Source organism: Ananas comosus, linkage group 9 (assembly GCF_001540865.1).
Source record: "Ananas comosus cultivar F153 linkage group 9, ASM154086v1, whole genome shotgun sequence".
In the NCBI taxonomy this organism is placed as follows: Eukaryota; Viridiplantae; Streptophyta; class Magnoliopsida; order Poales; family Bromeliaceae; genus Ananas; species Ananas comosus.
This window is the reverse complement of record NC_033629.1, coordinates 6,289,865-6,345,354: the sequence shown is the minus strand read 5'-3', so window position 1 is coordinate 6,345,354 and position 55,490 is coordinate 6,289,865. Positions and strand designations below refer to the sequence as shown.

The window sequence follows — 55,490 nt, the reverse complement described above, 5'->3', positions numbered from 1 at the left end:
CCATTGGACTTTAACATACGGAATCTCACGGTTCCGTAGTTTTCTCACCTCTGGAGCGACGATGAATGCCGGGAACTCCTCATAAGTCATATTCTCTTGAAGCTCGGGCGGTTCATACGAGAGAATATGCTCGGGATCGTGAACATACTTGCGGAGATTCGATACATGAAATACATTATGAACTCCCGCAAGTCTCGGTGGTAATGCAAGCTTGTATGCCACCGCACCGACGCGCTCTAATATCTCGAACGGTCCAACATACCGGGGACTTAGCTTCCCACGGACTCCAAACCGTTTTACACCTCTTATCGGCGATACTTTCAAAAATACGCGGTCTCCAATCGCGAACTCTAAATCCTTTCTCCGCTTATCGACATAGCTGTTTTGCCGAGATTGCGCCATCGCAAGTCGTTAAAGGGCAAGGCGGACTTTCTCTTCCGCTTCCCGCACTACATCGGGGCCAAGAGCAACTCTCTCGCCCACATCGCTTCAATGAATAGGAGAGTGACACTTCTTTCCATAAAAGGCCTTGAATGGCGCCATCGCAATACTTTCTTGATAACTATTGTTGTACGTGAACTCCGCCATCGGTAAATAATCGTGCCATTCGCCTTTATAATCGAGTACACACGCCCGAAGCATATCCTCAAGAATTTGTATTGTCCTTTCAGATTGACCGTCATTTTGAGGATGAAATGCTGTACTAAAATCGAGCCATGTGCCTAGAGTGTCTTGCAAGCTCCTCCAAAAGTGAGATGTGAACCTAGGGTCTCGATCCGACACAATAGAAATCGAAACCCCATGTAGTCTTACGACCTCATTAGGATACACTTGAGCCAACTTATCTCCCAACCACGTGGTGTGGATCGGCAAGAAGTGAGCCGACTTCGTCAACCGGTCCACTATTACTCAAATTGCGTTGTGTCCGCCTTGAGATCGAGGCAAACCGGTAACAAAATCCATCGCAATATCTTTCCATTTCCAAACGGGTATAGATAAACTTTGCAACTTTCTCGCTGGAAATCGGTGCTCCGCTTTCACTTGTTGGCATGTAAGGCATTGTGCCACGTACTCCCCAATTTCTCTTTTCATACCCGGCTACCAATAATGCATCCTCAAGTCCTTATACATTTTAGTGCCGCTCGGGTGTATGCTATAGGGAGATTGATGTGCTTCTTGCATGATTGCCTTTCGAAGATCCTCGTCTTTAGGCACAAACCAATGATTTCTAAATCGAAGTGCGCTATCGGTCCCAATGCTGAAATCTTCAGTACTACCATTTTCAACTTCACCGCGCACATTTTGGAGATATGCATCGAAAGCTTGTGGCCCTTTAATCTTCTCAAACAAGGTCGGTTGGACAACCAATGCGGTAAGTGTAGCCGGCACTCCCGTAGCTACTACCTCAAGTCCAAGTTGTTGCATCTCTTTTTGCAATAATGGTTGGGGTGTAATTGCCGAAGCCAAGTTTTTCACCGATTTTCTACTTAGTGCATCGGCCACGACATTAGCTTTTCCGGAGTGGTATAGAATAGTGACATCGTAATCTTTTAGCAATTCTAACCACCGTCGTTGTCGCATATTCAATTCCTTTTGGATGAACAAGTATTTGAGACTCTTGTGATCAGTGTAGATCTCACAATGCTCACCGTGCAAGTAATACCTCCACAACTTTAGCGCGAATATCACCGCGGCTAGCTCGAGGTCATGAATCGGGTAGTTTTTTTCATAACTCTTCAATTGGCGCGAAGCATATGCAATGACTCGTCCATTTTACATCAAAACACACCTGAGACCAATATACGAGGCATCAATGTACACAACAAAGCTCTCCCACAGAGTCGATAGAGCAAACACCGGGGTCGATGTCAACCTTTCCTTTAATTCCTCAAAGCTCCGTTCACAATCGTCGCTCCACACATACCGTACTCCTTTGTGCGTGAGGCGCATTAGTGGAGTGGTTATTTTGGCGAACCCCTCCACGAACCGCCGGTAGTATCCCGCAAGTCCAAAAAAACTACGGACCTCCGCTACACCTGTGTCATGCCCTGGGACACAGCGGAAGCCGGCCCGGCATGTGTCCAGACCCGTCATACGTCCAAAACATATAAGGAGTCTAAAAGAAAACGATAAAGAAAGCAGTAGAAGAGAGACATTTAGAAGCATCAGAGCAAGTACAACTAGATTCTATAAAAAGAGAGCACACAAGAAACTAGAATCCACTAAGTTAAAAAAAAAACATAAAGTAGTACAACTAGAATCCCAAGTACGAGGGCTAACAATAATACAAAGGTGGTTTCTACACATGGTACCAAAACTCTCCCTCAAAACAAAAACTCAAAAGGAGAGTAACCACCTAGAAGCAAAAGCAAGCTCCACTATCTAGCTATGCGACTCCCTTGCGGCGATCCCGCGCCTCCACCAGTGCTGAAGGCTCTGAAATAAAATCATAAAACTGGGGGCGTGAGAACTATTAAATAATAGTTCCCAGTGGGCAATTATTGACTTCAGTGAAAAGCGCCACTAGGCCCAAAACTAAGCAAGTAAGTAGAAGCGAGTAATAACCGAAATGAACAGCAAGTAAATAAATATGAATGCTTGCTATAACATGATGTCTTTACTTAGCATGATTTGCATAAGTAAGAAAGCTATGCTAACATGAATAAGCATGAGTATGGAATCAACATAATTCCACAACGGAAATAGTAAGATGTCATTGTTTACTATTCTAGTTCAAGTCCACTTGGCATATTAACTACTTATAGATGCAATCTTGTAAGACCCACCCGTAGGCTGTCTGGCCTGTGCCGTGCCTAATGGCCCCGTGGTAGTCAACATCCCTACTCTAGGAATGAGCCTCCTCCACGGCAATCCACTTCGGCGCCAAATCCCACACGGGCGAGCATATGTCGCGATGGCTATCTCCGGAGTGCCGGCTTGTAGGGAGCGACCATCACAAGCATGTGCGAATGAGTACAAGGGCAAGCAAGCGTAAAATCCGTCTCAAGTCTCAAGTCATCATATCTAAAACATGGAATATAACCTATGTCTCAATGGCCTATCACTATGTAATCGTGTCTAAAACACGGAATATAGTCGATATCACAATGGCCTATTTCTATATCTCTATGTTGTAGTTTCACAGTTTACTAGTTCAAGTGCCCCTTTATGGCACTTTTGTTCACTTTGTCCAAATATAAGTTAGGAGTTCAAGAGTACCCGATTCAAGTTCTATTCATCATAGGAGACATAATTCTAACTTGCAATATAGAATACTTTTCATATGCATGCCTAATACACATATAGCTCTACTATATAGAGTTGAATTTTTGTGTTACATAACACATACATTTTAAGTATTCTAAAATTTATAAAAATCCTATCTAGGATGAATATGCATGCATCTCGATGAAACGACAAGGATAGAACACATAGGGGATATTTCTCCCCTATTTCATGAAGTCAAACCCATCGAAACTTTTCGAAACCCTTCGTTTGTTCCGACGAAGGTGTCCACCACTCTCCTAGTACCATAAAGGTATAGAAACGAGAGTTAAACAAACCTTACGAACAACACTAAGCTCAAACATTAAGCAATTCGAGCAAAGGTGGAGAAAACTCACCTATAGTGTAGAAATCTCCTTTTAAAACTCAAAAGAGAGTTAAATCCCTTCCAAAGCAATCTAAACCAAGGTTCTAAGCCAATTAATAAAGCTCTAAAAGCTTCCAATCAAAAAGCCCAAAAAAATCCTAAGTTTCCAAAATTTAGGATTTCATATGGTAAAAACTACCAAAACTTGATCCAAAAGAGAGATCAAGGATACTAACCTCACAAGAAACTCCAAACCATGTTTGGAATGCCCCAAAGTTGAAGATCCTTCCTTTACCAAGCTCCAACAAAAGCTTCAAAGCTTCACCCAAGGCGAACACCCAACAAAGAGCAAGAAAGAGAAGAAGAGAAGGATCAAAACAAGCCAAAATCCATCAAAAATGGAAAGGGAATCAAGGAAAAGGGTTCCCTACCTCTCCTCCACTGGTTTCAGCTCAGGGGAGCCTCTAAGAGGCGTGGGTGTTAATATTAAAAAGCCATAATTACAAAAACACCCCTGAAACACAGCCTGTTCGCAGTCTGGTAAAGTGTACAGGTACACGGGAAAGTGTACCGGTACAAATCCTGCGAAACAGCTAACCCGAGCCTCGGGTTGGCTATTCACCACATCTGTACCGGTACAACCATCAAGGTGTACCGGTACACTTTCTGTACCGGTACAACCATCAAGGCTGTACCGGTACACAGCCCTGCAGAGGCAACCCGAGAGCAGCCTAAGTCCTACTCTGGTGGCCTTAGCGCTATTTAAAATACCATAAATCTCGGGATAGGAGCCATAGGTCGAAACACTGTCAACGACCTTTCAGAATGTCTGGAAAAACTCAGAATACTCATCAAACACTGAAACCTCGCCATTTGCAAAGGTCCAGTGTGTTACAACCTGTCCGGCGAGGCCAATCCTTAATTGCCTCCACTTTTTTTGGATCAACTGAGACGCCATTACCCGATATCACATGGCCTAAGAAAGTGACATCCGAAAGCCAAAAGTCACATTTCTTCAACTTGGCATAAAGCTTATCTTTTCGGAGTACTTGCAACACGGTCCTCTAATGTTCCTCGTGTTCTTCCTCGTTCCGTGAATAAACCAACATGTGGTCAATGAATACCACGACACACCGGTCCAACAATGGTGGAAAGACTCGATTCATCAAGTTCATAAATGCTGCCAGGGCATTAGTAAGCCCAAACGGCATTACTGTGAACTCGTAGTGGCCATACCGCGTACGATACGCCGTTTTGTGCACATCCTTTGGCCGGATCTTCAACTGATGATATCCCGACTGAAGATTAATTTTCGAATATACCCGCGACCCTTGCAACTAATCGAACAAATCATCAATTCTCGGCAACGGGTACTTGTTCTTGATTGTCACTTTGTTCAACTCGCAATAATCCACGCAGAGTCGAAGTGTGCCATCCTTTTTCTTTATAAATAGCACCGGAGCTCCCCACGGTGACACGCTCGGCCTCACAAAGCCTTTGTCGAGCAAATCTTGCAACTAAGCTTTCAACTCTACTAGCTCCACCGGTGCCATTCTATACGGAACCTTCGAAATTGGCGCCGCCTGGGGAATCAAGTCAATGACAAACTCGATCTCTCGGTCCGGTGGCTATCCCGGTAACTCCGCCGGAAATATATCCGAAAACTCGCACGCTACCCGAATACTCCCAAGTTCCGGGTGCTCCTTTTGAGTCTCTACCATTGTCGCCAAGTAGGCCACACATCCGCCTTTAATCATTTTCCTCGCCCTCGCCGCCGATACGGTCGCCGCGAAGCGCGAGTTTTTACATGCGCGGTATACTAACTCTTCTTGATTAGGCTCACGAAAAGTGATTACCTTGCTCTCACAATCGATAACCGCATAGTACTTGGATAGCCAATCGATCCCCAAGATTACATCGAAGCCCCACATTTGATTTAGCACTAGCAAGTTTGCCGGCATAATCCACTCACTTATCTATACTGGGCAAGCCAAGCACTCCCGTGGACCTTAAATGAATGCTCTGGTGCATTAACCTACCAATAGTCCGGGTTATGCAATACTTTCATGCCATGAGTTTTTGCAAATGATGCACCAATGAATGAATGAGATGGACCTGTGTCGAATAAAGCTCTAGCTCTAGTGCCATTAATCAAAATAATACCTACCACGACATCATCTGGTACGGCAGGCTGCTCCTCTACCTGAGTGGCAAAAACTCGTCCACTAGGTGCTCGTGATCTATCTGGCTGACGCGGTGCTGATGCGCGTCCAGCCGACATAGCCGGTGGCAACCCCGCAAGCTGTCTCGCGGTAGAAGGAATTGATGCCGCCGTCGATGCAGACGACGCCCAACTCGGGTACTCCCAGGCCATATGCCCCACTTGGCCACACTTGTAGCACTTTCCCTCGCGCTGTGGGCAAGCCGACGGTCGATGCTCATCACCGCAAATAACTCATCGGGAAGGCCTCCAGTTCCTTGACTGTTGTCGAGGATACCGAGGGGGTTTCTTAGCATTCGGCCGGCCCCCGGCACCACTCGTAGGTCGCTTCTTTCCTTTATCCCTTTCCTTGTCCATTGACTCGCGCTCTCCACGAGCATAGGCGCTACCGTGCTCCGCCGATAATGCTTGATCCAAGACCTCCGCAAAGGTCGTAAGTTTGAGAATTTGCACCTTCTCATAGATTCTCGGCTGAAGTCCTTGCAAGAACCAATCAGCCCTGTCCCGATCATCACGAACAACATCCGGGACACAATTGATAATGTGGGAGAACTCCCGCTCATACTTTCCCACAGTCCGATCACCTTGCCTCAACTTGAGGAATTTATCTTGTAGCTTCCGCTTCACCGTGTCGGGGAAGTAGTTCGCGAACATTAGCCTTCGGAACTCCTCCCAAAGCATAGGCGGAAGGTCGGAAGACCGATCTCGCTTCACACGCTTCCACCACACCTTCGCCGCCTTTTCCAAGCAATGTGTGGCTAGGTGCACTTTGTTTTTCTCCAAGGCATAGATATCCTCGAAGAGCGTCTCAATAGAGTCGATCCACGACTCCACCATCCACGACTCCACCTTTTTCTCGTCAAAGATAGGTGGGTTAAACTTCTTAAACATGATGAGAGCCACCAATGCACGCTCCCGCTCAGCCTCTATAGCCGCACCATCGGGGTTTGAGGTTCCCGAACCGGTTGCTATTGCCGTGACTGGGATGGCCGCTGTGGCCACACCCTTGACCACAGTCGGCACCATCGTAGGGGGCGCAGGATGCTCAGCCCCCACTGGAGGCGCCGCCGCCTGCTGTCGTTCTAAGGCCTCTTGAAGCCTTTGAATCTGCTCCCCTTGACGTTGCACGGACTCCGCTTGTTGCCGCACCACTCCGATAAGTGTGGACATGTAAGGAAGTGAATTCTCGAAATGCGAGAATTAGACTTTATCCAGAATCGACCAAGGGTCATGTTGGTGAGCTTTGGAAAAGCCAAAGATGTCAAAATCACCAAAAGTGCATTAGAAACGAGTCCACGAGAGCGAGTAGTGCAAAACCTGCACTGGAGCAAAATGCTAAGAAGCCCCTCAACTTTTCATCTCTTACACAGCCCTCACTGAGCATTCTGGGCGCGGAGGGACCGATCTTCCCGACCTGGGACCGGTCCCCGACAGCTCCCCCCGACATCACGCGTTCGGGAACCGGTCTCTCCCTGAGAGACCGGTCCTCGGGAGACCGGTTCCTCTCGGAGAGATCGGTTCCCGAGAGTTGAACTTCCGGGACTTAGCCGATTTTCGGCCATTCTCGAGGGTGTCGCAGGCTGGGACCGGTCCCTCCTCTGCCAGGGACCGGTTGCATCAGCAACCCCGCAGCCCACCGCCGATGGAACCGGTCTCTCACCTCCAGAGACCGGTCCCCGAGAGCAACCTCAGCCCAAAAATGCAGATTGCATTATTTGCTTTCGCGGACTCCATTCCAATGCACTTATCAGTTTTCGTGCATCTTCAGCTTTTCCAAGGCTTATCCATTCGACCATTAGTCGATCCTGGACGAAGTGCAAACTCTCAGATTTCGAGAATTCACATTGTTACATTCTCCCCTCCTTAAAAAGAGTTTCGTCCTCGAAACTCACTCATTTCCAACCCCTTTTTATTCCTCGATCTACTTCTCGAGTACTCGAGGGTTCTAATGCACTTTCGCACTTCGGAGTGGCCCTTATTCTCATCGAACCCATCTAAAGGCCCACAACGAAGAATGTGAGACCACGTTTACTCACTTTTTCCACTTGTAACTTCGAAAGTGCATTATGACTTACAAGCCCCGGTGGTAGTGTGAGTCAATACTCATGACCCCACACCCGAACACCACCAGCCACTCGGCTTAGGAAGGACTTATTCCTTCGCGGTTCTAGCGAACATCACCACTGCCTCTCGAGATCAGTGCTACCCTTTATCCCAGTGGTGTGGATCTAGCAAGATCGCATCAACTCGACGAATGATCCACCACCACAACTCTATGTTCACGGATAGACTCTCTCGAATTTCTCACACAGGCACTCACTAGGTGGCACTTCATCATCCTGGCTATTTGGGAGCCTGATACCACCTTATCATCTTATCTGTACCATCTTATTCCCATCTATCACCTTGGGGAACACACTCCGATCAGATCACCGGCATTGTCTAGCAGCAATATCGCTGGTGCATTTCCCAATCGCGAGTGCCCCAAATCAATCGAGTCCTTGCTTTATCACGAGATGGCACACTCCCGCACATCCGAGATCTCAATCCTCTTGAGAGCATCGTCCTCAACTCCAATTCTCACGTGGCTATTCATTATCCAAGTGTCTCCTAGAGATCACTTTACTTTCTCTTTATCCTCGACACCACAAGCCACGTCCAACCCTCCACGAACCCTTCGTTCGCGGATCTAAGCCCAACTCATTAATAGAGTTCTCGGCTACACCAATCATCGTTTTCCTCAAGTGGACCAAAAAGGCCACCAATCCTACGTAGGCTAGTCGCCTAACTCGTCTAAACGACGCCTAGCGTCTCTCGCTCGCAAGCGTAGACCCAATCAGCATCGGGCGACATTCTCATTGGAGAATTCGCGCACACTCCAACCAGGAGCATCCAAGTCACCAAACCCTATCAAGTCCTCGTGTCGGGTTGCTACACACTCGGTGTACTATAGATCTCACGATCCAACATACGGCATTCCACGTACTAAGGTCTAACCTCGGACTACCGTCCCGACCAAAACTCTCTGCCCTACCTATAGGTATCAGTCCGCTGTCTCTCACAGCTGACTGCGCCTGCCCAATGGGCCCAGACTCCACAGTCCACAAATGGTCCAGGTACGGGTCGTCCCCAAGCACTACCCGCCAACGTCGTCCTACACGACATCCTCTACAGAACTACACACTTTATCGGCTTCTAGGCACCTAGTGCGAGCCACCAGCCCCTACGAGTGATCCATGGGCCGTGTGACACACTGGACCTTTGCAAATTGCGAGGTTCGAGTGATTGGATGTGTTTCGAGCTTTTCCACACTTGGTGGAGGGTCGTAAAATATTTTCCGACCTAAGAAGTTCGAAAACTGGAATTTTGGACAAGTCTTGAGAGTTTTTACTCTCGGGGACCGGTCCCTGGAAGGAGAGACCGGTCCCCCAGTGAGCAGTGTTGTGGTAGCCCTGAGGCAACCGGTCCCTGGCAGGCGAGATCGGTCCCCAAGCGCGTCTTCGCATGAGAGATCGGTCCCGCGCGGGGAGAGACCGGTTCCCGAACGTTGGTTTTTCGGGTTCGCAGCGAGAGACCGGTCCCTGCTGGGGAGAGACCGGTCCCTCTGGGCGAAAAATGCCCAGATCGGGCTGATGCAATATCATTTTTTTGAGGGGCCTCACTGGATTTTGTTACACTAGGTGGGCTTATTAGCCATTTCCCCCTCTTCCCTTTCTCATTTTTCTCATTCTCACCCTCTCCCTACACCTTCTAGAGAGAGAAGAAGAAGAAGAAGGAGGAGAAGAAGAAGAGGAGCTTGTTTGAGGGAGCTTGGAGCTCAACCCCTTCCTCTCCTTTCCACCTTTGCAAGGCTTAGAGTTTGCTTGTAGAGCTTGGTGGTGGACCAATCTTCAACCCTAGAAGATTTGGAGCTTGTTTGGAGGCATCTTGGGAGGTTAGTGCTTAGATTCTACACTTTGATCCTTGTTTTAGTAGATTTTACCTTTGGAACCCTAGAATGGAAACTTAGGGTTTGATTTGGGCGTTTTTGATCTAGGGTTTTTGGGGCTAAATTAGTAGGATTAGAACCTTCCATTTGGTTGGATTGGAAGGGTTCTAGTTCTCTTTCGGAGCTTTGGAGGAGATTTTTTCTCTTGAGGTGAGTTTTGGCCCTTTTTGCTTCTAGGTTATTGTTTGATCTTATAGTTGATCGTAATGCCCGTGTATCTTTTCGCTCAATACTTTTAGGGTATTTTGAGACTCGTGGACAACTCCGTTCGGTGAATTGAAGGAGCACGCGACGGTTCGGTGGGTTTGACCTACCCACACAATGAGAAAGTCTCATTTGTGATGAATTAAGTTTTGTTAATTGGAAAAGTATGCATATTCTTGTTATATGTATTTATTGTGAATTTTAGAATGCCTAAAATGCCTATATTGCATATAGTAAAATTTGGACCTCTATGTAGTAGAGAGTTGCTTGAGAGAGCTTTGGTTTGCATTTGGTATTCTATACGAGACTTGATTTCATGCTTCTATAGCGTAAATGAGCCTTGATCCATGCATTTAAACTTAGATTTAATTGTAACATGAAAGATGACAAGATTGCCAGGTAGAGGTATTAAACTAGAGTGTATACGAATTAGAGAGCTAATGTCATCAAGCGGCATCGAGCTCGGGACATGTGTGAACCTAGTGGCTAGAGCCATTGCGGGACTTGGCTTATGTTGAACGTCAAATTGCCTAAGTGTCATCAAAAGGCACTAGGCGTAGTGAGTGATTGGAACTTCGCTTTGTGACTTAAACTAGATTTTCGAGATGCTAATGACTATACCATGTTAGAGACATGAGGACTGGATACTTGAGACTTGGACTATGCTTGCTTGCCATATGTGCTCATTCGCACATGCTTGTAAGGGTCGCTCCCTACAAGCCGGCACTCCGGAGTTAGCCTACGCGACTATGTTCGCTCGTGCGGTATTGAGAAGCCTACGGGGTCGAGTGGGACAGACATATTCCAAGAGTAGGGATGTTGGGCTACCACAGGCACTTAAGCGGCACAAGCTGGACTACCTTTGGTAGGTCTGTAATTGGAAATGAAAATCGACACGGGATGAGTTTGTTATAAACACTACTAAATAGAGAGTAGTAGTTGGATTACTCGGACTTGCTTCTAGTATAGATTTGGACTTTGGTGTACATACATACATGTAGTATGCTAGAAAACATTACTTATTTGCATTCATATAAACAATGTTGCTATGATAAAGGATAATCCTCATAATTTCATTAAACAAACCATGACATTATTTATGGCTAAGTAGAGACATATCCTTCACGACAAGATAATTGTGCATTACATAAATGCCATATTTAATTTCAAGTAATAGTTTAGCATTTTCATTATGCTTTCATAAATGCAAATTACTCGTTATTACTATTGCTTCCGACTTACCCTTTCCTTTTGGGGCCTAGTGGTGCATTGAGTTGAGGTCAGTAATTGCCCACTGGGAACTATAAATTATAGTTCTCACATCCTCTGTTTTATGTTTTCTTTCAGAGCCTTCCACACCGGGAGAGACTAGGGACCGAGGGAAGAGAATTGCTTCGAGCTAGCTTCCTTCGAGGGCGATTTGATAGGTGGTCTACCTCTCGTGGTTTTATTTTGTGAGAGGTTGAGAGCTGTACCAGTGTACTAGAGACTACCCCTTTTGTGTACTTTTGGACAGATATTGTATCACCTTATGCTTTACTTTTATGGATTAGTATGTTTCCTTTATTCTTGTTTTAGAACATAGAACCTTACTTGCTCTGATATCTCTAGCTGTAGATCATGTCTTGCTTTTACTTCCGCTTTTATTGTAGACGCCTTATATGTGCTAACATATGGCGGGTTTGGACACGCTACCGGGAGGGCCTCTGCGGGTTCCGGGGCGTGACAGGCCGCTTCACACTTAGCCCTGCTAAAGTGCTACTGCCAATTCACTCGACCGGCTGAATCGAAACTGCACTCCACGAGTATCTATACTCGAGCGCTCTATGCCTCTATGACGTCTCACACGAAGTCCAGCATCAGGCAGCTTAGCCTATGCACACCGGCCACACAAGCACAACTCGTCCACCTCAACTCGAGCTACTACTAGGCCCACAGGCCATGTTCGGCGTTAATCAACCAATTTCACAATAGTGGTTCATCACCACTGTTCGATCTACCGAATCCGCATCCGAAATACTCTTGGAATATTCGGGTGTCCTCAAACATCAAGGCTCACTCTCGCAATTTCTGTTCCAATGTCTTGAGAGTCCTTTCACCACTCGATTTCCATTACGAGCCTCGTTTCTTATCCAAAAATCACCACTAGCCATTTGCTAGTACCATTAGCTCTCTACCTGCCCCAGCAGGCGCTATACTCTCATCCTGCTAGCATGCTCGGGTACCTACTTACCCGACCACTCGGTCCCTACTATGTAATGTAGTAATAGTAGCAACTGACCAATGGTGAATGCATGCTATGCAACAACTTGAGATCACGCGAAATCATACGGTTGCTCAACTAACTCATACCTGTCACGACGTCGTCAGCACGGCAGGCCCCGCAACTCGGGTTGCCTATCCATGGCCACCTGGCGCTCACCGCGTTCCCTCTGGTTGCAATGTCCTCAACGGCTGCTCCCCTGACCATGCCGTAGGTGGCACACCTGCAGGCTGTCCCGGAGAGGAATAGGCCGTCGCCAGTGTCAAGTCCCGGCTATCACCTTGCGGACACTCGTCCTGCATATGGCCCGGTAGCACACACTTGAAGCACTTGCCCTCTCGCTGTTCACACTGTTGTGGGAAATGAGGGCCCCCACAAATCACACATCTCGTTGAGGACCGAATGTGATACGTCCCCGGAGCTCGAGATCGAGAGCGCGACTTCACGGAGGTCTGCTGGGAACTTGACTGACCATCATGTCCACTCACTGGCCGTCCTTTCCCCTTTTCCTTGTAATACGACTCGCGTTTCTCCCGCAGGAATTCATTGCCTTGCTCTATCCACAAGGCCCGATCCAGGACTTTAGCAAAAGTCTGCAACTTGAGCACAAGCACCGCCTGGTACAGATCTTGCCGAAGTCCACGCACGAAGCAGTCGGCCTTGTCCTTGTCATCCCGCACCACGTTCAGGATACAATGCACGATACGGAAAAATTCTCGCTCGTATTGCCTGACCGTGCGGCTTCTTTGCCGCAGCTTAAGGAACCTTTCCTTAAGCTTTCGCTTTTCACTATCGGGGAAATAGGCAGAGAACATTAATCCCCGAAATTCTTCCTTTTCTTGATTCTATAGTAGAGAACAATGACGTGCTTATGGTTATGTTTATAGTGCCATGATAGTGAAAAGATACTAATGCCGTATGTAATCTTGCATGTTTATTCATCTAGTAGATACTAGCTGTTATCAATACTTGTTAATTGTTATAGTGAGATTCCGATCAAAGATCGAAAGTAAGAACAATGCAAGTTGGAAAGTGATGATCGAGACATATTGAGCTTTAGATTTGCTTGCTGCCATTGTACTCATTCGCACACGCTTGTGAGGGTCGCTCCCTACAAGCCGGCACTCCGGAGTTGGCCTACGCGACAGTTGCTCGCCCGTGCGGGATTGGGTGCCGAAGTGGATTGCCGTGGGGAGTGTATACTACCACGGGGCCATTAGGCGCGGCGCAAGCTGGACTACCTTGAGTAGGTCCCTGTGAATGAAAGGAAAGTACTAAATGAAAAAGGACAGTAATGAATGTTTATTACTTAAAGTGTACAGTAGTCACTTTTATGTTCGTGCTTATACTCATGTCTATGTTCATGATTACAGAAGTTGCTATATCTCTTTTATGCAAATGGTTCATTACTGTAGAAAGCTATTACATGTTGATTACATGCTTATTACTTATTAGCATCATGCTTATAAATCATGCAATTATTGTTTTTGCTTTCATTTAGTACATCTTGAGCCTAGTGGTGTAATTCGCCGAGGCTGGCGGCTTACCCACTGGGAACTATTGTTAATAGTTCTCACGCCCTTTTTATTGTTGTTTTTACAGAGCCATCTACAGGAGAGGCTAGGGATCGTGGCAAGGGAGTCGCGTCTAGCTAGACATTGCTAGGAGCATGCTAGTCGATCACCTTGCTACTAGGGCTACCGCCGAGGGTGATGTCCCTATGTATAGAGAGACCACCATTGTACCTATTTTTGTATACCCCGTGATGTATATGTACTTTTTGGACAGTCACTATAGTTATGATACCTTCTCTTTTAGTCGAGATTTTGGGATTGTACACTCTTTGTTCTTTTGCTGATAGTATATCGACTTGTACTTTGCTCTGATATCAGGATAGGATTTTCTATATTTTTCTTCCTATCGACTTGTATTCTTGTAGACGCCTTATATACTGCAGGTGTATGGTTGGTCTGTGCACGTACCGGATATGCTTCCGCTGGTATCCGGGCGTGACACCCTCTACGACCGACCCCAGCCGGCGGGCACGCCAGCAGGCCGCCGGCGGCCGGCCAGAGTCACTATCCTCCTTGCTTGGCAGCCTAAGGCACGGTTTTGCCCCGTTCACATTTTTTGATAATCCGAAGCTCCCCGACCTTCCCGGAAGTGACCACGGCGATCCTCGTCACCCGTTGAACACCTTGCTCACCTCTACTACAATCGATGAAGCTCCGGTGCGCGCGTGGGACTCGACCGCTTCCGGGAGCAACCTATTGGAGGATTTTTTTCGCTGTTTTGAAACCGCCTGGCCGTCGATTGAGCTCCGGACAGCGAGCACGGGGAACATCTTGTCAAGGCAAGTCAAATCGACCCTTGTTGTGCTTTCTCACCCCCTTTTCCCCAAGTAGCACAGGCAAGGAGTCGGACCACGGCGCGGCAGGAGGATGTACTAGCTAGATCGCATTAGCGGTTCTTACCCTGGTTTTGTTTCGTTTACTGCATTCGTAGTTTAAATAAATGAATAGTTAAGTTAGATGATCAAATTATTATTGCATGAATAATAATCTTGAACTTGCATGAATTTAGGATTTCTATTATGCATGTACTCGGGATTATTCTGGATTTCAGTATATTGATTTATGGAATCATGCCATGTGGTTCTCTACCCCTCGAGGTAGCTGGTTTTCAAAGATTGAGTTTCCGTATGGAAAACAGTTTTAAAAGGATTTTGAATGATTTTTAATGGATGAATAATTGGAGTTTAAAAACAAAGATTTCGGGTAGGAAGCACTTTTAAATAGGATGATTGTTATATTATGTATCGCATCATTCAGCGCCTAATAAGTGCTTAAAGGAATACATCATTTTTAAGGATGGTTAGCTCTATAGAAATACATCGCATGGATTGTCTGTGGATTTGGTGAATGTAGGTTGTGAATTGTGATCCTGTGTACGTTGTTTGATCGGCACGCCATACAAATACAAAAAAGACTCTATCCGTGTAAGCTAAGGAAATTTATATTTATGACGAGTCTATACGTCATGTGGGCCAGACTATAAAAAAAAAAAATCACAATTCTGATTTATAAAACGGTATTGTTTTATACTAAAGCTTTTATTAATTAGGCCACGAGGCGTGACATAATTTTAAATTTTTTAAAATTTATTTTTAAATTTTAAATTTTAAATTTTAAATTTTAAATTTTAGAACTTTAATTGTTATAACTTCTGCAGAATTGTACGATATATATCCAAATAACTTAGAAATGAAGCCATGGGATTTTTTTGCAGTCACAGGATTTCGTATTTTATTTAAACCAAAACTGAAGAATAAAGATTTTATAGAGTTTTTTAACTATGCATCCAAACATGGCCTATTGCCTACGTGGCTTTCTTCATTAATTACACTATTGGTCCTCTACCTTTTTTGGGATTAATTGTGTTTGGATTGGAACTCAAAATTTGAATATAAGTTAGAATTTGAATTCAAATTATGAATTAAAATTAAATTTTAATTTTAAATTAGAAAATCAAAAATTAAAATTTTGAATTTGAATTTAAATCTATATTTTTTGATGTAAAGCTAAATGAGAATTTGAATTGGAATTCAGATTTTGAATTTGACTTTGAAATTGAATTAGAATTTTGATTTCAAATTTTCAATTCAGTTTTGATATTTGTAATCAATATTCGCTCGAAAATCAAATTTGAATTCAAAATCTAAATTTTAATTATAATTTTAAATTTAAAATCTTACTTTGAATTTATTTTTTAAATCCAAAATATAAATTACATTTCAAATTTTGAATTCTAAATCAGAATTTGAAATTGAAATTGAATTTAATTTTTTGAATTTAGAACTTGAATGTGAATTAAAAATCTAAAATTGAAATTAAAATGTGAACTCAAAATCTAAATTGGAATTTAAAATCCAATTCAAGATCCTAATTTGAATTTTAAATTTTAATTCAAAATTTTGAAATTGAAATTGAATTTTAATTTCACATCTAATTTACAAATACAAATACAAATTCAAATTCACATTTTGAATTTAAAATTCAAAATTAAAGTTTAAAAATTAAATTTAAAACCTGAATTCAAATTCTGGATTTGAATGAAAAATTGAATGCAAAATCCGAATTTCAACTTGAATTTAAATTTTGAAGTTGAAATTCAAACATAACTCAAATTTTAAATTTAGAATTTGAACTCAGAAGTAAATTTAAATTTAAATTTCAAATTCGAAGTTATGATATAAATTTGAAATTCGAATCCAAGGTCAAAATTTAAAATTAAAATTTGAATTTGAAAATATGACTATGAATTTTTAAATTTAATTCAAAATACACTTTAAATGTAAAATTAAAATTTAAAATATAAATTAAATTAAAATCGTGAAATTAGTTAGCATTGTAGGCATTTATTTGGCGCTGACCGTTAACTTTAACGGTGCTTTTAATGGCCGGAAAGGAATTGCAATAAAATAAAATTTTGAAATTTTGAAATTTTGATTGTATATAAAAGAATTTGAAATCAAATTTAAAAATATACAAGGGTTGTGGGACTAAGAGCGCAATTAGCCCCTATTTTTAGCCAAAAACATCTGCAACGAATTAATTTATGTTGACAATGATTTCAGTAGCCACATTACAGTCTAAAATATTCTGAACATGTACTTTTAATTTAACAAAACCTAAGACAAAGGTACAGTTGGTATTATATTTAATCCGCAATATTTTAATAACCCAATTTCTCATGGCATAAATCTCATCTTTGCTTTAGAAAAAGCTTGCAGGTAAGATGCGTCAAACGACAAACTCATAGCACTGAGCACTAGTCCCCTGGCCTCTACTTTTTTTTTATTTCCCTCCTTTCGCACTAAAAAAGGGAGAAATCATTGCCTGCACCAGATTTGTGAAATTGCTCGTGAACCGCTTGCTTGCTGTGATCAATTACTTCAGACATATTATATATTCTAAACTCTAAAAACTAAACTAATTTTATAGTCCAAGTGTGTAGCATCCTATTAGCCATGTCCGTGCTTATTTAAATCAGCCCACATGCCCTCTTCAGTCTTAGCATGATGCTTATTCGATATGCAAAGCTTTAAAGAATCTATTATTATTTTAAAATCCGGTAGCCAGAAAAATAATAGTTAGCAAATAAATATACTCAATAGATAAAGAAAGAAGTGTTAAAAACTTAATGATTGATTATTAATTTATATGAATATTTAAAAAATATCTTATCAATTTTGATTCGGAGGAATCTCTAATTGGGTTTTGGAAGGTACACCAGGTGCAACGAATAATTTCCTCCGAAAGCTTTTGCTGCTTTTAGCATAATAGCATGAGAGAGAGAGAGAGAGAGAGAGAGAGAGAGAGAGAGGTGAGGGGGTCCGAATTGAATGATCCTAATAGTGCCAAAAAACAGTTAGCTCATTTATATTTATAGGTGTGTAGATATGATGATGTGTTGGGGAGAGTAGGAATGCATCAAAAGGGCTTTTTTAAAAAAAAACAAAAACAAAAGATTCACAGCAATTAAATGATTGTGTGGGAAATAAACTAATCAGAACGTGTCTTTTTCTTTTNGGTGGGGGGTGGTGGGGGGGCGGGGCAAATTTAATTAAGGAAAGGAAAGATTTTGATGATCTACGGAGGAGCGGCTTCCTCACCATTTATTATTAGCAGCTGAAAGCTGACGAGGAGGAAGCTGAAATGGCAGCAAGAGGTTCTCTCCCGGCCAGCTGCTCCTCCGCTCTGCTTATTATTGTGATGGCTTGTGCTCTTCTTTTATCCAGCAGCAGCAGCAGCAGCAGCAGCAGCAGCAGCACCAGCAGCTCCTCGGCTGCCATCATGACTTCATCGTCCCAGCCCACCATGCTGGCCCTCCGGAAGGAGCTGATGCTGGCGGACTGGGACCCCACCGCCGCTCCAGACTGCTGCTCCTGGCGCGGCGTCACCTGCGGCGACGGATCCGTCGTCGAAGGCCTCGACCTCCCCCGCCGCAACCTCCGAGGTAACATCTCCCTCGTCTCCGCCCTCTCCTCGCTGAAGCGCCTCGATCTCTCCTCCAACTCCTTCCGGGGGCCCATCCCCGCCTCTCTCGGCGGAGCTCTCCCCTCCCTCGAGTTCCTCGACCTGTCCATGAACCGATTCCAGGGCCCCATCCCTCCCTCCTTGGGCGACCTCCGGAGCCTCAAGTCGCTCAATCTTTCTAACAACTTTCTCTCGGGCGAAATGCCCGACGAGCTCGCCAAGTTGGAGAGACTGCAGGAGCTTCACATTTCCGGGAACAATCTGACCGGCTCGGTGCCTGATTGGGTAGGGAATTTAACCCATCTCAGAGTGTTTTCTGCGTACGAGAATAGCTTGAGTGGTGTTATTCCTAAAAATCTCGGATCGATTTCGCAACTTGAGGTGCTCAATCTGCACTCCAACCAGCTGCGAGGAGAAATACCGGAGAGCATCTTCGCATCTGGGCGTCTGCAAATCTTGATTCTCACTCTGAACGGGTTGAACGGCAGCATTCCCGAGTCGATCGGGAAGTGCAAGTTCCTCTCGAATCTCCGTATCGGAAACAATCGGCTCATCGGCCCCGTTCCCCCGTCGATCGGCAATGTGGGTGGCAGCCTTACCTACTTCGAGGCCGACAACAATCACCTCCGGGGCGAGATTGTTCCCGAGTTTGCACAGTGCTCGAACCTCACCCTTTTGAACTTGGCGTCCAACGGGTTCACGGGGACCCTTCCCGAGAAGCTCGGGGACCTCAAGAATCTCCAAGAACTCATTGTCTCGAGTAATAATCTATCCGGCGAATTCCCAAAGTCGATCCTGAAATGCAGGAGTCTTAGCAAGCTCGACCTGAGCGGCAACAAATTCAGCGGAAGCTTACCTGAGACCCTTTGTAACATGTCGAGGCTGCAATTTCTACTGCTCGATCATAATTTTCTCAGCGGTGAGATACCTCCGGGAATCGGAAGCTGTGGGAGATTGCTCGAGCTTCAGATGGGTAGTAACTTTCTTAGCGGCAGTATCCCACCTGAGATCGGCAGGATTAGGAATCTACAGATCACGCTGAATCTCAGCTTTAATCATCTTCGTGGACCGTTGCCTCGGGAACTTGGCAAGCTCGACAAGTTGGTTTCACTGGATGTGTCGAATAATCAGATTTCCGGAGAAATCCCCGCGGAGCTCAAAGGTATGATGAGCTTGATAGAGGTTGATTTCTCGAACAATCAATTGCGTGGCCAAATACCGGCGTTTAGCCCGTTCCAGAAGAGCCCCCCGTCGAGCTTTGCAGGCAATAAGGAGCTCTGCGGTGATCCACTGAATTCCAACTGTGGTGCCGACACTAATTATGGGGCAGACCACCATAAGGTGTCTTACAAGATAATACTAGCTGTAGTTGGCTCCGGTCTAGCTGTGTTCGCTGCAGTATCAGTTGTTGTCGGTTTGTTTATGTTAAGGGAGAAACAAGAGTCGGATGCAAAGGCTACTATGGTTGCGGGAGTAGTAGTTGTGGCACCTCAGATAGTGGCTGGAAATGTGTTTGTCGATAGCTTGAAGCAGGCCGTAGATTTCGATAGTATAGTGAAAGAAACCCTGAGGGATTCAAACAAGATAAGCAATGGGACATTTAGTAGTAATTATAAGGCAGTCATGCCGTCGGGTCTGCTGCTCTCGGTAAAAAAGCTTAAATCAGTGGATCGAACGGTTGTTCATTATCAAAACAAGATGATAAGGGAGCTTGAGAGATTTTCCAACCTTAGCCATGCAAATCTAATGAGGCCTATCGGGTACGTGATATATGAAGATGTTGCTTTGCTGCTTCACCGCCATATGTCTAATGGAACACTTGCACAACTTCTTCATGAGAAGGCCGCTACTGCTGAATACGAGCCAGATTGGCCACGGAGGCTGTCGATCGCTGTTGGAGTTGCGGAAGGATTAGCTTTCCTTCACCACATTGCTATCATTCATTTAGATATCTCCTCGGGTAATATCTTCCTCGACTCCAATTTCAGTGCTCTCATAGGGGAGATAGAGATATCTAAGCTTATAGACCCATCAAAAGGAACTGCCAGTATCAGCGCAGTCGCAGGATCATTCGGTTATATCCCTCCAGGTGATTTATATTTTTGTCTTTCAATCCATTTTCCTTTTCCATTAGTGCATTGATTGGTAGAAAAGCAGTACCACAAGGGGGCTTTCACTTTTGATTGCTAACAATTAGAGCTCGCTTACTGATGTTTCTTTTCTCAAGCAGAGTATGCCTATACAATGCAAGTAACAGTACCAGGGAATGTGTACAGCTTCGGCGTAGTATTGCTTGAGATCTTAACTTCCCGGTTGCCGGCCGACGAGGGATTTGGCGAAGGGATAGATTTGGTGAAATGGGTTCACAGTGCATCAGTGAGAGGGGAGACACCAGAGCAGATAATGGATGCGAGGCTCAGCACGGTATCCTTTGCTTGGAGGACACAAATGCTGGCGGTGCTGAAGGTCGCATTACTCTGTACTGATAGAGCCCCAGCAAAACGGCCTAAGATGAAGAAAGTAGTGGAGATGCTCCTTGAAGTCAAGGGAAATCAATAAAACTTAATATTAAGATAGCTTCAAAGGAGAAATGGATTACTATGGAACTTGTTGTATGGTACATATTACAAATAGTGGCCGGAAGCCGGTCGAGTGTAGTGGATGGAATTTGTTAGTTATGTTTCTGAAGAAGAAGAATGATGCCAGATCTTCTGAAAGCTGTTTTATGCGCTTAAACTGGGTTGCTATTATGAATGATTCAGCTGTAGAGTTGATGGTGGGTTGTTGTATCCTGCAATCCTTGTCTAAGAAACTCTTTTATAGCCAAGTGGGTGTAAAATGAGGTTTTCTTTGTATTAGGTGGAGATCTCAGTTGTCTAGAGAGGAGCCTGCTTTCTTTGCTGAATCTCCACTGTACAAATTAAAAAATCCAAGATGTTGTGCTGATGCTCGATGGGTTAGAGAACTCCATGAGAAATATGGTTCGTGCAAAGTAGTTAAGCAACCGCATTAAACAATTCTTTAGAATTCAAATTAAAAGAAATAAGCGTTGAAACTGCAGAGTTCCAGAGTGCTGTCTGGAAAGACTGCACTTTTCGAGTTTCCAAAGAAATTGAATCAAACACACGTGGGTGGATGAGCTGATCAAACTTTTGTCTATTGTTGATTTTTGGCTGTTTCGTTAGTTAGTTAGTTACTTCTGATAAGGTGGATGGGCTGATCAAATTCTTATCGATTGTCCATTTTTGGTCGCTTCGTTAGCACTTCTAATAGGGTGGAATGGGGAAAGAAAACTAAGCTAGGGCAGGTGCACAAGGCATGATGAACAACATTGTGAATTTCTCAAGTTTCTCCTCGTTTTTCTCGAATGGCTTAGGTGGAAGAAGAGGTAGGATAGATTTCATGGGATGAACTAATTTAGTTGGTATCCAACTATGCAAGATAAATTAGGCAAGAAATCTTAGTGAGGAATGCAGTCATAGATAAGGATTATTTGTTTAAACTTAAAAGTTCACTTGTGAATAGAATAGAACCACATTGGATAATTAATAAAAAAAATAAAGAATTAATATACATACTAATAGGTCCAGACCTACTGGACTTGACTTTTTTAAGTTGAAGTGGTATCTATTATTACTAGTATGTTTCGCATTGCATCAAATGATTTTTCGTTTATACGAGTCTTCGGCAATTCTGTCATTAGGTGTTAGCTCGCTGCTCTAGCAGCAGCTGCGAACAGTAACTGGTTTTCAATTAAGAATAAAATCTTTTGCAGAACTTGTAAAACCAGCAACAAGTAGCCACACAGCAATATTAATTGCAGGAAATCCACACATCCTGAGCTCCCAGCGAGACAGCCCCTACATCTACATGTAGCCACAGATCACGAAATACTTGGCAACTGATCAGAGACATCTCATGTTAACAAGAAACCAACTTAACTTTCTTAGCTGATCCAGACAGAGCAACTCAAACATAGAAATGTCAACCAAACAAACCACAAGACCCTTGCGATAAACCTTGCAATCCAAACCCACCAAACCCCTTTCACAGCATACGTAATTAAATAGTCTCATATTTCGATAGAGGGTAAACCCTAACTTGATCCACCACTGGCCCGCAGAGAGATGCAGTACCGTCGACCTTTGTGTGGTAGTAGGAACTGTAGAAGGTCACCCTAGTCCTGTTCGCAACCGCTGTGAACTTCAAGCTTGCTGCCTTGAACCCGCCTTTCCCGTAGGACTGGAAAGGCACCTTCACCGTTCCGTTACCTGCAAAGGCTTCAACCAGCATCGACCCATGACAGCCGTTCCTTGCATCGCCAACCACGAAAGTGAGGTTGTAGAACTTGTTTTTCTCGGTTCGGATGACCTGGGCGATTGCGCTCTCGCGCCCAGCCACAAGCTCCACAGCGTACTGTCCAAAGGGGACCGCAAAATGGGGGGAGTCTATGAATCGAATGGCCTTGAGGGACTCGATGATCCACCCCGGGAGCGGGGACGTGCTGTCCTGCTGCTTGGGCGGCAAAAGGACACCGGATGTTGAGTTCTTGAAAACATGGGGACCTTCTTCGAAGCTCGGGTTCTTGATCAGGTTACCTGCAGCACAGTGGAAGAACATAAATAGCTACAAAATTTACTAGCGAATTGTTAGTTTCAAATTTGATTCAATAGGAATAGTCCAACATTTTTTTTTTTTTTTTTTGAGAGAGATAGGTAGCACGCTACCCGCTTCGTTTATATCATTCAGAAATAAACTCAGCTAGAAATATGAATCAACTAGGATTCGAACTTAAGTCTCGGGTACCAACCATCAAGCCTTTTGCCACTTGTTCTAGGGAAGGTCGGTAGTGCAACAATATTTTTAACATTGCCCGTGCTTGGTGGAGAACAAATAGACATGCCATGTGCACTGCGACGACAGCTAGAAGAGGATGCAACAAATGGGGATATACGGCTCGTCTGGTTCTAGTATAGTTGGATGCTGTACTATTAGGAGAAACATTATGGTAACTTTCCTCTAATAACTTCACTTTGAGTAGAAATAGAAGCTGTAGGAGTTTCTGATTATGGGTCTTGGGATTTACATTTCTATTTCTACCGCAGCAAAAGCTTGCCAATAGATAATAGTAGGCGAACCACCTGCATGGCTATTAACCTATGAAATATCCAATTTGAGAATAAAAACCCAGCCTTAGGACTCGATGTCGTGTTGTCCAACGAATCGATCTGGTAGATAACGAATGGTCTTAAAACAACTAATAACAAAAATAATAATAATAATAATAATAATAATAGTCCGGCTACTATATTATCTTTATCTATAATACCAAACTTTTAGTACTATCGTGTTTTTTGCCATTAGATCAACCTTTCGATAATCTCCATTCATTACAATAAATTATTCAACCAACCACCCACTCAACCCTAGGGGATCGTTATCATCCTAACCGCACATTCTTTCATCCAACGGCTCAAAACTCGATAGCATCAAATATTTGGTACTATCAATAGTATAGTAGTATAATTCCAATAACAATAATAGAGCAATGCTCCTGTGCACCGAAAAGATCTCGGCTCTTAAATTTTTTAAATGAATAATGGAGATATCTTTTAGTTAAGAGGGTGATTGGCTTTTGTTGCCTTAGGTACCAGTCACCCTCTTTCCAAAGGTAAACTATTTCCTCATATGTAAAATTAGCATGAAGGACTTTTTTTGTAAATTTTTATTTTCATTTCCATAATGACCCTCTAGTAATTATAAAATATTTCATTCTATTTTTGAAAAGTTTTCACCCCTAGACATCTTCCTCCGAAGCTATTTTTTTTTTTATTTTTTTTTGTTGAGAGAGAAATCCGCGTTCATTGCTTAATAGCTAATCTACACTTAAAAGTTTTAAGTCATAGATCATTTTTTCCATCTTAGTAATTGAATACGAAATATTATCCCCAAATGAATGTTTGAAAATTTTTGTATTTGACTTTATGATCAATAGTACTAACAAATTTAGTTCAATATATTAATTAAAATAAATTAAACTTTTATAATCTTTACAAGTTTCAGAACAAATTACACATTTTTTTTCTCAAATTATAAGAACCATAATACCTTAAGCTATACCATTTGAACAAATGATCCAAGTTAAATGAACTTAATGTGTAATTTAAACAAGCTAAAAGCCTTTTTAAAGATAATTTGAAATTATAATAGCTAAAATTAAATTCAGATTTATAATTTAAAGTTAATTTTCAAACATAGAATCGTTTAGTTTAAATAGTTAACAAAATTTATTTTTTTAACTATAATATAAACTAAATCTAAATTTCAAATTTAATTTTAATCAATAATTTTGAACTTTTATGTTGTTTTTACTATCAAATGAATAATTTGAATTTAATTCTAAAAATAGAAGCCTTTAATTTAAATAAATAATAAAAGTTATGTTTATAAATACACCATAATTTACAATTAAAATAAATTAATATATTTAAAATTCCGTGCCATTTTAATATCAAATTAAACAATTTGAATTGAAATATACTATTCATTTAAACATAAATTTTTTCGTTCTGAAAATTAAAATTAAAATTAAATTGGAATTTAATGTACACAATTATAAAGTTTAAGCTCAAATTGAATTTTAAATTCAATTTTATAAATATTTATTACTTATCAAATTAGCACTATCTAATTTGCTAAGTTAAATAAGGAAACAAATATTTGTGTAGGATTAATCAAATTTGGTAATTAACTTGTATTTATTTTTTCATATTTATCCGTACGAATGATAATCTGTTGAGCAGGTGGCAACTACTATACAAAAATTAATCTCGTCCTTAAAATATGAAGGAATAGATTTAATTTAATCTCGTCCTTAAAATATGAAGGAATAGATTTAATTTAGCCGGTGTATTGAAGCATTCCTCGTAATAACATCTTTAGATTTTTGTGTGTCATATTCTTACTACCTCTGGTGGGGAAAGGGGGGAAGAGCTCCTTAATGGCGACGGCATCCAAGAGGGGCCCGCACCTGGGGTCCTCCTGCACGCCGGGATTGTGGAAGATGACCTGCACTGTGGAATTAAAAGCGCTGAATCCCCATGCATAGGTGTCGGGCTCGGTGCTGCTGTAGAGGGTCTGGATGGGTAGGTCGCCCGCGAGCGGCGGCACGGAGACCCTGAGCACCTCGTCCTGGGCGCAGGTCCGCGTGGCGCTGAAGGTGAGGGAGTAGAGGGCGCCCGGGCGGACGGTAGTGATGTTCTGGGAGACGGAGGCGTCGTTGCCGAGCCGGATGGCATGAACCCCGTGCGGCACCGCGAAGAACATCCCCCCGGGCTGCGGCCCGCCGGACACGTACTCCACCAGACCATGGATGGTCCAGTTGGGGAGGGAGTGCTTGCCTACGATCACCGTCTTGTTCAGCCTCTCCTTCCGCGGGCTGATCTCGAAGTTGCCATTCGGAAGAAATCCTGATGCCGAAAACGAAGCAGAGGAACGAGTGTTAGTCACGCCCAGTTTGGGACTGCACGCATCATTGCCCGCAGCACCCTTTCTTTCTTTTTTCATCTGATCTTTTTGTTTCACAAGTAAAAAAAATAAAAATTAAAAAATTCTGAAAAAAAAAAAAAAAATGAAGTGCTTTCACGCTTGCTTCTTTCTCTCCTTCAACTGGAGAAGACTGCCGACAGAGATTAAGCTACACTTTTCAAACCTTGAAGCACTAGTGATGGAGGATATGCTTGGAAAAGCCATGCTAAACTGGATCCTCGCAGTGAGGGTGTTAGAGAGAGAATGAGTCAAGTGTTGCAGGAGACGAATGAGTCAAGTAGAGAATGTAGACAGAAAATTAACCAAAAGGATAAGAACAACGTGTGTTCTCTCCTAAGCGGCTAAGCCCTACCCGAGACAGAGTTGCATGGTAGATGTACTACAATATAGAGCTCTGTTGCGCAAACAAAGTCGGAGAAGAGAGAAAACCAACAAAAATGATGTTTAGCAACCAAAAATTCTTTTCAGAGTAATAGACATCACATCTTCAACAGAAAGCCCCAAAAGAAAATTCTCAACACCCATCCCCTGCAATAAACTGGAAAAGATAAGTTCGTATCGAGAAACTACCTAATGCTGAAACATGCAACATAACTGACAAGGCATTTTTTGCAAAACAAAAAGTAATCAGAGCTTTCGACCCTAAACCTCTCTAACTTAGTACGAGGGGGTTTATACAAACAAAAAGCCACACAGCATCAAGCTCAGAACCCTAAGCTAAGCTGCTTGATTGAACGGAATGGAATGGAGATCACTACACTTTTATACAACAAAAACCAGGGAGAAGGAGGGAGGGAAAAAGAAAAATAAATGAAAAAAGAAAAGAAAAACTCGGCCATATGAGAAAAACAAACTAAATAATCAAAAAAAAAAAAAAAGGAAAAAAAAAAAAGTACTCAGGCACGATACCATCAAGGTCCTGAGCAGCAAGAGCGGTAACAGAGAGGGGTAGAAAGAGAAGCAACACAGGCGGCAGCAGGCTCATTTCTTGATGCTTAGTAAGAAACCTTCCAGGGAGCAAACTAGTATACACACAGGCAAAGCTTTACTAATAAATGGATTTCGAAGGGATATTTATTCTCCAGCTTTTGGAGTTGATGTTCCTCAGGAACTGGTAACAGCCTCTCAGAATCTCTCTCCTCCGAACTTTGGAGAGAATTCCAGATGAGAAATGTGCAATCTACACCCAACAAAGATTACAGAGAGTAAACCGCCCTTGAAGAGTTGTAATTCCATTTTTATCAGAGTTTAAAAAAATTTAAAATAAATTAATCGTATTAAGAAAAGTTAATGTGACGAGTGAGAGAAAAATTAGTTCTTGAAAGGATTTGTTGTAAGATTTTTCATCCAAAATGGGTTAAAGATATGGTATTACTCATTCCAGATAGTATATAATAATAATGTTTAGTGGCCCTCAGCAATCCTTACATGACAACTCAGTTCTTCACCTTCTACTTAGCAGTTTAATCTCTAATTTTCGTCTTGTATTATTCAACAAAGAGCATTATTGTTTGGATAGCCTTAAAAAAAACTTACATCTTTTTATCCAAGGGTCATATTTTGACCCTTAATTTGCCAATTATTTTTAGAGCAGTGCTTTTATACTTGTTATTTTTCGATACCTTTCATTACTCCTCTTTAATGACTCAGATTTAATTCTTTTAAAATTATGACCTGCAATAGTAGGTCATTTTGGATGAGGTACCAATTACCAGATATTTCAAAAAAGAAAATTTTTATCTTTTAATATATAAATAATTTAGTAATTTTACCTATACTATATTATCAAAATTTTTATTCGCTCTTTCTTTCCTTTTTCTCTCTCTCTTTGTTTCCTCAAAAATTCAATTTGTAAGGAACTAAAATTAAAAAAAATCAACTAAAATAAAAAAATTTAAAAGTAAGATCAAAATCAATTTAATAAATTAAATTAATTAGACTGACCAAATTGATAAAATATATAAATAGCTTAGAATTGCTCAATATAAGTTTATTTAATTTATCTATATTTCTAGTTTTGTTTACTCTAGTAAAACTCTATGGTGGAGATTTCTCATAAGTTTAAAATTTAAATTATATAGTTTAAATTTATTTATTAGTATGTTTAAATTACACTATACTATTTAGATTTATTGGAGGTTTTTGTATACTTTTTAGGTTCTAAACTTCAAATTTATTTTTTTCAACTTATATTTTAAATTATAATACATGATCATATTATTTTAAAAGATCAGTTTTTATTATTAAAATTTGAATTAATTTTGCTCATACAATTCTATTCTAAGAATAAATTTGAATTATATCCTATATTTCTAATCAACTATCCACACTAAATTTTTTAAATTGTGATAAAGAATTAATATCTAAATTAGAAGAATTCTTCAATTTTTTAAATATATTAAATATGTTGAATTTAAATATTTGCCCACATTTAATTTTTTAAAATTAGTAATACAAAATTAATGTCTAAACAAGATGAATTCATAATTTTGTTAAACATATTAAATATATTAAATTTAAATATTTATCAATATTACAATTTTTTTAAATAGTGATATAAAATTAATGTATAAAATAGAACAAATCTAAATTTTTTTTAACATATTAAATACATTTAATTTATAATTTGTTTACCTACATTCAATTTTTTTTAAATAAATGATACAAAATTAATGTCTAAACTATAGGAAATTAAAAGTTTCTTAAACATATTCAATATGTTGAATTAAAATATTTACCAACATTACAAATTTTTTAGATAGTAATACAAAATTCCTCTAACTTAAATTTAAATTTTTAATAGTTAATATTTAATATTTAATATTTAAATTCAACGTATTTAGAAATGAACTATTTCTAAAATTTCTATGATTTAAATTAATGCCTAAATTTTAGAAACACTAAAATTTTTAAAATAAATGCCTTTATTAATGTCTAAATTTGGGTAATCAATCAATTCTCCAAATTAATGCGTAAATATAGAATATTAATTAAAATTTTCTTTAAATGTTGCATAGTTTAATTATAAAAATAACCTTAAATAAAGTAACTCTTTACCTGCTAAATATTAAAATTACATCTTTACCCTCTATTAATCAATGCTTAAGATCTTTTTTTATTTTCTACAAAATAAAGTATCGAAACATTTCTCTTCTTTTCAACATTAGAAACTCAAAAACCTTGGTGAGCACCCAACTTACATCTAAAAAAAATCTTTTCGCTCCAAATTGAATTATTAAGTAAGTAAGTTATTTACTAGAGAAGGAATGAAATGGCCATTTCATAAGATAAACTAAAATATGACCATTTTTATACTAGAAACAAAAAGTTTTCAAAGATTAAGACTCTATATGGGGTTGCGTAAAAATTTCCTTATGTACGGCGGAGAAATATAATAAAAAAAAATATCTTGTTTATTTTTCGGACATAATATCGCGCTTTCATATCGTGTTTTTTTTTTTTTTTTTTGAGAAATAGGTATTATGCTATCCGCTTCGTTTTATTTCATTTAGAAATAAACTTAGCTGGAAATGTGAATCAAAATTGGGTCTCGGGTACCAACCACCAAGCCTTTTGCCACTTGCTCTAGGGACGGTCGGTCGCTTTCATATCGTTATAAGTTGATCGTGCATAATATAGTTTCTGCTGTTTTATTAGAAAATACAAAAATATATATTTTCATATACTTTTACTCTAATTTTATTTCGTCTATTAACATTAAGATAAACTTCAACAGCAAACAGACTCTAAATATCAAATAAAAGATATTCAAAAAACTTAAAAATAAAAAATTAAGCGAAAAAAAAAAAGCGATCAATTTGCAATGTGGCAATAGTAAACGAAGTAGCTACGCTTAGGCTGCTAAAAATAGTTTTTTTTTTGGTTAATGTCTTGTCGGTATTTAAAAATAGGATTAATTTCATACCGATCCCTGCAAATGTAATGAACGACAAATATATTTTTACAAAGTTCAACGTTCATATGTTATTCCTGCAAATGTTCTAATATTTTTAAATATATCTCTCTGATTTGTTACCGTTAGAAAATCCTTAAAGAACTATTTATATTTTCAATTTTTTCATTATAAATATATCCCTCCAAAAGTTGTAATAGTATAATATAAAAGGGGTAAAAATGTCAAAAACTAACCAATATTAAGTTTTTAACCTATGGTTAACTAGTTTTTTTTTAACGGATTCTAACGGCATTAATATATTTGAAAACATCAAGACTTTTGTAGGAATAATATATGAAAGTTGAATTTTATAGGGATATATTTGTCATTCACTATATTTGCAGGAACATGTATGAAATTAACTCTAAAAGATATAATATTATTGTCATTCTCCAAAAATATATGAACAAATTTGAACCCAAAATTTGAACACTGATATAATACTAAGAATATAAAATAATAGTTACTCTCCAAAAACTGAAATTATCACATAGTAGTATTCAACAATTTATTTAGTTTTTGAAAAGAAAAACATTATACTAAATTCAATTGATTGATTCTTTTTCTGTTGAATAAAATTTGAAAATATAATTTTCTAGCCGCTTAAACTTTCTAAGAAAACGATTATTTTACATAGTTTTTGGCTAAATCACACTTTTGATTCTCAAGCTACAAGGCATGTGATATTTTGATTTTCAAATCTTAACTATGCAAGTTTCAGTTTGAACTTTGTTATTGTGACTACCAAGTTCCATAACACAATTTAGTTGATTAAAAATTAACATGCCATTCATGTGAAGGTAATGTATTATATATTTTAATCATTTTCGCATCTGCAACCGTAATATTGCTACCTCACTTACATCGGGACACGTCAACTTATGGTAAAGTAAATTGGATTACAAAATTTGATCGTAAGAAATCAAAAAATTCTAATCGAATTTAAAGTTTTAATATTAAAGTGTCGCACGCCTCATAATTTGAGGACCGTAAGTGTAATTTAGTGCATAATTTTACATAATATTAAAACGGGAGGCAGTGAATTAGTATTTCACTAGACTTTCGTCTTATTTAATTAAAATTTGCACCTTCAATCTATAAAAATTTTTCGAATCACACTTTCCATCAAATATGAAATTATTATCTAACTACAGAAGGTCGAAATGACAGAAAAACTATTATTGTATCTGCCGAAGCGATACACACGGTAAGAATGAGAGGTGGTGGATCCTGATTCCTGAGGCACACGGCAACGGTAGAAGCCGGTTTAATAGTAATTATTATATTATAATAATAATTATTATTATATCTCGCTACGGGGAGAATAAAAAGGCCAGCAGAAATCACGTTGGTTACGACAGGGAGCTGTCGGCTTGCCGCAGGAACCCGGGAAAGTTAAGTCATCAAGAAGATCATTCGCTCATGCACGCCACGGTCGCGCATTTATTTTGTATTTTAATCTCTGTAATCCGTCCGTATCAGGTACCGAATCAGGCACCATCAAACAAAGATCGACCGTCCGATCGCGGCCTCTTCTTTTCAATCAACCTGCACCGCTCTGCAGGCTGCAGTCGCAGCAGGAAGACCGGGGCGGAAGCCCAATGAGAGCTTCCGATCAAGGCCTGACCTCGGGGCTCGCGCCGGAATATTTGACCTCCTTGGCTACACAACTATATAATTAACCTGTATTATTATTATTATTATCATTATTAGGCTAAATTATAAAAAAATTCATAAAAGTATCAATTTTTTATTCTTTTTATTATTTTTAGAAGTCTATTTTTTTTTTAATTTCAGAAATATTTTCGGAGGGTACCGTGTTAATGGGTAAGACAAAATGATCAAATTGTCCTTATTTTTTTTTATAAAAAAATTATCTTTTAATATATTTTCGTCATTTTGAAGGATATTTTTATTATAAATTATAAAAAATAGACGGAATAGTAATGGAACATTGACGGAGGGGGGCTAAATGCAACACCTTGAAATTTTAAGGGGCAAAATTTGATTTTTGAAAGTAAACGAGAAAAAGTAAAAAAACGAATATTTATACTGAATTTTTTTTGTATTTAGCTTTATTATTATTATTATTATTAGGACTTACCATTTATTTTAAGATTTGTAGTATTTTGATAATATTTTATATTTTTTTATTAAAAATAATTATTTTGTTATTATTCACTCTCATCTAATAGTTATAGAAGATGCTATCAAAGAAGTAGAATTATTGTAGACCTCTACATAATTGTGTTGTTATATTTTTATTATTAAATTAATATGAAAACTTTAACTGTCATAATCTATGCTTGTGAAGTTACAATTTCACTCAATGTACATTCATAATAAAGTGCAAGTTACATCTATTTTAACTTGCATTCACCGTGAATTAATACCTATATAATGCGTATTTGGAATTACAACCAAAATATGATTTAAAATATGAAAAGTCTTAGCTATTTATTCCTTGTAACCTTTCATCACTTAATACTTCTAACGCTTGTAACCCCTACGCCTATGAAGCCTATATAACACGACATAGTTCATTCTTCAAATACAACAAAAAGAAAAAGTAAAAAAGTTACTTTTATTATACTTGTGAGAGAGAGAAGGATAAAGAAGTTCTTTTGGTAAAGCTTTGAGTTTATTCACTTATGCAGAGTTGGTGAAACCATATGGCAAAGGTTGAGCCGTTGTATCGTGAAGGGGAAAGGTCAGTGTTCTCCTACGTCAGTTCAAAGGTTTGCCAACCGCAGAGGGCTTGAATCTTTTAAAGAGAGTGAGATTTTTATACCTCGACTTGATCGACTCGTCGACATTTTTTATATTATTTTGTAGCTAATCTCTATTTTATGAATATATATACGAACAATTTTAAGGAGATTCAAAGATGGAGATTACACGTGAAAAGTTCAATAATACTGCTCTCAGCAAGCCAGTTCTCTTCGATGGAAGCCACTTCAAGAGGTAGAAAGAAAAAGTATTATTCTACCTCAATTTACTTAGAGTTACATACGCCCTCACGGAGAAGTATCCAAATTAAAAAAATAAATACCGATGATATGAACGAAGATGAACTTCTCGAACACTACGAGAAAACAGAAAAATATGAGAATGATGAGTACAGTTGTCGGTATTATCTTCTCAACTGCCTTTCATATCAGTTTTATGATTATTATGAAAATACTTACTCCTCTATAAAGAAGATTTGGAAGACATTGCAGCTTAAATATGATACAAAACAAGCTGGTGCAAAGAAGTATGTCGCTAGCCACTTCTTTCACTACCAGATGGTCGAAGAAAAATCCATAGTGGAGCTAGTTCAAGACTTTCAGATGATCACCCATGAAGTACAATCCGAAGGATTTAAGTTTTGGAGGCAACTTGATTGTACCGGAGATCATCGACAAGCTACAAATATAGGGGAGACTTTATCCGTGTGAATAGTGGACTCCTTATATTTATGCCGGATCTGGCATACCCTGGGGTCAAGATTTTTTTTTTTTAAAAAAAAACTTTGGGCACTTCCACATTGCTTTTAAAATCAAAGGAACCTCAGGACGTGACAGATTAAAGTAGTATCAGAGCCAAATTACAACCACGGCACCACTCACAGGTTGTTTGGAAAAATAAATAAACTGAACTATTGGTTAGGTTGACCCATAGGAAGACCTATGGTTTATAGGCATGTGAGTGCAGGGTTTGGGCTTGAGTCTCAGTGTGCATGTCGAGATTGGTAAACTCGAAGTGCACGGTTATTTTCGGTATGTGCTTCGGTTCTTGCATAAACTCATGTCGCAGTCGGCTGTAGTGGCGATATACATATACGTACATCGAGTGGCGGGGTGATGATTCACCAGGTGTAGCCGCTCTTGTTAGGTGGGGCCTTGAAGGGCCAGGTGATTTTTGGGCTTAGGCGATTGTATTAACTGCCGGTGCTTGGGCCACTCTTCGTACTTAGGGCACGAGAGCTGTTGCGAGCGTTTCCACGGAGAAGACACTATGATCAGCTACGGTCGCAATTTCTGTGGGGCTACTAGGGTGTACCCCAAGGTTTTGATAGCGGCTATCTAGGCGACTCCAACATCAGTGTTGCTTTCTTAGATTTTTGAGTAGGGTTGTGATGCCTACCCCTCATTGATTGCTGATGGAATCGGNTGGTGTTGCTTTCTCAAAATTTTTTTAGTAGGGTTGTGGTGTCTACCTCTCCTTGTTTGCTGGTGGAATTGTTGTTGCGGGTCTTTTGACTTCTAGCTAGTTCATATGTCAAACTGACGTGTACTAGAACTGGGTCGACACAGTTTTGTTGTCAGGTGTCTTTTGATGCATATATCGTATGCGGTTATACTAACACCTAAATTGGTATGTTGTGAGTTAGTGGTTTGTTTTGACTCGAGATATTCCAGGGTATTGTCGGAGCTTTGGGTATAGCGCGGTTGTGGTGCGAAAATCGGTTAGAGAAACCGTTTCCTAAAGCATAAGTTTGTACGGTTCGCGGCTTAGTGTCACTAGCAGCTTGTGGATGTTGTAAGCTATGGGGACTCCTAGTGAGTCGGTTCATTGTCGATGTTTCGACGGTTTTGGTTGTAAATTTTTGGTTCAATAAAGAGGTATTAGGTGGCTTGATACTTTGATGTGTCGTGCTTCCAACTTGTTGTTGGTAGTGGATCTTCGGGTATTTTGCTTTTCTTTTGATAAGTACATTGGCTGCAGACAATGTACTGTCGAAAGTTGGGACGGAATACCCTTTCCCCATTTGGGACTTTTGGATTGGGTCGGTGTTTTCTCTTGCAAGACAATCTCTATAGATGGTCTTGTGAGAAAGCTTGAGTATTGGTCATCTTTGACCATGTAGCGAGCCTTCGGTTATTCTCTTGCAGGTTTTGCGCAGTTGACTTATCGTTACTGAAAAAGGGTTTTGACTCTAGTTCGAGTCTGGGTGCTCGTTAGCTCTTTAGTTGTACCTTTTACAACTAAAAGGTTTGCGTTTGTTGGTAGTCTCGGCCTTTTTGTCGGGCGGTTCGGTATCACAGTTGTTGAGTGACTTGAGCTTGGTCATTGGCTTTGATCGTCAGGATTGGTAATAGCGTATAAGGTTTGCGTCTTGCCTTATCGTGCAAACCTTGGAATGGTATGCTTGTCCAGTTATTTGGTGACAGGTGCGCCTGGGTCTCAATGAGACAGGTATTTGGTGTTGTTCGGAATATCGATCACTAGGCTTCTTTTTAGGACGACAGCGACAGGGTCTCGTAGTGACAGGTGTTGGGCATCATCGATGGTTATTATCGCATATTGAGATTGGCAACCCTGTGCATCAAGTGATGGACTTACAAGGAGCGTATATTGGTTTGACTGTATCTGATTAAAATATAGAGCAAACAAATTGTCGAGCTCAATTGGTAATGTCAGCCTTAGACCTTTTGGCCAGGCAGAAGGTGAGGTCTTGGACCTATGACTGTAGAATGCCGTAGATGACTTTCCGTTGTTGGAGGTTTGACTTTGGCAGTTTGTGTGTTAACTGGTGGGAGACTGTGGTCTCTGAGGTGATCGTTTTTTATTCAGGTTTTAGGACAACGATACGTTTTCGCTTGTGGTGAGCTGGTTGACGTTGTTGGCTAGTTGGAGTGTATCGTTTCGACCTACTAAATTATACTCCAGATTTGTGGTGTTGTCCCGTGAATTTTCGACGTAGTTGAGTCGGCTACTGCTAAGCGGACCAAGGTTGGGTGGACCTAGAGTTCTGAGTGGTAAGTTATTATCTCAGATTTGGGATCGGATAATCCTGGACACGGAATTATTTTGTCCGCAGGTTATGGGATGGTGTTGATCCCGGAGAGCTTTGGTCTGTAGATTCTGAATCAGTATGTTTTCCCTCGTTTTGTCCAAGTGGAACCGCAGTTCTATTCTCCCCTTCTTCGGAGGTTGATCTGTTCAGATTCAAGGACATGTATCTGACCAGTACTTAAAGGTGATACCGCAGTGGTGGAGTGATATCCGAATACGATTACGGTGGGTACATGGTCAAGTTTCGGGGACGAAACTTCCTTTAAGGGAGGGATGATGTAAGGACTAAGATTTTGTAATATAGCTAAACTTTTTGTTGACGATGTTTTTGTGTGTAATTTAATTACAAAAGCACTCGTCAAGTTTCAGCAGAAATAAGTTAGAATGGAGAAGCTACGCGATCATTACTGATCACTTAAAGTGAATAGTAATTCCGATTTTCCGGAGAGGGCGATCAGTGGAGATGGCTTCTGGTGCGTATCGGACTCCGTTCATAGCGATCCAATAGCTCGTTTTGAACGGTTCGGCTAGTCTGGAACCAACGGCACTGGCGGATTTTAGATTTGATGCACGGTTCTCGAGAAAATGGAAGTTTATGGGTTTTACACATATATTTCAGTATGGTTTTGGAAAGTTGGAGAGTGGATGGGTTCCGTTGCAAAACGGCGACCAAATCAGGCGAAACAAAGTCATGGGTTTGTTGTCTCTATTGTACTGATCGCACTGGTATGATCCGTTCGCAAATCTGCGGACGGATCTCCTGAGACCGCGCGTTGATCGAGGAGGGGTCTTANGAATCTGCGGATATTGCACGTTGATCGAGGGGTCTTAAATGGCAAAACGGTATTTTTGCAAAAAGCGCGGCATTTTATGTACCGTTTTGCGTGAAATCGCATGTGGAGGTGTATTTGCGCGCTTTACTCACGCTGTGAGGAAGTTAGTTTAAAATTTGGAGTTTTGGATGACTTTTGTGCAAAATGAGCTTCTTATATATAGTTTTTTAGGGTTGCATGATGCAAACCCTAACCCTAGCCCTCAGTTAACTCCAGACGCCTGTTCCCCCTCACCTCGTGCATTGCGCGCCTCCCGACTGCCGCCGCCGCCTGAGCTCCGGCCAGCCACCACCTCCACAAGCTGTCCTTCTCTCCCTCTCTCTCTCTCAAATTTGCATGCCCTCAGCTTTCCTTTCCTGCTAAGAGCATGTGGAGTGTCCCTCCCCCTCCAGCTTCTCTCGGGCGTCACACCTGGGCTCCGGCAACCTCCCCCGGTCGAGCACTGCTGCCCCCGAACGCTGTTGCCGCGCAGCAACCACCCTGTGGCCGTGTTGTGGCAGCTCAAGCCGAGGGAGCTTTAGCTCCCTCCCCTCGCATCGCCGCCGCCTGAGGCCACTCCTGCCGCCTCCCCCGTAGCCCCGGCGACCGTTCCCGCCGGTCGCGGCCGTCTCGAGCGCCGCCACACAGTGGCTGCAGACCTGCGGCTAGTCCGGGCTTGTGCTGCTGAGCTCTACAGCGCCGCGCCCCCAGCCGCCGGCCGAGCTCTGCAGACGGTCTCGGTGTGCGAGTGCAGATTCTCCTCACCTATGAGATTGAAAGGTGAGTCGAGGCGAACCTTCGGGCTAGCCAAGTTGATTGAGTCATGAACATGAATAGCATAGTAGATTTGCATTCATACCATGAGTAGACATAGTATATGTTAGTAGATTGCATAACTATGTTTGTATTTATATCCATAATAGTAGGTTGTTGCTAGGTGGACATTCATGCATTATTTAGCATTTGAAGGCGTAGTAGAATGTAGCAGTTCATATCTATCTATCTATCTATCTATCTATCTATCCGCTTATGCCTGCTTAGACCTAGTGGGAAGATCGGCAGAATCGGCGGCCAAACCCGCTGGGAACTATATTTATATAGTTTTGTCACGCCTCGGGGTCTTTTTTAGTTCCAAAACACAACGGAAGGGTCTAGAATTTTTTTTTTGAAAATCTGACCCCAATGGTATGCTAGATCCGCCACAAATATAGGGAGTCCACTGTTCATACGGACAGAGTCTCCCCTGCATTTGCACGGCGTCGCACAAGTACAAAAGTACAAACAGAATACAACCACTACCACTGAACATACAAATAACCATACATTTATATATCCATACATCATTCACCACATGTTTATATACAGAGATTTGAACATAAATCCACAAATATTAGTTGAAATGTTTCCTACTCGGAAACTTATTTTGACATACTAATTTATGAAAACCACGAGAAAATCTTTTCAAAACTGTTTTCCACACGAAAATCCTTTTTCTTCTTTAAACACGCTAGCACGAGAGGTAGAAAACCATTTTCATCTTAAAGAAATCATAAGTTCTATAAGTCATTTGCCGAAATCACATTTATTCAAGTAACTGAAAGCCAACTGAACCATAATATCTAAGGTATATCAACAAAAGTAAAGAGGGTAGTAACTAAACTAAACAAATCGGGTCGGAAGTTCTATAAACCTCTACGAACGTGTCTCACGTCTCGTCTCAACCCTCACCGCCCACAATACCTGAAAAATGGTGGGAGATGTGAGAACATGTAAACATGTCTCCCCTCCCAGTGGGTACCGTAAGCCGACGAAGGCGAGGAGTACTCACCGGATCAGGAAGAGATAAATAAGGTCATGAGCAGATATAAAGACTACAGTAGCAATAAAACTGAAAGGAAGAAAAATAATAACAGAATACACAACTACTGCTATTGTAACGAAGAACTGAATGCATACATGGATATCAAAATTATAGTAGTAAGACAACTGTAAAGAAAGACCTGTAAATTACATGCAACAACCGCTACTATAGCTATATGCGTCAACAAAACGAGAAGTCCAAATATACCCAATCTGAAATCTGTGCTCTGTTGGTCCGCACGGTAGACCTCAAGCCTGTGTCACTGCCACTCTACCTGTATATAACCCAAGGTAGCATATGGGCTCACAGGCTGCATATTACCCAAGGTAGCCTATGGGCTCACAGGTTGGCACACCCAACCACTTTTCCGGAAAAGAACACCTAGTCGTGGTGGATCAGACCGCTGGTGTTCGTGAAATGCATACGAGTAGTGGTGATCAATGCTAATTTGCTCAAAAGCCAACAGTCGGCAACCAGTCGACAATCACTACCCCTCGGGGCAAACCGACCAATAGGTCATCAAACTGTAAGGAAGCACTAGAACCGACCACTCACGTGAACTAGGATGGAACAACTCAACATCGTCTCAAATGTATGCAAGTACTGTTCAATGTCAACTAACTATATACTCAAGAACTGACCAATAGGCCACACGAATGTCACATCATGTATTACTAAAATCCAGAACTACCGTCAGCCACTAGCCGACAATCCAACCCCTCAGGGTACACCGACCTCAACGGTCATCGAACGACAGAAGTCAAGGAACCGACAGAATAGGTCACAGATACGAGATACAAGAACTGACCAACCAGGTCACTAATACGAAGTACGAGAACCGACCAACCAGGTCACTGATACGAAGTACGAGAACCGATCAACCAGGTCACAGATATCACATACAAGTAAACTACTCTACTCCTACATATGGTACCAAGTATGGAAACATTTGAGTAGAGTATAACCAAAATAACATGGGTGCTAGGCTCAATACTATATATGAAGATATATATATGCCAAATAACAATAAGAGTAAGGGTAATATATATGCCAAATAACAATGAGAGTAAGGGTAAGAAACCATCACCGAGCGTGCACCACTGTACCGACTTCGGATCGAAATACCCACCTATACGAATGTCGCATCTGTCTCCTAACTGCGGAAGAAAGTCACCCGGACCTAAGAAGGGTCCACCGGGTTAGTGTCTAACCTACAACTAATAACCACTGAATCCACAACCCCACAAACAATCCCACGGAGATCGGTTTCTTAAAACCGATTATCGTAACTCGCCGGAAGTCCCGAAAATCACACCGGGACTCCGCCGGGACCCACGAACTGTCCCGCAACGCACCGACTTGTGCTACGAGTCACCCGCTGCCACTAAACACAAATATATGTGCTACATGGCAATAAACATACCGCCTCACATCGAAACGATTATCGCCGGATAATCGTTCCGATCCGGGTTCCGGAAGTGTCCAATTCGACATCGGAACCCACCGTCGCTCACCCGTCGTTTTTGGACACTCAAAACGACACTGGTGACCAGCCAATAAGGCTCAGCGACATCACAAATCATCACGAAGCACCGTCGGAAGAATTCCGAACCGAAACCGCGTTCTTTCGGCAAATTTCGTCGAAAAACGCACCGAAATCGACTTTTTGATTTCTGCAAAAGATATTGAATTATGGACAATCAGTTCAGAAGTCACCACACACACAAATACACTGCCCATAGTAGTCTTGAGGTGCACAATTGCACAAAAGCCCCTAATTTACATAAAATCCCAATATTTTATGTAAATTAGGCGATAGTATGGCTCGTTCACCCAAACCGAGGACTCCCAAGGTCCGCCGAGACATGTACTGATAGGTCTCGACATGCCGGAGGCCGTGCTCATGATCCGGAGCACAATGGCTCACTGTGGGAAGCGCGAGAGCAACCTAAAAATTCTGGGAACAGTACGCAGTCGGGAAAAATCATGCTGAACAGGCCGATACGACATCCGTTGATCCAAAGTAAGGTAAGCACTATGACAAACACTGACCAACAATCACCGTGCTCACCTCCGGAGGCATCGAAATAGCCTCGGATCACCGAAAAAGTGCGCGTAAATCAGAAACAACAAACAAAAAGCCCAAAAAGGATCGACACCGCCGAAACAGCAGAACGAGGCCTTCCCGGCAAAATATAAAGTGAGCACGATGATCAGAGATAAGTCACGATCATCGTGCTCCCTTCCGCAGTGATCGGGATGCCTCGGTAAGCTCAGAATAGTAAACCATCCACAATAAGCTCTATTTCGGGCTTGGCCGGAGCAAGCTTGCTCCGGCCGGCTTCCGGCGGCACTGCGAGGTGTGTGTAGGCCAGGGATGGGTGCGGGGAAGGAGAGGAGTACGGTGCTCACCTCGGTTGGCGGCGGAGAGCGGCGGCGGCGACGGCGGAGCAAACCGAGCCTGCACCAACTAGGGCTCGAGTTCCACGGGCAAGGCGGCCACGACGGTGGTTGTGGAGCTCAGGGATGGTGGAGGAGGGTTGCCTGAGGCCGGAGGGGTGCCTCGGGTGCGGCCCCGAGCAGTGGCGGCGCAGGGGAGAGAGGTCGGGGTCAGCTCGGCCCAAGCAGACCTGGGGCGGCCGCGGTTGACAGAGGAGGCGGCGGCGGCCCGCAGGGACAACGGCGACGACGCACAGGGGTCGCCGGGGCTCCGGGAATGGCGGCGCGGCCGAGCTAAGGCAGCGGTGGCGCACCGTCCAGGAAGCTAGGGCTTTCTCGGCCGAGCAGCTTCTAGCAGGCTGCTGGTGGCCTGGGCAGCAGCGGCGGTGCGCGGGGCGGCGGCGGCCGGCGGGGACAGTCGCCAGAGCTCCGAGGTGAGGCGGCGGGACTTGCCACGGGCGACGGTAGTGTGAGGAGAGGGAGATGGGGCTGCCTCGACCTGGGTTCGGCCCAGGCTGGTAGCAAAGTGCTGGGGTGGCAGTGGCGGCGCGTGGAGGCGGTGCCGGTCGGCGGAGAGGCTCGTCGGGGCATGGGGCGACGCCGGCGAAGGGTCTGGAGGTGGTGCAGCCTCGGGCCTCCTTGCAACCAGAGAAAAGAGAGAGAGAGAGAGAGAGAGAGAGAGAGAGAGAGAGAGAGATGGAAAGGTGGTGGATGGCGAGGCTGCGGCGGCGGCTGGCCGGCCGGGGCTCAATCGGCGGCAGCCGGCAAAAGCTCGTCACGGGCAACGGCAACCAAGGGAGGCGGCTGGGGGGTTAAGCTCGGGCTAGGGTTAGGGTTTCTAGTAGAAAACCCTAGAAGCCAAATATATACAAAGCTCAAATATCAAGAAAGCCCAACCAAACTCAATATTTAGTATTGAGTCCCTCACAACGTGAGCAAAACGCTCCAACGCACCTCTACGTGCGATTTCACGTGAAACGGTACATAAAATGTCGCAACTTTTGCAAAAATACCGTTTTGCCAGCACCGACCTCTCCTCGATCAACGTTCAATCTCCACAGATCCGTCCGTCCGATTTGCGAACGGATCGCACCAGTGAGATCAGCACGACGGAGACAACAAAGCTACGCTTTTGGTTCGCCTCGATCGATCACGGATTCATGACGAAATCCGTTCTCTCTCTCCAAAAGACAAAATGACACATAAATACATATAAAATATGTATCTTTAGATTTTCTCGAAATCCGTGTGTCAAACTCTAAATCCGTCAGCGCCAATAGTTCTAGAATAGCTAAATCGTTCGAAACGAGCTATTGGATCGCTATGAACGGAGTCCGATACGAGCCTGAAGCCAACTTCACACCGTGGCTTCTCTGGAAAATTGAGTTCCTATTCACTTTAAGTGAAAACTGGAGATCATGTAAAATCTCCATTTTAACTCGATTTCTCCCGAAACTTGACGAGTGCTTTTGTAATTAAATTACACATAAAAACATCGTCAACAGAGAGTTTAGCTACACTGCCAAAATCTCAGTTCTTACAAGTTCTCACCCCACTTTGTTGCAGGGCCGAGTTCGAGCGGACCGGGCGAGGACCGCGGTAAGGGCATAGTGCCCTAGTAGCTAGTGGCTTCCTTTTTGCATTAGAGTATTCCATGTATATAGGGATGTTGATATGTATATATTGGAGAGCTACTCGTGTTTGTAGATGTTGAACTTGTATACACATTTTGGAGATGTGAATGTATTATGTGGATGTTGTATGAAAATGTAATACCGAGATATTTCTGTAATATACTGAACTTTTGCAAATTGCGGAGTTCGAGTATGTGGAATGGTGTGTGGATCACTCCTACATGTTCTAAAAGGTTAGAACAAGTGTTTGGATAAGTTAGAGGATGCTTGGAATGTTAAAAGTGAGAAATTGCATCAAACTGGCGAAAATCAGCCTTTTCTGCTTGCTGTATCGGTACAGACATCACCTTGTACCGGTACAAGCTGGCAGATTCGTGGCAGCTTGGGTATTTTGGTCATTTCACTTTTGACACCTATCTATTTGAACCCAGCACGACTCTGGGGGCTTAGTGAAGGTTGCTGGAGCTCAGGGGATTGTTCTTCCACCTTCCTCTCTCTCTCTCTCTAGGGTTTTTCTCTCTCTATATAGAAATCGACGATTTTGCTCGTTTTCGTCGCCTCGCTTGTTCGTCGCTTGTTGCGAGTGTTACGGAGCCCTTGTGAACGTGTGAGAGAGTACTTTGGAAGTCTTTTCGCAGCTCTGGACCAGCGAGCTACTGGTTGGAGGCTTGGCGAGGTAATCGGCTCACGTTTTCCATTTTCGGCAATTTCTTGGACGAATTATGTATAGTTTTGGAGTTGTTGCTTCTAGCTGTTTTAAACTGAGGTTTTAGCACTTAAAGATGAGTTATTTAACTGTGAATTAATCTCAGTAGACCAGGGATAAGCTACTTTGAAGCTTAATTGGAAGAATTAGCCATTTCGGAAGCTATTTCGGACTATACGCGGGTTATTCTATCGAATTGATGCAATTTGGGCATTGTGTCTTCGCAGCAGGTTTTTGAACCACGTGGAGCTTATTTGATGACCTAGGAGGCTGGTTTAGAAGGTGTTCTACCCTAAGGTAAGTAAGAATTTCAGTTAGGAAGCCGAAATTGCAAGATTCCGACCATAATTGCTATTATTGATGAGTTTGATGTCGTTTCGGAATTGTTCGCAGCGAGAGGGTGTTTGACCCTTGGACCGCCTTCGTTTGGCCTTGGAGGGCCTTCTGGAAGCTTAACGTGAGGTATTGAACTAAGCCAAACAGGGATTTAAGCTATTCCTATGTATTAAGTGCAATTGCGCCGAAATTGGACATTTCAATCGTGATTTGATCCGATCTTTGTGCTTCGTGTTCAGCAGGATTGAGACCTAGTGGAGCTGATCCTTGAGACTTCTTGGACTGATTTGGAGCCTAATACTAGGTGGGTCGGACCTAACCAGAGCAAGTGAAACTCCTCTATGTTCTATATGTATTATAGAAATGGTCTTATTGTGCGCTTATGTGATTAATAAAGGGGCTTGACATTCGTCATTATAATGTTGAACATATTCGAAATGAAGTCTCTATAAAGTAGAGAATACTTATCCATGAAAGTCTTTCTATTTATATTCAATTCAGTTGAATGACTTATGAACAAGTGTAGGATGCACTTTAAAGTAGAGAACAATGACATTCTCTTGACTCTAACATAGAGAACTATGACATGCTCATGACTACGTTGATAGTGTCATACTAGTGGAAAGATTGTAATGCTATGTGATTTAGCTTTACCCTTACATGTTTACAATCTAGTGGATACTAGCTTTTGTTACTATTTGTGTATTGATATTCCGATCAGAGGATCGAGGGTTATGAACTTTGTATTGATAATATGAAAATTGTGACATGTGGACAATGGACTTTGCTTGCTTGCCATCGTGCTCATTCGCACACGCTTGTGAGGGTAGCTCCCTACAAGCCGGCACTCCGGAGTTGGCCTACGCGACAGTTGCTCGCCCGTGCGGGATTGGGTGCCGAAGTGGATTGCCGTGGGGAGTGTATACTACCACGGGGCCATTAGGCGCGGCGCAAGCTGGACTACCTTGAGTAGGTCCCTGTGAATGAAAGGATAGTACTCAATGAAAAAGGACAGTAATGAATGCTTATTAATTAAAGTGTACAGTAGTCACTTTCATGTTCGTGCTTATATTCATGCTTATGTTCATGATTATAGAAATTGCCATATCCCTATTATGCAAATGATTCATTACTGTAGAATGCTATTACATGTTGATTACATGCTTATTACTTGTTAGCATCATGCTTATAAATCATGCAATTATCGTTTTTGCTTTCAATTAGTACATCATGAGCCTAGTGGTGTAATTCGCCGAGGCTGGCGGCTTACCCACTGGGAACTATTGTTAATAGTTCTCACGCCCTTTTGGTGGTTGTTTTTACAGAGCCATCTATAGGAGAGGCTAGGGATCGTGGCAAGGGAGTCGCGCCTAGCTAGGGACTACTAGGAGCGTGCTAGTCGATCACCTTGCTACTCGGGCTACGGCCGAGGGTGATGTCCCTTTGTATAGAGAGACTACCATTGTACCTATTTTTGTATACCCCGTGATGTATATGTACTTTTTGGACAGTCACTATAGTCATGTTACTTTCTCTTTTAGTTGAGATTTTGGTTTATGTTCTCTTTGCCCTCTTGTTGATAGTCTTTGTGACTTGTACTTTGCTCTGATATCAGGATAGAATTTTCTATGATCTTCTTCCTATCGACTTGCTTGTTTGTAGACGCCTTATATACTGCAGGTGTATGGCGGGTCTGTTCACGTACCGGATATGCTTCCGCTGGTACCTGGGCGTGACAATTTCTCTATTGTTTACTTGTATATCTACTTGTGATTCTTGCTCTTGCTTATATTGCACTTGTGTGCTTCATGTATATTGTTTAAGTTACCTGGGCAACTTGATGTACATGACTCTGTTTGTTAGCCTTAGGTGGACAGATGAGGTGCTGTCCGTTCGGCGTCTGTTCGACGTGCCCAAACCAACCAAACTGGCAGTTGCGGGGCGTGACATCGCCGGTTTGATATTTTCGAAAGAAGAGGGGAGGGGAATATTCAATTCCCCGTTTCTTCGGACCCTTCAGCATCTTTCAAAGATGTCAAATCAAATCCGACGGCCGAACAGATCCGCGCCACTGTCATCATCTTCAACGACGTCATCTCCAGCATCGCCGGTTTGATATTTTCGAAAGAAGAGGGGATAGGAATCGTCGATTCCCCGTTTCTTCGGACCCTTCAACATTTTTTGAAAATGTCGAACCAAATCCACTGGCCATCATCATCGTCTTCGCCATGGTCATCTCCAACCTTATCGGTACAGTGTTTTCGAAAGAAGAGGGGAGGGAAATCAAGAATTTTCCGTTTCTTCGGACCCTTCAATCCCTTTCGAGAACATTGAATCAATCCACAAAACTCTCAAACCAGTTCAGATTCAATCCAAATCGAGATCAAACGGAAATTTCTTCGGACTCCAAATCGAATTGCAAAATCAAAAGGAAATTTTTTCGAACCCCAAATCAAATTACAAAATCAAAAAGGAATTTCCTCGGATCCCAAATCGAATTGCAGAATCAAAAGGAAATTTTTTCGAACCCCAAATCAAATTGTAAAATCAAAAGGGGATTTCTTCGGACCCCAAATCGAATTGCAAAATCAAAAGGGGCTTTCTTCGGACCCCAAATCAAAATCGAATTGCAAAATCAAAAGGGGATTTCTTCGGACCTTAAATCAAATTACAAAATCAAAAGAGGATTTTCTCGGACCTTAAATCGAATTGCAGAATCAAAAGGGGATTTCTTCGGACTCCAAATCGAAATCAAACGGGGATATCTTCGGACCCCAAATCAAATCAGAATCAAAAAGGAAATTTTTTCGGACCCCAAATTAAATTAGAATCAAAAGGGGATTTCTTCAGACCCCAAATCAAATTGCAAAATCAAAAAGAAATTTTCTCAGAGCCCAAATTGAATTGCAGAATCAAAAGGAGATTTCTTCGGACCCCAAATCAAATTAGAATCAAAAGGGGATTTCTTTGGACCCCAAATCAAATTGCAAAATTAAAAGGGGATTTCTTCGGACCCCAAATCAAATTACAAAATCAAAATGAGATTTCTTCGGACCCCAAATCGAATTGTAAAATCAAAAGGGAATTTTTTTCAGACCCTAAATTGAATTGCAATCCTTTTGAACCCAAATCCAAACAAAGTCTAGAAATAAAAAATCAAAATATGAAAACCAAAATCCAAAACCAAAACCCAAATTCAAACCTAAATCCAAACACTGAAACCCAAAACCCGAAACCTAACAAACCCCAAACCAAAATTCAAAAACCAAAACCCAAATCCAAACCCAAATCCAACCTAAATCCAAACCCAAAACAAAAATCAGTCCACAAATAAAAATCCAAAACCAAATCTAATCCACAAATAAAAAATCAAAACCCATAAAACCCAAATACAACCCAAGTTCACAAATAAAAATCCAAAATCAAAACCTAAACCCAAAAAATCCAAATCCGATCAAGTCAACAAATAAAATCCAAACCTGAACCCAAATGAAGTCCACAAATAAAACCAAATCCAAAACCCAAATTTGATCAAGTCCACAAATAAAATCCAAACCTGGACCCAAATCAGGTCCACAAATAAAAACCCAAACTTAATCCAGTCTACAAATAACCCTAAATCCAAATCCAATCATAAATAAAACCCAAATTATGAACCAAATCCTATAATCAAGTTCATGAACCGTGCCCAAGTCCATGACCCAAACCTCAAACATCATGAACCATGCCCAAGTTCATGACCCAGACCTCAAACACCACGAACCATACCCAAGTTTATAAATCTAGTCCCATGAACCAAAACTCATAAACCAAGTTCATGAACCATGAACCAAGTCCATGAAGCTTACCCAAGTTCGCGAACCAAACACCACGAACCATACGCAAGTTCATGAACCAAATCCCATAAACCATGAACCAAGTTCATGAAGCTTATCCAAGTTTGTGAACCAAACACCATGAACCATACCCAAGTTCATGGACCAAATTCCATAAACCATAAACCAAGTTCATATACTGTAGTGTACCGAATTTTTAATAGAGAAATAAGAGTAAATAAAAATATATAAAATTGTGCAAATGAGAGGAGCTAAGGTGTAATTGTGCAAATGAGAGGGGCTAAGGTGTAATGGTGCAAGTAAAAGAGTTTACTTGGAGGGCAAGTCTCCCTATGTTATGAGAGGGACTAAAGTGTAATTGTGCAAATCAAGGGTTTACTTGGAGGGCAAGTTTCCTATGAGTGTGAGTGAACCCTTGCCCCCTTTTTCCCAAACCGTAGGAAAGAGAGAGTGGGCTTTCTCTCTCTTTCTCTCTTTGTCCTTGTGGTCTCTCTTTCTCCCTCCCTCTTTCTCTTTATCAAAAAAGAGGATTAGCTAAAGAAAGGATTTGCTAAAGAGAGGATTAGAGAATACTAATTGGAGTTGCTTGGTGGTGAAGCAAGCTTAGTGGAGAAGAAGGCTTGGAATTGAGCTACTTTCTTCATCTTCTTCATCACTTGGATTAGAAAAGAAAGCTTGTTTAAGGTAAGCTTCATGGGCTCTAATGGCATATAGCTAGAGATGGGTTTAAATCTCTTAGAATCTAGCTAGATGGAAATCCTAGTTGATGTTAGGTTGCTATTTGCTAGAATCATGAATTTATATAGTGTATTATTGCAATAGTGACCTCTAGGATTTTGAAAGAGAGCTCTTGATCATGAGAGGTTTTAATCTCAATTGATCATATGTTTCCGCAATTGAAGGTGAAACCGATTCGGAGGATCATTCGGATTGAGATTCCGTTGAGCCGGTGGTGGTCAAAGTGAAGAAAATTCTATTTTGCTTCATTTGTCGCAGTTGGAAGAAAACAACGGCCATAAATCGCGCTACTAGGCTACTCGCTTCGTGTCGACATCACGAGGTGGGGGGTGCTATCCGAAATAGCCGAGTTTCATTCTATGTCTAAGTTCTACTTTTATTGATCATATATCATCATGCATAGAATAGTGAGAATCCTATGAGTTGTGGTAATTTCATGCTTAGTGTGAGGGATAATGATCCATGATTGCATGATACTTGTAGGAATATCTATTTGCATGATGTTGAGATAGATGTGGACATGTATGTTGTATGAGAACTTTTATATGATGCTAATATAAATATTGTACATGTTGTATGAATTACTAGTGGACATATGCATGTGAATATGATGTAAGAATAGACTAGATTCATGAGGAACTAGTATGTAAACCAATGACATTGTGAGAATTGAAAACTAATGCATATGTGGCCGACCTAAGCAAAGCATGCCTTGTGATGATTGGGATATGGTACTCCCGTGGCCCTCGAATGAGAGGACTTGATCATACTCGCATTGTCTGTTATAGCTTGTGGATGGTCGCTCCTCCCAAGCAGTGAGCTCCGGAGTTGAATCACATTGAGATTGGAACGGGGGAGAGAGTCACTACGGTGCGCCCTCGGCAGACGGTCACGGTTGCGTGACAGTGTGTGTGGCGAGTGATTCGACCTTCGGGCGAATCGTTTGGATTTGACATAGGCATGATCATGGCATTTCGTATATAGTTTGCATACATGACAGAACTTAAACATGTACTTGTTGACATGATTGCATTATTGGTAAAGGCATAGCTACACATTTGAGCATTATATAGATGTGTATGAGCAAGGTTAGGCTTATTGTTTATCTATTATCTCCTTGACATACTATCATTCTATTGTTTCTATGCCTTTCTTGGACCTAGTGGGAAAATCGGCGGGGTTGGCGGCCGAACCCACTGGGAACTATGGATAATAGTTCTCACACCCTGTTTTGCAGAGCCTAGTTCGAGCGCGTGTGTCGAGGATCGCGGCAAGGGCGTCGCGCAGTAGATAGCGTGGACCACTGGCGTTAGCTCTCTACCCTCGAGTATAATAAAAAAGGAAAGAATGATATGTAAAACTTTTTTGTGAAGAGGTGTAATGTATTTGAGAGATGGTATTTTGGTTGTATGTATGAAAAGTGAAGTGAAATATGTAATGGTTCATGTGTGTGAACAAGTAATGTAATAGATAATTTAAATTCTCTTGTATCTGTGATTGCCTCTCTCAATGTTGAATGCTAACATCTCTTGTTGGATATGTATGCATAGACTTTGTTACGCTTCGGGCGGGCAGGGGAAACTCTGTCCGTTCGGCGGGTCTGTTTTGGACCCGAACTGTCCAAATTGGCGGTGTCAGGTCGTGACATATACCATATCCATAAACCATATCCAAGTTCATGAACAAAATCTCATGAACCGTGAACCAAATAATATAAACCAAATCATGAACCAAGTCCATCAACCAAGTTCATGAACCAAATGAATTAAGTTCATGAACCATGAACCAAGTCGATAAACCAAGTTTACGAACTAAATGAATCAAGCTCATGAACCATAAACCAAGTTCATATACTAAATTCATGAACCATATCCAAGTTCATGAACCAAATCCCACATACCAAATATCATGAACCATAAACCTAATCTCGTGAGCCATACACCAAGTTCATGAACCAAATCCCATGAACCATACACCAAATCTTATGAACCATACACCAAGTTCATGAATCATAAACCAAACCTTATGAACCAAATCCTATAAACCATACACCAAGTTCATGAACCAAATGGAGCCCGATGCAATTTGGCACGATTTGGTGATGTTCTGGAGAAGAAATTGCATAAGTGCATATTAGTTGAATTGGAGTATTTATTCAAAAAATGCAGCATTTCATGTATCAAATTGCACGATTTTTGAGGTTGAGGAACTTATGAGCAAAATACACCTATGGGTGAGTTTTGGGTTTGAAATTGTGAATTTGAGGGGCCAAATTGCAATTTTTGCAATTCGTGAAAATAGGACATTATGTGAAGGGGTTAACATTTCATGTGAGAAATTCTGAAATTTTCATGAGCGAAAGGGCTCAAGTGAAACTAGACTCAGTGAGGATCGGGTGGACTTAGGTTTTACGAAATTCTGAGATTTCTGTGGAAATTGGCACGCGATTAAAGTTGGTGAGAGAAAATCAATCGAGGGGACGTTTTCACAAAAGGTGTGACTTTTAATATAGTAAACTGTAAAATTTTTCAATGAGTAGGGTGCTTTTACATAATTTAGGCTGTGCTGTGGAGTTGTGCGCAAAAGGGGTGTAAGATGCAATTGTTACAAATAGTAATAATTGTATATATGTATTATTATACAAACATATACTACTTATGTGTACATGTATATAAGTATATATATACATGTATAGATGAGTGGAACCCTAGTCGTACCATCCCCTCACCCTCCCCGTGCTCGCCGGAGTACGGCCTTCCCCGGCAACCCCTCTCGATCTCCCTTTCCCTTCTTCTTTCTCTCCCTCTGTTTATATATATATATATATATATATATATATATATATATATATATATATATATATATATATATATATATATATATATGTGGTTTGTTTGTTTAACAGTATAAATATAAATCCGTACGTACGTTAAAAAATACAAAAATAAAAATCACGCAGCGCTACGCTAAAGTGCGGCTGTTNGAAAAAAAAAAATAAGTAAAAAGGAAAAAAAAAAAAAAAAAAAAAAAAAAAAAAAAAAAAAAAAAAAAAAAAACCATCCGTTGAACCTTTCTCCTCTACCCTATAGAAAAAATTTTTTAGAAATGTAGAAAGCAAAAGAATAAAGAAGGGGAAAAAATAAAAAAAATAAAAAAATAAAAAAATGAGTTTGTGGTCCCGAGCGTGATCGGCTGCCGCCGCCGCTGCCACCACCGACCTCCATGTTCCAGATGGTGGACGCCCGGAAGCTTGTCTCCACCTCTCGGATCTCGACAGGTTTTCCAGTTCGGTGGGGTCCTTCCGGGGATCGGTCGGGTTTCCTCAGCGACTTCGACATCCCCACCACCGCCACCGCCCCACTGGGGCGCCGTGTCCGCTTCGGCGCGGTCAAGGTGGGGCTCCCCTCCCCGGTGGAGAGAGAAAGATATATATATATATATATATATATAAAAAAAAGGAAAGAAAGGATGCCCACCTCTTTCCTTTCAAAAAAAAAGAGAATGAAGGAAAGTATTCAAAATAAAACAAAATGAGTATAAATTAGTTTATTGAGGTTTGTTTCCTCAATAAGTTTGTAATATACCGAAATCTCGGTAGAGTATATCAAACTTTAGTCAAATTGACTAAAGTGTGCGAGAGAAATAGTTGGACAAAGTCTATTTGACATTCCAACAAATTTGGAAGGGTTAAAGTTGAGTTCCAAGTAGTTGGAAGGGTTTTAGCATTGTTCGGTGCGAAATGGAGTCAAGCATTGCCAAAACCACAGTCTGGGGCCCTGCGTACCGGTGACAGCCCCGATGCGTACCGGTACCTGGCAGGCAACCAGAGAACAGTAGCTCTCGGGTTTGCCCTCTGCGGTGCGGCGTACTGGTGACACCCCTGGTGCGTACCAATACCCTGCAGCAACCCGAGAAACAGCAGCTCTTAGGTTTGATCTCCACGCGATGGCGTACCAGTGACAAGAACCCGCGTACCGGTACGCAGTGCTGCGAACAGCAGGGTGAGTCTGCTGCAAATAAAAGAAGGTGGAGGGTTTATGTAACACACTGGACTTTTACAAATTGCAAGGTTCGAGTGTTTTACTTGTGTTTCGAGTTTTTCCATATTTTTTGGAGGGTAATTAATAGTGTTCCGACCTATGGCTTGCATCTCGAGAATTGAGGTTTAAAACTTTGCATCAAAACCCAAAAAGATGAATTTTTGGTCTGCTCTCGGGTTCGCCTCAGTAGGGCTGTGTACCGGTACAGCTTTGATGGTTGTGCCGGAAAAGATTTTGTACCGGTACACCTTGATGGTTGTACAAATGTGATTTTCAGCCAACCCGAGCCTCAGGTTTGTGTGTTCGGGGGATTTGTACCGGTAGACTTTCCCGTGTACCGGTACACTTTGCCAGACTGCAAACTGGCAGATCTGCAGGGGTGTATTTGCATTGTTGCTTCTCTATATCAGCCCCCACGCCCCTTGCTGTGTTCCCTAAGCTTGGAACAGCAGAGAAGAAGGTAGGGGACCTCCTTTCTTCCCCTCTTTGGATTTTACTTCTCTTTTTCTTGAATTTTGATGGTTTAATCTCTCCTTTTTGCTTCTTGGTGGCATTTCCACCATTATTGAAGGTTTGGAGCTTGGAGAGGAGCTTGTTTGAGAGGAAATCTTCAACCCTAGTTGGTTTCGAGCCTAGTTTGGAGCTTCTTAAGAGGTTAAAAGCTTGTTTTCTCCTTTTGATCCATGATTTAGTAGATTTCTTGAGATGAATCCCTAGGAATGGGAATTTAGGGTTTGAAATAGGGATTTTGGATTTAGGGCTTTTGGAGCTCAATTGTTTGGATTAGAACATTCCCCTAGGTTGGATTGGAAGGGTTCTAGCTCCCATTTGGAGCTTGGGAAGGGTTTGCTACACTATAGGTAAGTTTTGGCTCTTTTGTTGAGTTGGTTAATGTTTAACCATTGGATTGTTCGTAACGTTCGTTTAACTCTCCTTTTACAACCTTTAGAGTGCTAGGAGAATAGTGGGCAACTTCGTTCGGCGAAACGAAAGAGTTTGAAGTGTTTCCGGTAGGTTTGACCTCACCGAAATGGGTGAACTCCCCCTAAACCTTCTTTTGGTTTTTAGATCTAATTAAATGCTTTTTCATGCTCAAAATGACATGCTAGGATTTATGAGAACACATTACATATATGCTATGTAAAGTTAATTGATACTCTATATAGTAGAGGCTTTGATGTGAACTTGTGCAGGAATTAGCTCTAGTGGGTGAATTCTCTTTTATGCAACCTTAGAAGGCATGTTAGAGTATGATTGACGGTGTGACCCTTGGGGGATCTCGACTTATGGGTTTAGTAAAGTGATCATTTTACATGTTAAACAATATACTTGTGTAGACAAAGAAATAGGGCTTTGCGACCTAGTAATTAACAAGATGTTGACCTTGAGTTTAATAGCATATCTACATGACTTGGACTTGTGCATGAATGAGACTTAACAAATATTTGTATGATATACCACACTTATTGTAGACAAGTAGTTGTGACAGGGTGACATAGTACATGTAAGATCCATAAGAAACCAAGTTGGAACATTCATTCTAGTTGAATATATGCATGTGGCATTATTGAATGAAAGCACTCGCATGATTGTTATTATTCCATAAGGTGGAGGCAGGGTAGAAAGATATATGTGCATGGCTTGCATCATGAGCATTGTAAATAATTTGTGATAACTATGCATACACCATAAGAAAGTGATTACCTTAGCTATAGTGGAATAGACTAAGTGTGAACTTTCATTGAGACTTGAAAAATAGTGAACTATTCTAGATAGGATAATGACATGTGTTATGTGAATATGAACTAGAGACTTTTACTTGACATAGTAAATATAAACGTCATGTAGTGACATTCGGGTTAGTAAATGATAATCTTGACACTTGATACTATACTTGGACCTTTGGGGTTGTGCTACATATTCCATATTTTAGACATGATGACCGAGAGCTAGATACTATTGATCATGCTTGCTTGTCATTGTGCTTATTCGCACATACTTGTGAGGGTCGCTCCCCACAAGCCGGCACTCCGGAGATGACCTACGCGACACAAGCTCGCCCGTGCGGGATTGAGCTTCAAAATGGGATGCCGTGGGGGAGGCTCATTCCTAGAGTGGGGATGTTGACTACCACAGGGCCATTTTTGGCACGGCACAAGCCGGACTACACACGTATAGATCCATGACGAGAATTGAACTATGATACCAAAAGTGAAATGAGAAAACTACTAGAAAGTGCATCATAGTTGGATTTGTAGATATGCATGATAGTGCATAATGTGAACTTATGTTAGTCATCTTTGGCATTGACACTCTAGTGGTAGTAGATTACATCTTTGTGGATTGACATATTGTATGGTTAGAATAGTAATAAAAAGTATCATCCTTTATTGTAATATTATGAACATAATGGACATGCACGAAAATTAATATACAAAGGATTATGCTTGTAAACCGATATTGACATCTAGTTGATCAAATGACAATAGAACCTCATATGCATAATAGTATTTGTTTAGTAGAAGCATGACTTTGATGAACATGTTTAAATACATGCCTTTCATATCTGTTTATTAACTTACCTTTATAGCATGCTTATGTTAGCCTAGTGGAGCATTTTCGCTGAGATCAGTAATTGCCCACTGGGAACTATTTTTAATAGTTCTCACACCCTCTATTTTTATTATTGTTTTCAGAGCTATCCGCATCGGGAGTGGCTAGGGATCGAGGCAATGGGTTAGCAACTAGCTAGAGCCCTACGGAGTTATTTTAGTTGGACCCGATGTCATATTTTCTTTTTGTACCTTAAGAAAAAATGTATTATGTATTTGTTTAGAGCTTTATGTTAGATTCTGGATTTAGTTGTATACTTTTGTATCTCTATTGTGGATCCCTTTATACTAGAACTTTAGTGATTTTATTATACTCGCTCTGATAGCCTTATTAGAACTTCTATGTTCATTTCTTGTTTAGTAGACGCCTTGTGTGCATTGTGTTTGTTGGTGTACACGGCGGGTCTATGCATGTGCCGGCGGGCTTCCGCTGGGCCCAGGGCATGACAGTTTATTTGCTATTGTGATAGCCTATAAAAATACCCTAACCTCTCATCTCTCATTCACAGCAGTGAGAACACCTTCCTCTCTCATTCACAGCAGTGAGAACACCTTCCTCTCTCATTTCTCTCCCTCTCTCTCTAGGAACTTTCTCCTAAGGTGCTTGGAGGAGATTAGAGGAGATCTGAAGGTGGATTTGGAGCTTTGGAGGATCTAGACCTCTCCTACAAGGTGGAACTTGGAGTGCTTCTAGCTAGGCTAAGGTAAGGTTTCTTGTAAGATTGATGTTAGGGTTTGGTTTTATACCCTAAAACACTTGATTTTAATCTTCTTACATAAAAGAAAACATAGTAGAGACCATGGAACCTCATGAAATCCATGTTTGTCCATGAGCTCTCATGGTAGAATCTTAAGGTTTGTTTTAAATACCCTATGAGATGGTTTA

The 55,490-nt window shown here is 41.4% G+C and overlaps 2 protein-coding genes and 1 long non-coding RNA gene across 3 annotated transcripts; 2 read left to right on the top strand and 1 right to left on the bottom strand.

Moving 5' to 3' along the window:
* LOC109715513 (leucine-rich repeat receptor-like tyrosine-protein kinase PXC3) lies at positions 17,879–21,252 on the top strand. Its single transcript, XM_020240563.1, has 2 exons — positions 17,879–20,395; positions 20,537–21,252. Exons 1-2 carry the CDS (start codon positions 17,986–17,988, stop codon positions 20,863–20,865), a joined length of 2,739 nt encoding a protein of 912 aa, XP_020096152.1. The 5' UTR covers positions 17,879–17,985; the 3' UTR covers positions 20,866–21,252.
* LOC109714950 lies at positions 22,104–27,041 on the bottom strand. The gene is made up of 3 exons (XM_020239717.1): positions 26,764–27,041; positions 25,275–25,775; positions 22,104–22,904 (listed from the first exon to the last, which is right to left on the bottom strand). Exons 1-3 carry the CDS (start codon positions 26,837–26,839, stop codon positions 22,369–22,371), a joined length of 1,113 nt encoding a protein of 370 aa, XP_020095306.1. The 5' UTR covers positions 26,840–27,041; the 3' UTR covers positions 22,104–22,368.
* LOC109715722 lies at positions 48,135–49,440 on the top strand. Its single transcript, XR_002217745.1, has 2 exons — positions 48,135–48,274; positions 49,190–49,440. It is a non-coding gene; the product is annotated as an uncharacterized LOC109715722 (long non-coding RNA).

Coding starts and splice junctions, on each gene's coding strand:
- LOC109715513 (XM_020240563.1), top strand. CDS start 17,986: ATGGCAGCAAGAGGTTCTCTCCCGGCCAGCTGCTCCTCCGCTCTGCTT. Junction 20,396..20,536: donor ATTCGGTTATATCCCTCCAG/GTGATTTATATT, acceptor TTTCTCAAGCAG/AGTATGCCTATACAATGCAA.
- LOC109714950 (XM_020239717.1), bottom strand. CDS start 26,839: ATGAGCCTGCTGCCGCCTGTGTTGCTTCTCTTTCTACCCCTCTCTGTT. Junction 25,776..26,763: donor TGCTGCTCAGGACCTTGATG/GTATCGTGCCTG, acceptor TTTCGGCATCAG/GATTTCTTCCGAATGGCAAC. Junction 22,905..25,274: donor CCCCCCTTTCCCCACCAGAG/GTAGTAAGAATA, acceptor ACTGTGCTGCAG/GTAACCTGATCAAGAACCCG.